Source organism: Populus trichocarpa, chromosome 10 (assembly GCF_000002775.5).
Source record: "Populus trichocarpa isolate Nisqually-1 chromosome 10, P.trichocarpa_v4.1, whole genome shotgun sequence".
NCBI classification, from domain to species: Eukaryota; Viridiplantae; Streptophyta; class Magnoliopsida; order Malpighiales; family Salicaceae; genus Populus; species Populus trichocarpa.
In genome coordinates, this window is record NC_037294.2 from 19,296,352 (window position 1) to 19,350,755 (window position 54,404).

Here is a 54,404-nt window from a genome sequence, read left to right on the forward strand (position 1 = left end):
TAAAACCACCGACAATAAAAATAGTGATTATCGTTAAAGAATTATTTTAATTTAATAAAATTATTAGATTCAAACTCATGACTGCTTGGTTATCAAAACTCTATACCATGTTAAAGAAACAATTCAACCAAAAAGGTTAAGTTGTTAGGAAAAATTCTAATTTTAAAATATTTTTTTCTTGAAAATATATAAAAATAATATAAATTTATAAAATATAAGTTATTTTAAAAGGGGGGTTTGAGCACGAAAACAACCACATAAATGGATGCCAAGACCGCATAATACAGTTCTTTCAAACGTGCTGTCGTTTTCGACTGAGCTAGTGGCCTGTCATCTTTGGTGGGTCCTACTCTGACGGAGGGAAACAGTAATGCTTATTGTTGGTAGTTAACAGATAATAATTATGCAAAATAACCTCGACACTTCATGTTAAGGAAATAATAATCATGGCACTTTAAGCCTGATATAAAATTATACGATATTAACAACAAGTACATGTAAAGTTATAGATCATGGGCTTGGTAACTTGTAATCACCTCGGATATTGACTGTGATTATCCTTGCGTCCGAGTATCGCAAGGTATGATTTGCTAAAATGATCCAGAATTTATCTGGCATTGATTAATCTTAGAAATAATAATAATTATCGTCCCCTTGACATTGATTCGTTTGCAGCATGATGACAAACAAAAACCCCACTGTCTATTATTTCAGAAACATTATCAATCTCACTTCAAATATATAATTAGCTGACTACAGCCAAGATTTGACGTGACTAAAATCACAAGAAGAGCTTATGGTATAATTGTACGCGAGTCCTCTTCTGTAAAAGAAATTTTGGATCTTGGACTCTTCGTTGTAAATAAAAGACGAAGAATACTTGGCTTATCATAGCATCAGAGGGAGTAAACTTCTTACGCTACTAATTTATTGGCTTTGTCATGTTAATTCAAACCTACTGTAGAAACAACGTTTTAAATGCTGAATAACAGGACTTTTAAAGCAACCAACAGTAAAGCCAGACCTTCCAGTTTCCATGTTCAATGATGGATAAGGCTCAAATGGCCTGTGGCCCTGAATTCTTAGTTGCCTATAAGCAGAGTGTGCTTTGCTAAGGAAAGGAATCAAATCATAGATTTTATCTACACCACTCAGCCTCCGTAAACCCCTTCCCTTCTCCTTTCAAGATCCCACAAGATTACAGCGAGATTCATAGCTCAAAAACCTTTTCACTCTTGCTAAAAAACAGAGCACCCTTTGTTTCACAGGTAAAATTTCCCTCTCTATCATGTCCCAGATGATCACGCTTCTCTTGTTTCTCCTTTTCCTTACAAGCCCAGTTTTTTCTCAGCTAGATGATCTCTACTTCCCAGGCTTTAATCATGTTACCAGTAACATGAGCCTAAATGGTGCTGCTGTGATTGAAAAAAATGGCATACTTCGGTTAACAAACAACACTCAACACACAGTAGGTCATGCATTTTACTCATCTCCAGTCAAATTCAAGAACTCTAGTAATGGAAAAAGCTTCTCCTTCTCAACTGCCTTTGCTTTTACTATAGTTCCTGAGAATCCAAGAATAAGAGGTCATGGTTTTGCCTTCACGATATCCACCTCAAAAGAGCTCCCAGGCGCGCTTCCAAACCAGTATCTGGGTCTCCTCAACGCAACCGACAGTGGAAACTTCTCCAATCATCTCTTTGCAGTTGAGTTTGACACTGTTAAAGACTATGACTTGCATGATATAAATGATAACCATGTTGGCATTGATATCAATAGCGTGATATCAAACAAATCCGTTCCTGCTGCATCCTTTCTTGTTAATTCAACAACGAAAGATTTGAATCTTTGCAGTGGCAGGCCTATTCAAGCATGGGTTGATTACGATTCGATCAAGAATCTACTAGAAGTAAGGCTTTCATCTTTTTCTAAAAGACCGGTTTCTCCTATCCTATCCTGTAAGATAGATCTTTCTCCTCTTTTCAAAGATTATATGTATGTTGGGTTCTCTTCATCAACTGGCTTGCTCACAAGCACACACTATATCCTTGGATGGAGTTTCAGCATGAAAGGAGAGGCTAAATCTTTATCTCTTCCTTCCCTTCCTTCTCTTCCGGGGCATAAAATGAATCACACAGGATTGATTTTAGGTGTCTCAACTTTAGCTACTTTTCTCATAATCTTGATCGTGGCCACGACATTTTACCTTTCCAGGAAGATGAAAAAAGCAGATGTCACAGAGGCATGGGAGCTTGATATTGGCCCTCACAGATTCTCTTACCAAGAACTCAAGAAAGCAACGAAGAATTTTCGAGATGAAGAGTTGCTTGGATTTGGTGGATTTGGCAAAGTTTACAAAGGAACCCTGCCGAATTCCAATACTGAAATCGCAGTTAAGCGAATCTGTCACGAGTCTACACAAGGTTTGAAAGAGTTTTTGACTGAGATTGATAGCATCGGTCGGCTTCGTCATAGAAATTTGGTTCGGTTACTGGGATGGTGTCGGCAGCAAGGTGACTTACTACTTGTCTATGATTTCATGGCTAATGGGAGCTTGGACAAGTACTTATTTGATAATCCTAAAACAATTCTTAAATGGGAACAAAGGCTCAATATTATCCAAGGTGTGGCCTCAGGCCTTTTGTATTTACATGAAGAATGGGAACAGACTGTGATTCACAGAGACATAAAGGCTGGTAATGTGTTATTAGATTCTGAGTTAAATGGAAGACTTGGCGACTTTGGTCTTGCCAAGTTATATGATCGTAACTCTAACCCCATCACCACTAAAGTGGTGGGGACATTGGGTTACTTAGCACCTGAGCTAACAAGAACAGGCAAGCCCACTACAAGTTCAGATGTGTTTGCCTTTGGTGCTCTTTTGCTTGAAGTAGTTTGTGGAAGGAAACCTATTGAGCCTAAAGCATTGCCGGAGGAGCTCATTTTGGTGGATTTGGTATGGGATAGGTGGAAAAGTGGTGCAATTCTTGATGTAGTGGATCCAAGATTGAATGGTGAGTTTAACGAGCACGAGGCTGTTCTTGTGTTGAAACTGGGGCTAATGTGCTCTAACAATGCGCCGAATGCGAGGCCTCCAATGAGGCAGGTTGCGAGGTTTTTGGAAGGAGAAGTGGCATTGCCAGCGTTGGTTGCAGCCCCGAATGCATATGATGGGAAAAATGTTAATGCAAATAAGGTTAGGAGGGAGTTAGTGGATCATAAGCATTCATATCCAGTATCATCAAATTTGGAGAAGGTCAGTACATGGTCCTTCGATGGTGATTACGGGGATACTGATATTGAAGCTGGCTCAGATTCAGCTCTTCCATCTTCTGGTGGAAGTGAATGCAAATAGCCAGAGCATTAAATTACAATGAGGTTCTCTTTTTCTTTGTATGATTATATTCGAGAGGACAGAATTTTTTTTTTTTAAGATAGTGGTTTTTGTCATAATGTCAAGAAGCTGATTAACATATCTCAAACACAGGATGTAATTTCACAAGTAGATAGATGTTGATATGATTACTATGTTCATTCAGTTGAGTTTAGTCAAATTAAACTTCATGTAAATCTTACAATTGGATTCAATCTTGTTTTTTTAAAAAAATTCTATTATTTGAAAGTTTACTGAACCTGACTTAAAAAGATAAAGCTTTTTCACTAATAATATACCTCATATACAAGATTTGAACTCAAAATTTTATTTTTAAAAAAATAAACACTAAACCAACCACCAATATTTATTCAATCTTGTTTATACATTCCTTAATACCATAATGATTTGTCTAAAAAGATGGAAAAAAATGCGTTGTGAGGAAGAATTGTGTCAATTCTTGGGAGTTGCCAAAGTTTTTTTTATCAGCAAGTGGTAAAGTTTTGTGACGTACAAAAGCAAGTGCACAGGCATGAAGATAGGGGCAGCATCTTGTTTTTAGTTTGGCTGTGCACCTCCATCTGTGCAGGATGTAGATGCTGCAGGGTTTAGGATGATTGTGATTTTTATTTTTATTTTTATTTTTATTTTTTCACCTACAGATCCAACGAGTTGGACAAGATTCATGAAAAATAGTTCTCCCACACCTTTAAATTTTATTTCATCCTCGTAGAGATTGAAGCCGACACTATAATTGTCTTCTTTTCAAGTTTTAGTAGCAATGGTTTTTTAAATTGGATTCGATGTTATAAACATGGCGTCAAACTTAATGTTATTCCCTAAAGCTTTAATTGCCTGTCGGTTTTTGATTCCGAACCATTTATTATTGTATTCGAGTAATTTTAGGAATACTTTGCCATGAATGATCAAAGTTTGATGCTCCTATTGTTCTCATCTTCAACCCTATAATTATTATGTTATTGATTATGATTTTAAGTCTAATCTTATTCCAATGGGCCATACTGTTTTAAGGAATAAGATAGCGGTAGACTTTTTTTCCTTAGCAGTGGACTCTGGTACCTTGCCACAATTAATTGGAAAAAAAAAAGCATAAAAATAATAATTTGAATACCCCACAATGTCTAACATATGCGACTGAAATTTGACTTGGGAAATAGGAAGGTTTTTTAAGTTCAAATTCTATTTGTGATGAATTTTTAATTTTTGTATACCCATAAGTAGACTTCTAATGAATATAGTGGGTTAGGTTTTGATCCATAACTATACCCAATTTAATTTTTAATATCTTACAAAATATAAACTTGACTTATTTATTTTTATTTTAACCCGAATGAGTTAGATATATCAAGTTAGGCGATAGTTTTTATGAATATTAAAAGTATCCACTATTTAAATATATTAATTCTCTTATTCTTCAACAATTCTAAAAAGAATATTGGATTGCAATTGTTCGAGCTAGATAAGATACCTAATATATATATATTTGAAACAACAAATAAATCATTACAATTTCTATATAAAAACAAAATAAATACAAAATTACAGTTGCATTTTATCAAACAGTTAGAGTACGATACGATACAAAGATAAATTAGTAAGAAAAAACTATAAAGTGTTTTTAATTTGACTAAGAAAATAAAAGTTCAATCTAGATTTTTAAAATTTTAATTTGTTTTTTCATGGTTTCTTAGTTACAAAATAGAAAAGATTGAAGTTGTAAAATGCACTATCATTTTATTAGATCAAACTTCAAAATAAACAGCTATAATTTCTAAGAAAGCGAGGAATAGAGAGAATGGAAAAAGATTAAGAAAATGCGAGATGGTTCTGTGTGTGTGAAGAGAGATAAGAAAAAAATAAAAAGAAAGAAGAGAATATTATTTATACTAAGAACCCGAGTTATTTACATTGAATTATACAAGTTAAACAAATTTTAAAAATTCAAAACCCATACCCATGATATTTATTTATTAAATTTTTTAACTTGTTATTATTAGATTAGATAATACAAATATTACATAAGAGCCGGTTATTTTTAACATCCCTACTAACAAGTATGAAATTTCTTCCTTGAAGGTAAGATTGATTTCGTCATTTAAAGGGTCGGTGTCCTAAATCTAAATAAAGCCGGACCGACATTTATTTCCATAACTGGTGATAGAAATCAACAATGGCCAGTAGTGGTAATGCAAAGTTTCCTACAATCACCTTCTTCAGAACCATGTGAAAAGCCATGCCAGAGTTCCACTTCACCAGCTGCCTTTTCGGAAATTCCACCCAAAAACAGAGCATCTCTGTTTCACAAAGGCCAACTTCCACTCTCCATCACACTTCGCTTGTTTCTCCTTTTCCTTGCAAACCAAAACCGAGTTCTCGCACAGCTTGATGATCTCTACTTCCAAGGATTCAATCATGTTAAAAAGAAACACGGGCGTAAATGTCGCTGCTGAGATTGAAAAAAATGGCTTACCAAGCTTAGCAAACAGTGCTAAAAGCATAATAGACCATGCCTTTTACTCGTCCAATCAAGTTCAAGAACTTTAGTAATGGAAAAGCATTCCCCTTCTCAACTTCCTTTGTTTTTGCTATGGTCACTAAATATCCGAATCTAGGTGGCCATGACCTTGCTTTCACTCTCTCTACTTCAAAAGAGCTGCTTGGTGCTTTTCCAAGGCAGTATCTGGGACTCCTCAATAGAACTGTTAGTGGTAGCTTCTCCAGTCACATTTATGCATTTGAATTTCGTACACACAAAGATTAACCATGTTGGTGTTGATATCAACAACATGAGATCAAACATATCTGTTCCTGCTGAATATTTTCTTGATAATTCAGAAAAAGAAAGATTTGAATCTCACTAGTCGTAAGCTCATTAAAGCATGGGTTGATTATGATCCAGTCAAGAATCTATTAGAGGTTAGGCTTTCACTTTCTTCCGCTAAACGATTTCTCCTATCTTGTCTGCTGATATAAATCCCTCTCGTAATCTCAATGATTCTATGTGATGGGCTCTTGGTCTGCACCCCCAATCCAATGCATTGCCCATGTCATAAGTTCGAGGCTTAGCTTACACAAAGCACCGACCCAAAGTCCCAATAGGCAATGAAGCTCATTCGGGCATCCAGGGTCCAAACTTGTGAAGTTAATTCAAAGCAACCTCTCTCTCTCTCTCTCTCTCTCTCTATTATTAAATTTGTTCTTCATTTTGAAACCTCATTTATCTCATATGAAAAATGTAGCATAAATCATACCTTGAAAGATCAGCATTCTGGCAGGAAAAAAGAAAAACAGAGAGCCAAAACACTGCATCATCTGTTTCACACAGGCCAGCTTTCGCTCTCTTTCATCTCCCCATTCATTAAGCTCACACTTCTCTTGTTTCTCCTTTCGTTGCAAATCCTGTTTATTCACAGCTGGTCTATATGATCTCTACTTCACAGGCTTCAAGCATGTTAGCAACAGCATGACCCTAAATGGGGCTGCTGAGGTTTAAAATAATGTCATACTTTGCTTAACTGATAATGCTTCACAAGTGCTCTTGCAAAGCAGTATCTAGGTATCTTCAATGGAACCGATGGTAGTAGGTTAACCAATCACATTTTTGCAGATGAATTTGACACGCAAAAAGATGATCGGCAATAATATCAATATTTTAAAATCAAACAAATCTGTTCCTGCTGAATATTTTCTTGAAAATCTCAACATAGACGAGTGGCAGGCCAATCAAGCATGGGTTAATTACGATTCGATCAAGAATCTATTAGAAGTTAGGTTACCGCCTTTTTCTGAAAGATCGGTTTCTCCTATCTTTTCTATGTATCTTTGATTCTATCCTCTCTTCCTTCACTTTCAGGGTCTAAAAAGAATCACCCAGGATTGATTGTAGGTGTCTTAATTTCGGCTGTTTTTTCATAATCTCAGCTATCACTATCCATCAGGAAGATTAAGAATGTAAATGTGATTGAAGCATGAGAGCTTCTAGTTGGTCCTCACATATTTTCCTATCAAGAAAGCAACTAATGGTTTCAAAGACAAGAAACTACTTATCTTTGGTGGTTCTGGTAAAGTTTAGAAAGAAACTCTGCCAAATTCTAATACCAAGTTGCAATGAAGCGAATCTGTCGTGAAAGCAAACAAGATACGTCTGCCTTTGATGCACGTTTGCTCTTTTAGTTTGTGGAAGGAGACGTATTGGATGGAGTCATTGAGCCTACAGCAGTGCAGCATTGCCTGAGGAGCTCAATTTGGTGGACCGGGTCTGGGGTAAGTGGAAAAGTGGTGGAATCTTGATGTAGATCGTAGTGGGCCCAAGGTTGAATGGCGAGTTTGATAAGCTTCGGGCTGTTGGTTTGCTGAAACTGGGGCTAATGTGTTCTAATTTCTAACTATGTGCCCAATGCGATGCCTGCAACAAGGCAGGTTGTTAGGCACTAGGAGTAAGAGATGGCATTGTCTGAGGCTGTTCAAGCCCTCGATGGATATGATGTAAGAAATTACAATTGCAATGGTGATGGTGATGGTAGAAGCCAGTTTGAGGGTCATTTTCAATCATCTGCTGCTTTGACTGACATATTTAGACGAGGTCAGTACAAAGTCACCTGGAGAAGGCCATACTGATATTAGAAATTTAGAACCTGGGTTAACCTCACCTCACGCGCTATTTGGTGGAAAAGAAGGCAGGAAGCCACAGTGAGGGAGGGAAAAAAAAACTGATAATCGCTCGCCTCTATTTTTATTTTTTTTGGTAATATTTTCCTTTCGAGGATCTTTATTTTTATTGTATTTTTCTTGTGATGATATGTAGTTCTCAGTATTGATGTAATGGGCTCAAGATTGCATGGCGAATTTGATGAGCTCATAAAAAAACTATCTCCCTATACTTTTACTCTCGCACTGGCCATTTGCTAAGAAATTAAGGCGGTGGTATTCCCTCCGTCTTCCTCCTCCTACATATGTCGCTCTCAACAAGCAAGAAAGGAGTAATCCTAATTGCTAAATTATATCATCTTAATTCGCCTGAATAATATTACAATCTATTCCAAATTGCTAGCATTACGGAGTGTCAAATGTCAGCTTTCAAAATTTAGTACATTCATGGAGATATGTAATGCCATGGGAATGGGCTCCTAGGAAGTTGGCCAGCGCTCCCTACTGCTACCATGAGGAAAACCTCTTCACCCCATCAATAGAACAGGAACAGGAGCATCAATTACAGTAAGATTTTGATGGGTCGTTAAGTTTATTCTTAAGTATATTGCAAAATCTCACTATTATATGCAAAAAGTTCCTTCAACTATCAACTGGTTACAGGACATTTTATAGTGGGATAAGGATGTGCTCCTAAAAAGGACGTGGCAACTTGAGTGAATGACTTTACCATCCTACAATGTCAAAGGTTTTTTGATTGAGTGTACTGAACATTGAATGAAGCGTGATTTTGCAAGATAGTGAATGGCACGCAGCATGTTGCTTCCATACAGATGAATCGAGTTTACACGACATTGTTCTTTGACTTCACATGAGTTCTACAGCACAAACACACGAGAAATTGTAGAGGGTAGATAAGCTTAGGATTCACCCTTTTTCTACAATACGGGACACAGTGTATGCGTTAATGCACTATCTCAGATGTATAAATTAATCACATTGCAACCACAAAAGCAAATCGCTAAGCCAAAGTTACCCTAAAAACACTGTAATAGCAACCGATACAAAACTAGAAAGACAAATAAACAAGGAAAGGATAGAAGTCACCTTCAATAGCTGTTGATTAAAAGTTCGTCTTGTTTCTGTTACTCTGTGCAATTCGCAAGTAAATGAGGCATTGTTGAAGCTTTTTTACCGGTCAAAGATGCTGGCGACATAGACACACGGCTTATTTACCCAAGAAAGTTGAAGCTGATGCATTGATTTGATCTAACAATATCAGAAAATAGATAAAAAGGCACATTGATTTTGAAGAAGATTAAATTAAGGAAAGCATGTGAAATAAGAGACACGATTTCTTAAATGGCAGTTCATTAAATTTCACCTTGCGAGCTCCTATTCAAGCTCTCCTGGAGCAAGGTCAAATGTTGAAGTTTGACAGCAAATAGGTTGAACAAAGTGTAGCGAAAAAGAGAGAGGAAGAAAAGGAGCAATTCTAGTGGAGTCTTTTCCCTGCGTTGAAGTTTGACTGTTGAAGTTACTTCAACTGCACGTGTAAAATTAGCATAAAACAAGCCAATCATCCATCAAATTCTTCAACATGACATCGCACAGATCCACTATTTACACAGAATCACATTTACTCTGAGTGAATCAGAGAAGTCTATATCTTGAGATGTATCACATTTGAACAAAAATGTCAAGCCTCCGAAGGAGCACAAAAGAAACCCTCGTAGTTTTCACACATTCTTCCTACTCTTCCTCCAAACCTTCCTAAAACCAGAGTTGGTTTAATTCCATAATAACGAAGGTTGATAAATACCAAAACCCTGGTCAAAACCCTTCATCACTTATGGAATGAAAATAAAAAATAAATCATCTAGCACTAATGTTGTTTCTTCGAACAAATCTTGTAACTTTAAATGTTGAAGACAATTGAGGCTGGACGTTGTAGCAAAATAAGAGTTTTACCTTAATCTTGGAAGTTCCGCCTCAATCCCTCTCCAGTTCTTCAATAGTTTAGGGATTCTCTGTTTCAGCTGGCCTCTTTTATGTTCCAATGGTTGCAAATATTAGTTGTAATGGATTTGTAAATGATAATGCAAAGGTTACAACTGCGCGCAAGAAAGAAGTATTAACAATAACAAAAAATGTTCCCACTTACTCTCCAAATATTCAGCACATCTTAATTTGTTATACAATCTGAACCTCAACTAAAATCAAATCTCAAACATGACTAAGAATCAGAACATGTAAAATACAATTTAAAACATAAGACTCAGAAAATATTGAATAAATAACTTGTGCTTTTATCATACACTTTTTTTCTCTTCTCCATTTCGTTTACTCTAATCCATCTGGAAGACAAAAGTCCATTATCAACCAATACCATGAATCAGGGCTATAATGATCCCCATCATATGGTATAACTCATTGACCAAAATAGAAATGCTTGGCAGAAAAAGACAAATTATTCACAACTGAATACCTACCTTTGCAGAAGAAAAGTTTTTTGTTTATTTGTTCATCAGAAGACTAATTGAACCTTTGGTTCCATAAAAGGAGGCAACCTCCCTTTTCCTGTTCAATCCCAAGTGTAACTGTGTAAGTAGGATTTGATCCCTGGTCAATTGGTTACAATGCCAAGTGACTTTACTTGGCAGAGTAAAAATTAGCACTAGAAAGACATGAAAGTTATTTGAAGAGATTAAATGTACAAGAGCATGCTTATGTATAAAACCACATCCATCCATCTATCTACTGAAATGCGTTTTTCTCTGACATAAAAACTACCCGGCTGCATTTACTAATAGAACCATAGGCAATCGTATCTTTTTCTCGCTTTCACCCTGGTCATGACCAGTCTTCCTGGTGATTAGTTTTACACACATGGAAGTCCTGATCCATTGGTAATTGTGTCAACTTCAATCACAGAGTCAAGTTAGATGATCACAATATCTCTCTAGTATAGGCAACTCGGTGATTGTCCTAAATACTCCAGGTGAGACCAGTGTACCTTGGATGCTTTTCTGTTGACCAGCTACATTGATTCAACATTTTCCTCCTCGCCCTCTTTTACTCTATTAAAAATCTCATAATCATCGAACCCTGCATATTTACCAAAACAACTGCATTAAATGAAAAGAAAGCTTCTCTAACCAACAATAACACACTAGAAAAAGGAGCTTCTTTAGTAGTATTTTGCACATAGGAAAGCACCTGCACCTAAGTCTTCGATTTCACTGGGTGAAGTTCCCAGGAGCCTTGCATTGTCAGAAGGTGGATCAACTGCCATCCAATTCAATGTATCAAAGTCTTCCGAGCACAAGTCTTTTCCCTTGACCCAGTCCTTCAATGTATTATTGCTATCAAATGATATAGGATCCTGTTCCTCATTCTCATCGACCCTGTAAAAAAATTGTTAAGAAAGGAGTTAGACTTTTCTTTTTACCCAAATTTCAAGTAACATCTATAATTGTTTAAGGTTTCCATCAGTAAAACAGACATTTGTCTGAGTCGCAAGTTGCACTGAACAAAAACTAGATCACTGAGTCGTTGACGCTCCAGGCAATTTTTTGTATCATGCAATTGTTCAAAAGGAATCTGGCTTCGCTTATACTCAATTGAACTGCAGGTTTGACCGAGAATACGGAAGGCCAAACGCACCAAGTTTGGGCAACTTCCTCCATATGTTGACCACCATTCAGCTATAAACAGTGAAAAAAAATCAGATTAACATATTCCAATAGGATAAAACACCACATGCAACACATAATTTTTCGAAAAACAAAATAAAAATAAAAGGCAATTCCTGCATCTACATGCCAAGAAGGCATTTGAACCACCACAATGCATGATGGCCGCTAGTTTGGTCTACCATGTCTCACAGTTCCCACAGGATACACACAAGGTTCTAGTAATGGTCCTGCTGTATATAGAAAGTGATGCACCTAATGTGTAGATGCAGGGTGGCCAAAGCAAGATTTTATTATAACTCAGATGCTTCCGCTCCCAGGCACTAAAGATCTGAAAATGCATGTTATCTAACTATCAAAAAACTAATTTATAATATGGCATCGGAGTAAAAGGACTCACCAGGAAGCATAGTGTCTCTAGCTCTAACAGCCATCTTCCTCCCAAAATCACCACCAGCATTCTTGTAAGAGTTTACCTCTTTGATGATTTTATCTTGCACATTTAAGTCAGGAACAAACTTTTCTATGCAGTCGTACATCCCAGACTGAATCTCATTGGGCATATCTCCTTCAAAACTATAAAAGAACTTGGGATTAAGGTAGAAACCTGCAGCATGAAGAGGGAGATTCCATTGTTGTTCCCACCAATGGTCTATAATATTCCAGTAGACAGTATACTCGTCCCTCTTTATAAGTTCTTTCTTAATTGCTTCTTTAGCTCGATACATTCCTGCATAAATATATCCCATAGCAGGCCTCTTCTTGCTGCCAACTAGTCTCAAAACTTGCAAGAGAGGATTAGTTAAATGGGTTATTAGGACGCATGATGACCAAAATGACTGATCACTTACCAAATCTAACATTTCCAGCCCCCCAGGTTTCTTTGAATATGGGCAGTCCACCCACTCCTGTGAAGTAACCATGGTCTGCAGGTTATGTTTAAGATCAACCATTCGTTTCAATGTTCCAAAGTTTGTGGCAAAGCGACTAATTCCTGGTTCTACAATATCATTTCCAAAAGTATACCTTTTCATCATATTCAAAACCACACTATGATTGTATACAAATCTTGTAATAGACCTAGCCTGTTCAATTACTGAATTTATCCACTCAAGTTTTGCAAAATCCTCAAGTATCAAATCTAGACAATGTGCTGCACAAGGAGCCCAATAAAGGTTAGGGAAAGTATCAGCTAACCTTCTCCCTGCACAGATTAATTGCTCTTCCATTCGAGTAATGACTTGTAAAACATGTCTTGCTCCAATTTCTTCAACTACTTGCTTAAGCAATTCATAAAGAGCATCTGGTAAATTAATAATATCAGATGCATCCACGGATTTCAAAAACACCACTCCTTCAGGACAATAAACCAAAAAATTTATCAGAGTTCTACCCATTACTGTGTTCCACTGATCAACCAAAACAGAACAACCAGTCCTTTCCCAAGTTGCTATGTGCTTATCAACATCATTCTTTACTTCTTCAACTGAATTCTTCAGTACCCAACCTCGAAGATCGTGGTATGAAGGCACTACAACCTCTGATCCTCCTGAGGCAATTGCTTGAACCATTAGCTGAAAATAAGCCGAGTTCACAGCATCCAAAGATGCCCCGATATCATACAAAAACCTCCCTATTGCCATATGAATGTGATCGTTTTTCCTTTTACCCCCTGATAACGGCATACCACTACCCATGGTAACAACAGCTTTAGCATTTGTAACAGAACCTCTGCCTCTACCCCTTCCCCTCTTCCTCCTCTCCCCGCCTTTTTTTCCCATTCCATCTTCTCCACTAACTAACAAACTTGAAACAGGGTCAATAGCATCCGTAACCCCAGTTAACTCCATTCCAGTATTAACATCCTTATCAAAAACCCCTATCTCACTAGAAACTGGATTCAAATTCGTTATCTCCTCTGCAATTTTTTGCTTCTTCCGCTTCTTAACTACAACCCCATCTAAACTTTGTTGCATCATAAGCCTAACATCCGAAGGGACTTGTACACAAGTAGCAGCATTACCCTTTTGACCAGCTAAATGTTCCTTAATCCTATGAATCCCTCCTCCTTTAAAAATCTTGCCACAATACACACATTTTAACTGAACCCTCTCTCCGTTCTTAAACATTTGACAATGCTTCCACGCCGGGTCATGTTTTTGCGATGTTATCGGAATTGGCTCCAAATTAGAGCCCATTTCAACAAACCTCAATAATCAATTACCACCAAAGCTTAAATCTTTCTATACCCAAACTCACAAAAATATGAACTTTTCCCTTCTATCTTCCTAAATTCAAAGAGACAATCTAAACTGACAAAACCCCCTTTGCATAGACAAAGATTGTGACATAAAAAAGGCAAGAACTAAAGACATGAAACATAACAAGAGAGGATAATAGACTTACTTGGGTTTTCGACTGTTGGGTTTTTGTGTTTTTTTCAGAGAGAGGACCGAGTTAAGGGAGTTTAAATGTTTTTTTATAAACCGATTTCAATGGTTTTGATGACCGGACGGACCGGTTAGGGTTTGGGATTAGCCGAATTTGTGTTTTAGCTATAATCTGCTCGGTTTTACCGAGTCAGCCAGTTATGAAGGGGACCGGTTTTAGTAAATGAAAACCGGAAGTCCCAGTTTCCTAGCGAGAAAGCCGGAAACGGTTGGAGTAATTGGAGATGATAAAAATAGACCGACCGGTGAGTAACACCTGGTTCATGACAGTTACGTTGTTTTCCTTCCCTGTTTACCACCTCAAAACTCAAAAGGTTTCGGTTAATGCGTGCAGTTTTTAGTTTTTTATTTTTTTTGGTTTCTTTTTCTTGCAGGAATTTAACTGTTTATTTACTGTACACGCCTCTTTATTTTTATTTTTTTTTGTTAGATTAATGATTTTTTTAACATTTTTCGAATGCAAATTCACCAAGTTTTGTGTTATACCCTTTCATCATGTATATCGAGGGGTGGAGACAAAAAGATTTTTTTTAGAAGGGGTCATGATCTGAAAATATTCTTAGAGAATTATAATTAAAATTTTACTAGTTTAATCGTTTTTTTTATTATTATTATTAACGTGGATGTTCGGGTTAATTTGTGCGTATCTTAACTAATCCCACGAGCCCTAAAATTAACAATAATATAAACTTTTAATGAACATTATATTAACAATTACGGGACTCGAATTTAAAATTAGAAACAAACCCCTGTTTACTCATTTTTTTTATCTTTCAGGAACAGGCCCTGCCATCCTCACCGCTCTGTCACTGTACCAACCAAAACTAATTTTTTTCATAAAATTAAAGAAAAGTATTCGTACACAGAGATAGATGAGGGCCGGAAATCTGCCAAGATTTAATAACACAATTCATTTGTGTTGTAGAATTCCTGGGATTAGAAGAGCTGCCATGTTTTCAAGCTTCAATAATTTATGAAGCTCTACTTGAATATATTTCCTACGCAAAAACCATGAGTTTTGGATGTATTATGCTAGAGTTTTGTACTAAGTTGGTTGCGATACTGCATTTGTTTTCCACCAACTTACATTAACGAAACAACAAATATAGTAAGATACTTGGCATAACATAAAACTTAATTGTAGGATTTATTAAAAAATTAAGTTTAAAATATAAATTTTATGCAATAGTTTTTTTAATGTTTTTTTAATTGAGTTTCATAAATATTTTTTTCTTGTTTTTTTTTTACTGTTTGTAAAAAAACCAAAATATTTTATTTAAATATTTTATACATATTTTTTGCTACACATAAACTTTAACTATAATTTTTACTAAATATATATCTAAATTCAACTAATTACAACTAAATTTTTTTTATTTTTTTTTAATTCACAACAAAATTATCTTCAAAAACAAAAACGAGTTGAAATTTTGTATTAAGATCTCGTGTAACCAATATTTTAACCAGATGTCCAGCGCATAAACCACGCATTTATGAATTTGATTTAACGTGAAATGCATTAGCGAATTTCGAGGATTAATTGCTACTTACAGCTTGCATGATCTACAAATCCATCTCATATTCCACTAATTTGTTGAAAGTCCTCTCACGGAGACTTTTTTTATTATTATTAATATAAATATTTATATCTGCTTGCGTATACTTCGACTAGTTTCACAGCTCTTAAATTAACGATTATATAAACCTCCAGTGACCATCATATTAGCAACTACATGGCTCGAATCTGAAATCACAGGAGGAGCAAACCTCTTGGTTCCAAACTCTTATTATTAGATCACTTACTAGATAGTTGTCCCACGAAGATTTTGATCGTGTATGTTTTGCTGTAAAAAAATATTGTTTAAATGTTTTTAATATTGTTTTATGTTTTTTAATTGTTTTGATATGTTAATTCTAAAATAAATTTTAAAAAATAAAAAATATATATTATTTTAATATAATTTTAAATTATGAAGAACAACCATTCAAACATTACCTTTATCTTTATCGATTACATGAATGCAAACACCGATAACATTTATTTTTTAAATCAATTCTTGGACCCAAAGAATGGAATCTTACGCTGAAGGGGGCATGGAAAGGTGAAGAGGCGTGATTTCTGCTTTTGAATACCGCTACACTAGTTTGAAAAATTAATGAAGATAAACGGATTAAATAATAGGGGTTTTAGTTGTAAGAATTTAAAATTAAAAAATTTGTTTTTTTTATTATTTTAAGTTTGAGTTTTGTGATTGCTAATATAATATATGGTTGTTAATTTCAGGATTCGTGAAATTAGTTGAGTTACACGCAAACTAACCAGAAAACTCATATTTATAAAAAAAAAAAAAAAAAAAAAACTCAATTCATAACAAAAAAAAAAAAAATCCAATTCATAACTATATTCTCAAAACAAAAAAAAATCTTAACTTCAGCAGTAAATATTGGAAAAACAAAAATAAAACATTGCAAGAAAATCAACAGTTGTCATATGATTTACAGTAAACCGTTTTTGCACAAAGCCGTTGTTTAATCGGTCAAAATCCTTTCCTGGTGGCAGAACATGAGGAAACCCAAACCCCACCTCCCCTCTCGTGTACACATATGCCATAAAACCAACAGGTCCCAAAATCACCAAAAATTCAAAAACAAATGTCAACTTCTTCTCATCAGTTTCTTCTCTTCTTCCTTTGCATGATCATCTCCCTTTCCATCACAGGTTTTTTCCCTCTTGCACAACCAAAATCTAAACTCTATATGGTTACTGGTTCCTTACAACTTCTGCATTAAAGAACTCACATCTGTTCCTTTTTTTTTTTTCTTTTTACTAATTGCAGATGGGACTGAACTCATTATAGCAAACAACTGCAAGGACAGCGTATGGCCTGGGATCCTTGGCACTGCAGGCCATGTGACCCCCAGAGAAGGCGGCTTCCTTCTACTCAGCGGCGAACAAACAGTCCTCCAAGTCCCTGACAAGTGGTCAGGAAGAATTTGGCCAAGACAAGGTTGCTGTTTTGATGAAACCACTGGCAGAGGTTCATGCCAGACCGGAGACTGTGCCGGCCTTTTACAGTGTAGAGGCGTTGGTGGTGTCCCTCCAGCAACTTTAGTGGAAATGACACTTGGAACTTCAGAATCCGCCTTGCATTACTATGATGTGAGTTTGGTTGATGGATTTAATGTTCCAGTTTCTATGATGCCTGTTGGTGGTGGTGCAGGGTGTGGAATTGCCGCGTGTGAGACGGATCTGAATGTCTGTTGCCCTTCTACATTGGTTGTGAAGCGACAGGGGAAGGTGGTGGGTTGCAAGAGTGCATGCTTGGCTGCAAAAACTGATAGATATTGTTGTACTGGGGAGTATGCAAATCCTAAAAGTTGCAAGCCTACTATTTTTAGTCATCTTTTTAAGGCAATTTGTCCCAAGGCTTATAGCTTTGCCTTTGATGATGCTTCAGGGCTTAAGACTTGTAAGGCTTCTCGGTATGCTATTACCTTTTGTCCTCCTAATTGATGGTGATTTAAGCTCAGGAATCCAGAGGACGAGTAGCATTAATTGACAATGTTATCTTCAGCCCTGCTCTTTTTATTTTTCACACTTGCTTGATTTCTAGTTATGTATGGCAATTATAAGCTAGCTTAACAAGAAAACAAGGTGTGGATTTCACTTGATGGGGACTGATCTACTGATTTAATTTCGATGTCCTCTCTCTATTTCCTCTGCCGCTGTGCTTCTAATGATGTTCTTCATTTTACATGCTATTATAGATGTCGTTTAATTTCCACGAACGAGTGAATTTTATGCAAGTGGTTTTGGATTAATAAGATACAACAACGTCGAACTTCATGAAAGTCGAACAAAGAATAAAATCTAAACAGATGTGGAGACTACAACACATCAGGAGAGAACACACAACTTAACGACAATGCGGTTTCCAGAATGTGAGCTTATTAAGGGTAGTAGGAACAACACAAACTGTTTTCAACTGAAGAATGTAAAGACGAAGATATCCGAAACAGTTGTGCGAAATTGTTATCTAATGCTAAAGAAATTGGATGGTAAAATTGATCGCTAGACTTAGAGGCACCAATAATTTCGAGCTTCAGATTCATTGAAAACTTTCAACTATCTCATACCCCGCATGAAATTTGTCCCATGATGCACCGAATCTGCTTGTAAAATTTTCATCTTCGTCAAATTCAAGAAACCCAGTTTCTGTGATGCTATAATGTACATAATCGGCCTCATAATTTCATATTTGTAGGTAAACCATCTGATATAATATTCTCCATTTTTTTTCACTGTCCACGCATTGAAATTGCTATTGAATCGCGGCGTGTAGTAGCAACACGCCACTCTCCTAAAACCCCTGACCATATTTCTCTTAACCAGAACTTATCAGGCGTTGTTACCTCACTAAACCTCTCTGTTGCTAAATCAAAAGAATAATGGTTTTTCCATCCTGGTTCTTTCGTTCCCAGTAAAAGCTGGCATCAAAGCGAGTTGTTGTTGGAAAGTTGTGACTTTTCATGTGACTGGAAGATTTATTCTTTCAATCTTACAACTTGTATTCACCAGTGAAAGAATTATAACCAAACCCCAAAGTTTCCGAGGAAGAGTACTGAACAGAATCATCAGTAGATGGCACCGACCTGTATTCTCTGGTTGATGGATTCTATACAGCCAAATTATGCCATCACAATAACCACAAATCGTGACACCATTTTTTTGAAGAGGGGAATGGAGAATCCAGTTCCTTTATTGCTGTCTTCTGAACGCCATAAGGATGTGTAGATGGTTGCAGCCCCTATGAAACAAGCATGGATTTCGTTTCATTTTTTTATTTTTATTTTTTGGTAAAAAGAGGGGTAAGACGTCCTTGTAAATTCATCAATTTAAATAAGGATAACTTACTTAAGATCTCACTGGATGTGAAAACTGGTTCAAATATTCTTGTATCATCGATTTATACTTTTCTAAAGGGTTAATGCTAAAAGTGGTGCTGAGTTAATAATCATCTGAATAAGTAATTTCCCGAGGATACAAGATTAAGAGGCCTCTTGAAATCCAGGGACTAAGAAATTTAATACATAAAAATTATATGATCTCCTGGGATGATGTTTAATCACTGTAGAGGAATTGATTTCACATCAAGACAGTTTTTTTACTAGTTCCATCATTATTTATTCATACCAGAAAGGCTATCATAATAACACAGCCAAAGCAGCCTGTGCAACAAAAACTAAACTATAGTCGCTCTACAAGCTACCATGTTGTCACCACCTAACAATACCAAAATCAAGAATCTGTTTTTTTTTTTTTACTTTAATTTGAAAATTGTCAAACAAGAAGCAAACCTCCAATAATTTCTTTGAGGGAATCTATGAAGAAGTGGACGCAATAGATTCCTTTTTTAGTTTAAAAGAAGCAAATCTTTTATCAACTTGCAGAAATATTATATACCTGATCAGCCTCGGGAAAAACATTTAGCAAATAGAAATGGATCCAAAAGTCGAAAATGGAGCAATGCAGGGAGATGAGGTGCCGACTTGGGGAAAATCTTTGCCAGTGCCAAGTGTTCAAGAAATGGTAAGAAAAGATCATCAATTTCTCTCTGAAAGATACATACAAGAACACAAAGACAGGGCAGTAGCTACTAATTTATCTCCAACTACCTCGGAAATTCCAATCATAAACTTCTCCTTGCTAATCAATGGAGACAAAGATGAACGGAGAAAGCTAGATACTGCTTGCAAGGAGTGGGGTTTCTTTCAGGTAAAAACAAATTAATGCCACTGCATGCATGTGCCTGGAAATTTTGTTTTGTGCTACAATAGCAGAACTAGAGTGCAATTTTATTTTCTTTTGTAGATAACAAACCATGGTGTCCCAGAAAAGGTGTTAAAGAAAATGAAAGCTGCTGTGGCAGCATTTTATGAACTTCCACTGGAAGAGAAAAGCAAGTACGCAATGGCAGCGGATGATATTCAAGGATATGGCCAAGTCTATGTAGTCTCTGAGCATCAAAAACTCGATTGGTGTGACATAATGGTCTTGATGACACTCCCGCCCGAATACAAGAAAATGAAATACTGGCCGGTTGCAATATCAGGTTTCTAGTATGTATTTTCAGTGATTTGCCACAGAATGTGTGTGAATGCGCACCATATCATATAATTTTCTGTCTAATTTTTATCGTCTGTTTATGTTATAGAGAGGCAGTACAAGAGTACACAACAGAAACACTTAAGCTGGCTGAGGAGATCTTTGCCAACATCTCTTTGTTAATGGGAATGGATAAAGATGCCTTAAAACGGTTGCATGGGAAGATCATGAAGCAAGCAATTCGAATGAACTACTATCCAACCTGCTCGAGGCCTGATCTTGTGCTTGGTGTTAGTCCACATTCTGATACAAGCACCATAACCTTACTTCTCCAGGATGATGATATCACTGGTCTCCAGATACGGCACAGGGAAGGATGGGTTCCTGTGAAACCAATTCCAAATGCTATAGTAGCAAATATTGGTGATGTTATTGAGGTATTTTATGATTTATAACCATACTTATCAGTTGGTTTTCTATTTTTAATTTTCAAACAATTATTTGAATTTTATTGAAATTAATTTACAAAAAGCAAAGACATCAAGTTAGTCTAGAAGACATATATATTAGGAATGGGAAGAAAGCAACGAGGAATGAATCAGGTTGTTACCCGGAAAAAATCTTTGCCAGATATTTTTGAATGTGATGGTAATGCTCCATGCTTTTGTGCCTTAATTTTCTCCCATTACAAGTGGAGACATCGCTAAACGAGTCTCGAATAGGTGATGCCGGAAGCGAATCACGTAAGATTTTGGCTGAAATCTCTGTTATCTGCATCAAGTTAGTCTCTGATGATTTTGGATGTTTTTCACTTTTACTTTCAAGTGCTGCAGAAAGCACTACTCTCTGCCTCTTTTATCAACAAGGAGACTAGATACTCTAAATTGAGTAGTTAAGAATTAAAAGATCACCAAAGTGCAGCTCATGCTTGGCTCCTGTGCAAGTTTGAAAAAAGAAATTCGATAGCTCATTGTGTAAGTTTGATTTTATTCTTGTATTTTCCAGGGTTGGAGCAATGGAGTGTACAAAAGCATTGAGCACAGAGCGGTGACGAATGTGACAGCGGCAAGAATGTCCGTTGCAACATTTGTGATCCCAGATGACGACGTGGAACTAGGTCCAGTGGAGACAATGGTGGATGATTATAATCGCCCTGTAATGTACAAAAGCATCAAGTATGGCGATTACCTCAGATATACTTTTTCAAAGAAAATGGATGGAAAAGCCAACACCGAGCTTCTCAAAGCTGGAAACGAAAGCATTTGAATTGCTGCTACCACTTCTTTCTACTTGGGTTTATTTTTATTTTTTTTTGTGACCATCTGTTGCTATTTAGGCCTTAAGTTTGATCTTGTTACAAGAAAGAGATTCATACTCTGTGACATTTGATCGAAAGAAAAGGGAATGTGGATGCCAATTAAGTTAATTATAAAATCGTTGGCATTTAGGCCTAGCCTTATCCGATACCAAGAATTGTACAGGATTTCAACAATTTTAGCCAAACGAACAGAAATTAGGAAATTTAATCCCTATATAATTTGCCCGAAAAGGGGCATTGCCTGCGTTCCATGAAAATTCCTCAACAGTCAACACACTCAATCAACACATTTTATGCGAGCTTGAAAAGCAACATTTTATTTGATTTAGAAAGAAAAAAACAACAGAATTCTAATTTTCCTGCGCATCGATTGTTTGAAATACAAGTGATGCGATAAAGGGCAAAAACGAAAGGAATCGGTTCCGTCTAATTTCCGTCATGATTTTCTGTCCTCTTGAAATCCAAGAACTGCATAAATTATATGTGTGTGTGTGATGTTGACAGAAAGTGACCTTCTATGATTTCCTGGAAGGATACTTATGGACTGTCGAAGGATACCAGTTCCTCCGTTACTCACCCCAACAAGAAATGCTGTCATGATAACAAAGCCAAAATAGAGTACTGCGGAACAAGAACTAAACAACAATGACTCTTCAAGCTACCATGTTGTCACAACCCATCAGTACCAAAATCAAGAATCTATCAAGTTTGGAAATCAAACAAGAAGTAATTGAACCGGAAAAGCGACACTGAATGCTACAATGGTGGATGGCTGCAATCGCCCTCTAACGTACCAAGGATCAAGTTGGTGATTGCCTTAGATATTCTATATAAGAAAATGGATGGAAAAGCAAGCACTGTCTCGAGAGGTTGACAATCATATGCGGAGAAAATTAACTCCAAATCTTATATATAAAAGAAGTAACGGTACGCATACAAAATTTTCATACAAACCCTCCTTCAATTTGATTATGAGTAACATTGAAGACTATTGAAAGGGGAAAATGATGGTTACATTACAAGAAACAATTACGATCTTGTGTTTGGCAGACTCCTGATGAAATAATCATATAAAATTAATAGAAAGGGACTCGTAGAAAGATACTTGAGATCGAACTATCGAAGAATCGTGACACGCCAAGACAACATTTTTACCAGTTCTTGCATTATATTCCTTATTCCCAGCTAGATAGAATTGCTACCATAATATATTACAGCGAAAACAGGTATGTGAAACAAGAACTAAGCAACATTGGCTCTTCAATAAACCATGTTGTTGTCACCGCCTAACACTTCGAGAATATCTCTCTACACTAAACATTAAAATTTGGTAAGTCAAACAAAATGCAAAACTCCAATAATTTCTTACAGGGGATCTATAAAGAAGCGGAAGCAATAGATTCCTTTCGTTTTTTAGTTTAAAATAAGCAAGTCTGCGACGTACCAACTTGCACATGTATATATGTACCTGAACTTAGAGAACAAGATTTAACGAATAGAAATGGATCCAAATGTTGAAAATGGAAGCATGCAGGGAGATGAGCCGTTGGGTTGGGGAAAATCATTGCCGGTACCAAGTGTCCAAGAAATGGTGAGAAAAGATTCTCAGTGTGTCCCTGAAAGATATATACAGGAACACAAAGACAGACCAGTAGAAACTGAAATGTGTCCAACTTCATCCGAGATCCCAGTCATAAATTTCTCCTTGCTAGTCAATGGAGACGAGGATGAACGCAGGAAGCTAGATCTTGCCTGCAAGGAGTGGGGTTTCTTTCAGGTAAAAACAAATGAAATTGTGCCTGGAATTTTTGTTTGTGCTAGAGCACAGCTGAGAATGCTTCTTCTTTTTTTCTTTTGTAGATAACAAATCATGATGTGTCAGAAGAGGTGATAAAGCAAATGAAGGCCGCTGTGGCAGCATTTTTTGAACTTCCATTGGAAGAGAAAAGAAATTATGCAATGGCGGCCAATGATATTCATGGATATGGCCAAGGCTATGTAGTCTCTGAGCATCAAAAACTCGACTGGTGTGACTTGATGTTCTTGGTGACATCCCCCCCAAAATACCAGAAAATGAAATACTGGCCGGTTACGATACCAGGTTTCAAGTATGTACTTCAGCGCTTTTCCAATATAGGAGACGACATAACTATACAGCATATGTAACATATTAGGTATTTCTCTATTGTTTAAAAACAAGTCAAACCTTTTTTCTCTGTGGTTCTCTCTCTTTAATTTTTAGGGAGGCAGTCGAACAGTACTCAACAGAAATTCTTAAGCTGACTGAGGACATCTTTGCCAACATATCATTGTTAATGGGAATGGACAAAGATGCTCTAAAACGGTTGCATGGGGAGATGATGAAGCAAGGAATACGAATGAACTATTATCCAACCTGCTCGAGGCCTGAACTTGTGCTTGGAGTTGGTCCACATTCTGATGCGAGCTCCATAACCTTTCTTCTCCAGGATGATGATATCACTGGTCTCCAGATAAGGCACGAGGAAGGATGGGTTCCTGTGAAACCAATTCCAAATGCCATAGTAGTGAATATTGGTGATGTTATTGAGGTATTTTCTAGTTCAAAATCATACTCTTCAGTTCGGTTGCGAGGACAACATTAAAAATATGTTTCCTGTTTTTGACTTCCAAGAATGATAAAGATTTTATTGAAATTCACAAGGAGCCACAAGATTCTTTGTAAAAAGACAAAAAGATATAGTAAGAATTTGGTAAGGCATTTCTAGTGTTGCGAAAAGTAGCATGCAAGTCTGATTCTATTCTTATATTTTCCAGAGTTGGAGCAATGGAGTATACAAAAGCATTGAGCACAGGGCGGTGACGAGTGTGACAGCGACAAGAATGTCCATTGCAACATTTGTGATTCCGGATGATGACGTGGAACTAGGTCCAGTTGAGACAATGGCGGATGATTATAATCGCCCTAAAATGTATAAAGCGATTAAGTATGTTGACTACCTTAGACATACTTTGTCAAAGAAAATGGATGGAAAAGCCAACACCGAGCTTCTCAAAGTCGAGATAGAAAGCAACTGAACTTATTGCCATGTGTTTCTATTTTAGCACAGCAAGGGCATCTTCTATAGAAAAGCCAAAAATAAAAAATAAAAACACTATTCCTTCTATGATTTTGCAGTTCTAATGGGAGAATCGAAGGTTATCAGAGAAAAAGCATTCCTGTGTATCTATCAAAATAGCTAAAACATTAAAATATATTATTTAAAGATTTCTTTTTTCATCAATTAAATTTTTCTCAATAACGTTTTTCAAAAAACCAAAAGTATTAATATTAAATATATTAAAATACAATTGGGTTGCTAAAATGGTTTTTTTCCATTGGGTGCATATTAAAAATATATATAAAAATTTACACTATTTAAAAAGGCATATCAACAATTTAGCCTTTCTAAATGATTTTTGTTATTGCAGATGATCTAAGATAGCACTGAGTGGTTTCCAAGCCAGCAACAGAATACATGAGCTTTCTACTATATAGAAAAGTTGGTTTTTCTTCTCTTTTTTTTTTGGGTTTTGATCTTTGCTCAGCTCCTGCATATCTATGAGCTCCTACTAGTTCGGCCTCGTTTATCCCCCCATACAGAGAATTGTAAGGGGTTTCAATAATTTTAGGAAACCGGATGCTTTAAATCTGTGTCCATGTTGCACAAATGCTGGCTGTGATTACCGCTGCTGTTGTAGCTGTATTGCCATGGATGTAGAAGATATTTATTGAAAATATTTTAAGCATCTCAATGACACTCAGAAACCCATTTCAAAAAGCTCTGTTTTCTAGCTTCTCCGTTGACGTAGCTGATTATCTAATTAGCTTTTAAGTAGACCGAACGGTTTGGGTTTGGCTTCTGAAAAGAAAAATCCCAACAGAACAGATTTTTGAGTGAAAAGCGTTTCCTTACAATCACATTTTCATGGGAGCGCCCGAGAGGAGAGCTCTACGCACACTTTCGGTCTATAGAACTGACGACAGCGGAGCGAAGCAGCAACGACCAAGAAAACTTCCGAACACTAAAAAAATTGAAATTGTCAACTGGGATATGATATATTTCTTGAACCCAATTAGTGACATGATTCAAGGGGCATGACAAATCATGATATACCACATATTGAAATCCATTCCTGTACCAGGCAAGCAAGCAAGCGGACACAACCATGGTAAGTGGGAGTAAAAGTTTTTTAAATAAGAAAGATAAGCAAATCCCATACATCAGGAAAATTCCATACCCTCCTAAACACAAAAGCTGTTTCCGCCTGGTAACATTTTGTACAGTCACGATCATAAATTAACTACCTCCCTTTTTACACCCTTAAAACTTGTACAGTAATCCTTTATCTTCTCTGCAAGAACTTCGGCATGTTCACCATCTGAACTCAGCTAACCTGATTCTAGGTATATCCTCAAACTAAAAATGTACAGTTTTCAGTACAACCGACAGTTTTTATTTTTCATTCAGCTCCAATCTATTCAACTAGTAGACAGAGCCCTTACTAGATATGAAAAGAAGTACCAAAGAGAGAGGCGCTCAACAGTTAGCTGTACAACCCTAGCCTTCTAAGCAGCAGCAGGATGCAGAGTAAGGAAGCTAATTCTCCTCTCTGCAAAAAAACAAAACAAAAGGCAGAGAACTTATAAGAGCCATTTCTACACAAGCAATGCAATTTAACATGGAACATTAATCTCCCACACCTGAAAATCTTAATATGTAGCATCACCAATAGGAAAGACAGAATACTAGGTAACATTAGCCCTTCATGTCATTGAAAAAGAAAAGGAAAAAATAAAATTGAATATGGAAGATCATTTAAAGATATTTTGCATGCATTTTTCTCTTCAATCTAGAGTAAGAAAATGCATTAATATCAAAAGCTTTCCTAAATTAGCGTATGAGACATGCATATGGAATCCAGGCACTTGTCTGGGAAAAGCTTGCTTTGGCCGCCCTCAAAAATCTTAATATTTTACCTGCATGTTTCAAGCACTAAAATACTAAATAGAATAATGTTTTCACTTGCTACAGAAATAACAAAACATGACATGAAACATCATTAATCTTCCTGCTCATCTTGCTCATGAAACACCACAAAATGCTCATCCAAGCACTTGTGTCTTTAATCAAACATCAAAAAACGAGAGTACTAAACAAATAGAGTGGACAAAAATCAATGAACCGAAGGCTTGCAGCATTTAGGGATGTTCTTCCTTTTGTGCAAATCAGTTACAAGAGAACCAGATATAATCAGCAGGAAAAGGGAGTATGCTTACCTCCAGCTGCAACAAGTTTCTCTACACGTGCAACTATATGTTTCCCATAAGTATACTTCTTCAGAGCATTTAAGTGAACTTTTATTCGATTGAGGATCAGTTCAAGTTGCTGGTCATCACAAGTTTCCAGCACTTTTTGTACAACATAATTTGCAAACTGGTCTTTCATCATGGCCTGCATATAACAAGAAATGATGTCAAAACAGGGAATCAATGACTCCAAAGACATTGAAGCGGGAGAATCACCCATTCAAGCAAATTACCAAATAAAGTCCCACAGATTCACATTATATCAGCTAAACAGAAGAGTGTGCCACAGTTCACCAATTAAAACTTTAACTAAAGAGTGAAACCTAACCATTAACTAACTAAAAAAAATAGCAATATGTAAATATATAAGGCAAAGAAGTGAGAGAATGCAATGTGGTAATAAGCCAATAAATATGCAGAAACTTTAAATGCTTATCAGCATGTTAGTTATGAGGGGTACAGCACACAGACAAGTCATAGACCTGAAGAGGCTCATTTTCATCAGTGGTGCCAAGCATCTCATCCACCAGGGCCTGGCGTTCTGCAGGAGTGCCAAAAGTTAAACATTTCTCTATAACATTGGAGGCAAACTTCTGCTGGCTCATTTGAACTATCTGCCCAGTTAATTTCTTTATTATTGCTGAACGCTCATGTGGTTTCCCATGCTCCAGCACATGCTGCAACATTATTTGAAAGCAACTAGAGCAAATATGTTTAAAAATAAAACGAAACCAAATATGTGTTTAGAGAGAAAGGGGGAGGGAGATTGCAGTTATTATAATAATCTGCAGAACAGATTTGATGGACATGAATCGTGTCTGTAAAAGGGAAATACAAAGGCGTTAACAGTGAATAACAGCCAAATGCTTCAGGCAATCAAGGCATGGCAGCAATTAAACTTCGTGTTGAACTTCACAAATGATGTCATTGATTAGAAATCCCCAAATTTAATCAGGTATAGAAGGATTTGTTCATTATGCTCATTTAACAGATACAAACACGAGAAGTTTCCACAAATATTATGACAGTTGGTTGTTTTATTATCAACTGAACAACTTTGAGTCCACAACAGTAAAGGGATCAAACATAATGTGCTGTCATGGAACTATACACAAGTTGCTATCTAGCATTGATCAATTGTACAATTAAGGGTGGGTACCAACTTGCCAATCAAAGAATAGTTTATCAGAATTAAATTTCTCAACAAGCAGAAAATGCAATAAAGAGGGATTCTTCAACGTGGGAGCTGGGGCTATACCCAACAGGTCAGAAATTGGCACTCCTTTGGCACTGGCAATTGCTTGCCAAACATGTTCAAAACATAAAATTACATACATGACCCCACACACTGCCCCTGGATTGGCATCCATGTTAAATAAATGCATATACTTTTAGAAGCATTCACATATGTACAACAAACCTGGACAACATAATTTCCATATTGGTCTTGTGCCAACATGCAAACAGATTGCAAAATCTCATCCATCATTATACGCTGGGTTTTGGTGTCTTGGCAGTGCTCCAGCACTCTCTGTCACATAAAATTCAAATCAAATCTATGTAATAATATAGACAAACATACAAAGATGTTTGTGACAAGTAAAAACAGAGTTTACAGACCTGTATCACACGGCAACCATATGGATGAGTGGAAAGTGTCACAACTTGATCATAAAATGTTGAGACAATAAACTGTATAGCATCTTCAGGTACACATTCAATACACTTCTGAATGACATGGTTCCCATTCTGATCCCGTACACATCGCATAATATGACCATCAAGCTCTGTCACCATTTTAGTCTGCTGGTCCAGTTCAACTACTTCTATAGCCTGGTTATTATGATCAATGAGCATTAAACCTAAGAGGTTAGATTTTAACCAAGTCTAACACATCATTCTACATTTAGTCAAACATTAGTTTGCAAGTGATAGCAAAGCAAGGGCTTCAGTAAGATGCCAGGAAAAGTGATTTGGCCATGTCTTCAGCCTAGCTTATGATAAAAACAGAATTATGCAGGCACAAGGCACAACAGCAGATTATAGAAGAAACTATCTTCAGAATATACAAGACACCTTTAGAAATAGCACAGGTTCCATAAGCATGGTCATTGAGGAAGCATACCTTTTGGATCACACGACAGCCATACATTTGAAGGCTAAGGGTCAGCACATGGCCAGTTAGCTGGTCAGCTAGTTCTCTTATTTGGGATGCAGATCCATGCTCAAAAAACTGAAGACAAACAGGAAAGTTTTTATATGTAACTCATTTCTTTTCTTTTCTTTTTTGCCTTCTTTAGTGTAGGTGAGGGTGTGTGAAAAGACTTAAGCACGTGATAAGCATTAAAGGTCACAGTAGTATCAAAGGCATGACAAGTACATCATAAGAATTCAAGTTTTTCTGATGAGAAAATACCTTCTGAATCACGTAGTTACCAAAAACATCAGTCATTAGTGATAGGGCTTGGGGCATAATTTCATCAAAAACCATGTTCTTCTCTTCTGTCATTGCAGTCTCAAGTTTCTGTTGAATGAATCGGCTCCCATACTGATCAGCACTGTTCATTGAAGATGTACAAATAAAATAAGTAAAATTACAGAGGCCTAGACTACAAAGATGAAAAGGTTCAATCAGGTAACTGTATATACCTGAACTCAACAACATGACCAGCAATTTCTGAGAGTTCAAAACATCTAGTTTTATTGCTTTTGAACTCTTCCAGTAAAGAGGAAGGAAAACTTTCATCCAGGTTACTACCAGCTTCTGAGTGCCAAGATCCCATGACACCCCCAGACAGATTCCTCATTGCAGGAGAAAAAAGCATATTCCGTTCACTGTGCCTCAAAGGACCACCTGATCCAACAGATGAGTTTGGAAGAAGGGGCCCCCCTAATGGGCTTCCAGAATAGGACATGCCGAGACCAAATCCAGGGTTTCCATAGTAATTATGATTCAAGCTACCAGATTTGCCAAGGTAAGGAACACCATACTGAGACTTTTGGGAAGACATCAATGTTTCCAATTGAAGTTTTTGGAGGAGATCGTATGCATTACCAACATACTCCCTATCCAGCATGGGGTCATTGAGAGCTGCAAGCTGTGCAGCAGCATACTCATTTGATCTCAAGTACTGAAGATACAATGGGTCCACAAGAGGCAGACCTGCAGTGTGATTCCCTAGTCTACTGTGATTTTGCAGTTCTGCTGCAGTAGCCATTAAGTTTGGCCCTAAAGCACCTAGTGCTCTAGAATCTAACCCAGTTCCAGCCATTGCAGCAGCGGCAGCATTTTCAAACAAAGGTGGCAGACTCCCATTCCCAAGAGGGCTTCCTATCATGGACGGCGATGAAGGATTCACAGGATACCCACTTAAGCCATAGTTAGCATATGGGGAATTCATGTTGTCTGCATTCTGGTGGTTAGAAGGAGAACCTCCTCGACCATTCAGAGTCAGCGTCGAGGGTACTTTAAGGTTTGTGCTGGCAGGTGACTTATTTAAATATGATTGTTTCTTGACATGGTTTTGATCACCTTGCAAATTGAACAGGTGATGGCGATCATCAATTTCATGTTGTGTTCGTGACCGTGAGTGGTTCTCTTCATCAACTAGACCATTTGTTGACATCTTCAACCCAGACAAAGCAGCTATGAGCTCAGAATCATTCAAGCTTGTTGAGATACCGTTATATGAGTGTGAACCACTCACATCTCTTTTATCCATGGAATTGGTCCTACCTCCTCCAATAGGTGGAATGCGAGGACTAGGAGCTCTCGCTACAAGCTGAGGGTCAGGTGTAGTGCTTCGTGACAAGGAGGCACCTAATGCAGAAGCATAGGTATGAGAAGCTGATGCGCCAACATTTTGAACTGCAGAAATGCCCTGTTTGTTTGAACTGGAGCATAGAGCATCAATAGATGCCAAATCACCACGCAGTTGACTAAAATGAGCTTCAGAAGTTTCTACATTGTCATCAAATGCATTGCGGCTAGTGGGACGTGAAGGGTGCCTTGAGATGGGGTTTGCATGACCCATATCATCCTATATTGCAAAACTAAACCATTAATCTATCATCAAGAAAGCAAGTGAAAGACAGAAATTCAGTGAAATTTTGATCAGATACAATCAATCAAGAACAACAGGAACGGAAAAGGGAAAGTTCTTTCAAATAGAAACTAGTTTTTATAACATGAGTTAATCACCAAAACCATCATCTGCAAATTACATCAATTATGTGTTCAAATAAAAACAAAATAGGAAAGAATCTGCTGGTAGACTGTAGATATTTCACAACAATGAAGTCTTCTGTTTCATTAGGCTTGCCATAGCAATCAAGTATGCTTTAACATACAATAAAAAGTTTTTGCATGTAGACATTTATGCATGATTCAGTCAACATCCATAGGAACAGCAAAAGAGAATAACGACCCCGTCGCGTATAGTTACACACCTTTTCAGCACTACAAGTGATCAGAGAAAGCAAACAATTAGAAATCTAAAACATGTAAAGAAAGCAAAAGGATCAAATAACAGGTCCTCATTCTCAGATCAACATCAAACTAGAATACCCTAACTTTTTCTTTCTGGAAATAGAAAAGTTGTCATGGGGTGAGACCTCTGTCCCTCTCCAGTGTCACTACTCACTCCTCGACACATCAGAGTAATGCCATTGAAAAATAATAGCAATAATAACATAACTTGTTCTTCCTTTCCAGAGATAATGACAGCCACGTCTTTTTAAGCACAATAAATAGTTGGCAAACAAACAAAGCAAGAGGAGCCAAACTGGGAAGAGCCATAGCTGCCAATGAGGAGAATACTAAAAGGCATTAAATGACAGAAAACTAGATGTATTAACTCTCATTAAAAATATGAGAGTTGGCTGAAGTGGTGAAAGAGGATCAAGTATCAAAAAATTGCGATACCTCATCAAAAAATTGAATTTAACAAAACAAAATGGAGAATAAAGATCCCTGTAGCTGACTCTGCCTAGCTTGGGAATAAGATTTAACAGAGTGGAGTTCTTCTAGTCTTGCAGTAAATTATCACAAAGGAAAAAACAAATAACTGGAAATGAAAATTATGAAGAACGATGGGTATCAGTGAGTCTCAGTATAGCATACAAAGACGTCTAAACACATACAAAGTTTTACTATATAATTAATTCAGCTAATTATCAAAACAAAGTGGAGTTTTCATGCCATGCAATAGCGAACAAGAATTTTGTATAGCTATACCGAGTCAACTTTGGGCAACATAAATCCACACAAAAAGAATGATGGTATCAACAAATATTACACTCAATACCACAGAATATCTTTATCAGATAACGAAAAATACAGTACCAACAATCAATCTTCCTAATACCAACACAAACCCAGACAATAAACAAAAAAATTCGTAGCCTTACCTGAATGATCTCCGCGATACTCTTTTGCCTACTCCCTAACCCCAAACCTGGCAATCCAATAAGCCCATCTCCTCCCCACTCCACTCCATTTCCATTCCCATTCTCCTCCTGCCCTCCTCCGAACCCTGGCTGCACTGCAAAAAGTGACCTTTGCCCTTCATTATCACCACCTCTACTTCCCTTACTTCTATCCCCAACCACGGAATTAGAACCACCACTACTACCATGTAATCTCTGTGCAAATCTCCAATCCTCCTTTGACAATAATGGAGGGGGCAATCTTGGATTCAAGTTCACATTAGAATAATAATAATTAACATAAGCTGGATCAGACCTAAAGTCCTCTTCGCTCAAAAACTCACCTTTATTGCTCTTTTTGATACCAGGAATCCCAGTACCATCAAACAAGCCTCCAATAGAGCTTAAAGACCCTTCTACAGTAGGCGGTGCTGACCCACTTCGATAAATATTGAGTTCTTTCTCTCTTTCACTTGCTGCCTCTTGTTGTAGCCTTTGCTCTCTAATTAGCTTGTTCAACTCCTCGTTTTTGAGCATTGATCGCTTTGAGATGTCAGGCAAAACCTTTGAATATATGTCTGTGATCATTAGATATAAGTGTAAAGATTAAAATTTCGAGCTAAATTTTAGTTAAAAAGTGATAAAACAAAACCGGGTTTTGTTTATTAGATTCAAATAAGTAGGTATGTTGATCAAAACCAAGAACCCATGTAACCCAGAAGTTAAAACTTCAGAAAGAAAATGAAAGCAGAATCTTTGATTTCGTGTTAAACAGTGGATTTGTGGCAAAGATTGGGACTTCGATTATAAACACGGAGATCAGAGTGGTAGTTAAAAGTGTTGCAGGTGATCAATGAAGATGGTGGCTTCAGCCATGTTTTTCTGATAGAAGGTAGAGAGAGGGGGGGAGGGAGCAGAGTGAAGTGAGGAAAGAGGAGAGTGATAAGCACTAACGGTGGACAGATCTGAGCCGTTGGATTTGTCAATTGAAGGCAGGGATTGATTGTACCCGGATTTGTTCTCACAATAAGGGTCTTTAGGGTTTTATTTCTTATGATTTAATGCCCAATTACTGATTTTTCTTTCTTTCTTTTTTTTTCTTTCTTACCGGTATCTTTGGTTTGTTTGGTAATAACGACAATAAAGTCACGTTTGTTTTCTCATCTTGATACAGTGGGTATTAGGCTCCTAGCTTCCTCTGTTTTTTTTTCTTGCTTTTCTTAGGGTATAATTGCGAAAAGGCTCCTGGCTCCTGTCACTCTTGGGATCTCTCTCTAGCTATTGGTCAAATAGTTGCGTTGCGTTGCGTTGCCAAAATTGAAACTTTTTTTCTTATATCTTATTTTAGGATTTGTTTATTATTATTATAGTAATTATTTTTTAAAATATTTTTATTTAAAATTATATTGAAATAATATTTTTTAAATTTTTAAAAATTTATTTTTAATGTCAATATATTAAAATAATTTTAAAAAATAATAATAATATTTTTTCCAAAAATATTTTTAAATAAGCAAACGAATGTTGTAATCCATAAATACAATTCTAAGCACAGGACATTTATTTAAAGAGGAAAAAAAAAAACAGGGAGAGGAAAAGGAGCTAACTTTTACGACAATTATAGAAATAAAATTCGTTTTTATCCATTATCAATCATGTGTCAGAGATAATGTACCAACATATTGTCCTATTTTAATGATTTAGTTTGGTGCTAGGTAATTGATTAGTGCTTCCTTTCAGATTGGACAAAATATATTTTTTAAAAATATATACGTAAGTGTTTCTAATATAATTTTTATTTAAACATCAAATTTTGATTAGGAACTCAAAATGTAATGTATATAAATTAAATTTTAAAAAAGATATCAAGACAATGATATTTTAAATTAATTAGAGTCAATCTAAACTAATTTATTAAATTCACAACTCAAATCATTGACCCCATCAAACTTAATAAAATAGTTTTAAAATAGTTTTTATTTAGTTATATAATAATAAAACTATTTGTTATTACCAAAGCAACAAGATAAGATTTTTAAAAATAGATGGGTTTGGAAAAAAAAATTGTTAATTTAATAAAATGATTTTATACTCTTATTCAAAAATAATACAATGTATAAATAGAGTGGTATTTAATGAGATAATATCTAAAATATATTTTTATTTAATTTGAAAATTCAAGGAATTAATGTATCTATAATAATTTAAATTAAGGAAAAAATCAGAAACAGACACCTATCTGTTTTGTTGATGTGGTCGTCAATCCCTAAATATAGAGTAGTTGACCCCCACACGTCCAACCTAACCCCAAGGACACAAAAGTAATTCACTGTAATAAAAAAAAATGGCATTCGTTGTAATTGTTCAAGCCCTCAAGCCTTGATATCATAGCCGTACCCTCCCCCGGTGTATTTTCATCTAGAAAGCTCGACAAACTGTGAAAAATTCAGAGTCTGTCTTCGCTCACTCAAATTTTATCTGCATGTTTTTTTCCTGTGCAGTTAAGTATGTTAAAAATATGAGTGGTTAATCATGGTCGTCTAATACTAGAAGTTTGGGATTAAGAGGTTTGTTTTTTTTATGGTTTCAGATTCGAGCCGTGTGGTTGCTCATATGATGGCCACTGGAAGCTTACATGGTCGTTAACTTCAGGGCCCGTGGGATTAATTGAGGTGCGCGCAACCTGGTCCGGACATCCACGTTAAACTAAAAAAAAGAATGGTTTAAAAAAATATAAAATTAATGTTTTTTAAAGTTTTTTTATTATTTTAATGTAATAATATTAATATATATATATATATATATTAAAAAAATACTTTAAAAAACTTTTCATATCAAATATTATATTCAAGTAGTGGTGCGTGGCTCGGGACATCCCCCACCAATTAAACATCTAATAAATGATAGCATGGTCCGTGAGCATGATGACACTTGTTAAATTCTTAATTCCATTTGAAAAAAAAATTAGTCCAAGAAATAATAAAAACACAGTAAAAAAAAATGTCAAGTAGGGTAAAAAAACACCTGGGATGCTAGTAAAGATGACATGTGACAGATTTGAAATCTTCTGATGTGATCGAATTTGTAGACAAGAGCGACTAAATTCGGATAATAATCTAACATTATTGGACGGGGACCTAACTTAGATATATTGTATGGATAATTTAGCACATATTTTTATGGATTAGTGATATAAATCAAGTTTAAAAAAGATTTTTGTCACATCAAATTAGATTAGTATCTTAAAGTTGAGATATCGAAAAATCTGGTTTAAATTTCGCTAGATAATTTCAAAGGTAATTCTGTTATTAAAAAACTATGACGTTCCTTTTGAATCGTTGGATATTCCAAAACTAGATTTCAGGCTCGGGTGTCCTTGATTGAGTCCATTTTTTTCTATGTTTATTCGGATTTCTTGTTTTTAATAATGAATTTATTTTGTTTCCCTCGATGCATGCTTTTGGAGTTTAGGTTGCTTGTTAATAAATGTCTATTTAAAGATTTTATAAGCTTTTTAAAGAGATAATTAATATATATTTTATATTTTTTAAAAATAAAATTATGAATTCAAAATTCACAAATGCAACATTCTTCGCATTAAACCTTATGTGGTTTTTCTTGTAGTTTTTTGTTGTTATTTTCGTCTCATTCTACTTAATTTTTTCATGTATCATTTCTCCAAGCTTGAATAAATTATAAGATAGGATTGAAAAATTAAAGTTAAAAAATGATGAATATAATAAATAGTAAAAAAAAATGTGTGTGTGTATTGGATTTCATTTGAGATTGTGATTGATATCTACGAATTAAATGGATCTTTAATCAGTTGTTTGATCGTGAAAAAAAAAATAACGTGCATGTTTGATTTTTCATGAAACAACAGGGCGAACGCGCGCGCGCGCGTGGGGAGAGAGAGAGAGAGACTCGGCAACGCAAGTTCAAGCCCGTCGAGCTCGAAACAAGAGCCCACGCATGTCACAGACGATGTAAAATGTTCTTAGAAAAAAATGGCGGGAAACGAGAAAAAAAAAAATCAAGGGCGAGATTGGAAACAATTGTGCTTCCAGCATGTGAAAACTTGAATTGATGACAACGATCCAGTGTTTTGAAACTCATCACTGCATGGCAGGTTGATGTAAGAACTCATCGACATGGATCTGGACCGTGCAGGTTTTTTACAAAAACTATATAGTTGGTTTAAAAAAACTTAGTTGATTTGATGACTTAATTTATGATGTAATAATTAAATTAATTTTTTAAAACAATACTTTAATTTCTTAAAAAATAGTGAAAACAGCACACTTTTTTTAAAAAAAGTAATTGAGTCAATTTAGGAATGTGTTTGGAACGCAATGTAAATCTCGTTCCTTCCAGTTTTGAAAAAAAAATTGCTTAAAATAAAAAAAAACATTTTATGTTTTCATATCATTTTAATGTGATGATGTCAAAAATAATTTTTAAAAAATATAAAAAAGTAATTTTAATATATTTTAAATAAAAAAATATTTTAAACTGCCAATACTATTATGATTGAAGGAGGAAAAGAAAAAAAATGATTAAAAGAAAAGGAAGTGCAAAATTGTAGAGAGATAATATAAATGGTGAAAAACAAGAGGAAAATTATATTAACTCTTCGAGGAGGTATTTTGAGAGTACAGACAGTATCCAAACATTTGATGATTTAATACAAACCTTCTACATGTTTACGAAAGTACGAGGTACTAACAAAATATCTTTTATACCCTTAGTTTTTACCCACACACCGCCCATTTTTAATATATTGATATTATCGTCAAAATCAGTTGACCAACATTCTATTATAAAAACATCGCTCATAGGATATTATAAAATCAGGTGATTATTTTAAAATGATTTTTTGCCGATAAAAACAAGATTCATTGGATTAATACTCCAAAGCATGGTTTTGAAATCTGACCCGGCGGGTTGTCTGGGACCCAGCCGATCCGAGGCTGGAACCGGGCCGAGTTGAAGAAAAAATAGAAAAAAAAACTCGGTGTGACTCGGCGGGTTGACCCGACAAGACCTGGTCAAAAATCCGGTTGTAACTCGTTGACTTTTTTTTAACTAAAACGACATTGTTTTGATTTAAAAAAAAATTGACCCGAACGATCTGGTGACCCAAACAAAACCCGGAACCGGGCCTTGAACTGAGCCGAATCTAAAAACTAGGCTCGAAAGTTTTGTTTGGCATCGGCTTTGAGCCCAGATAAAATCTGCCTTTTACCATACATTTGAATAATGTCTAATGTTTTGATATGTAAGTTCCAGGGGAAGATTTTTGTTAGGGATTTAAAAAACACAGTAAACACGTGCAATATAGTTTCTTTTTTAAAAAAAAAATAAATATTTACATCCCCGTCCAAGAATTCCAACCAAATTAAGCTGACATCTTTGATCCAAACACCATATATAATCTATTTTACAAATTGAAGGAATTTGTTCTTTATATTGGTTCAGGATTTAAAAAAAAAAACCTGAAAAATATTTTTATAAAAGAATTAAAATAAAATTAGATAGAATAAAAAATCTAAGCAATTTTCTAACACCATCGTGTTAAGGGCATTTCAAAGGGACGTGCTGGATGGAAAACAAAAAATTAAATAAAAATATTATTTTGACTTTTTAATGATTATCTTCCATGTTCCTTTAGGAATGATAGACAAAATACCAAAATATCATTTATCTTACAAAAGTATCATTCCTATTTATTTTGCAAAAGTATCAAAATTTTATAAAATATCATTTTTCGTTGGGCTTTTTTTTAGTTTATGTTTTTTTGATTTGTTTTCTATAATATTATTTTAATCTCATGATCCGTGTTGTGGATTTAATAAATTCACGCATGTTGACATGAATTTTTTTTTTATTTTTTTATAATTATTTTTTTTTTAATTTATTGTTTAATATTGAGTTAAATAAGAATTATTCGAGTTATTTTTAGACCCGACAAGACAACCATTTCATATCAAGTTGTTAAAATAGTTGTGTATAGCTTTTCTAAATGGTTTTTTTTTACCACTAGAGTGGACATTAAAACAAAACTACATTTATACAATTTAGCAAAGTTATATTTTTTGATTTAATAAAAAATATTTTTTTAATATATTTTTAAATAAATATATTTTTAAAAATAATTTCTACAAGATACTACTCCCAGCCCACTCCCTACCTACGTGGCGCGTCGCTAATGCACCGATGGCAGGTGGGTTTTGTTTATACAATGTTTGATTGCAACTACTGTACTTGGGTGCTAACACCTCGCTGCTATTGCCCGTGCATGCTCCTGGAAGCTTGTTTTATCTACAAGCTGAAATGCCCATAATGGGCACACAGATATATTTTTCTAGAGAAAAAAAAAATACAATACAGTATAATTAACAAACAACTAATAAAAAAAAATTCACCGTAACCCCCTGTATATTTTATTGTTCACCGCTGTAGTATAATAATTATTTTTCCTATGAAAATTTATATATTTTTTGCATCAAAGTTATTTTAGTTTTTTGATGTCTTAATTATTACTAATTTGTTTGGGATATTTATATTTATTTAATGTTTTGTGAACACTAAAATAATCAAAATATTTTTGAATTTAAAAAGTTAGTGGTCTCGAGTAAGATATTTAGGTATTTTTTTATTTTTTATACATAATAGGATTGCACGTGCAACCTCTGATGCAAGACATTTAATTCATTGTAGTCAGGGATATTTAGGTCATTTAGCCAAGGTTTTGTTGTTTATTGTAAATGTGGTCGAGGATAGTAACGCAATTCCCCTTTAAAATAATGAGTTTTTAATTGAAAAGTTGTTGCCGCGTGTATAACAAGTACTAGCATGTTGGAACTGCCACGCATATTGGGCGATGCGTGCGGCGGTTTTTGACAGTCAAAAAATTTCTTCCACTGTCTTAGTTGATTCCTTTTCATCTTCTCTTTCATTACAAGCGGCGTGTGTACTCTGGATATGGGCGTTGTATCAGCGATGATCATTTCTTTTTTTTTCTTCCTTCATTTTTCTCTCATGCCCCAATAAATACACTATGATCCTTATTTTATTTTATTTTCAAATTCAAATCTTTTAGTTTTGATTGCTGTTTTTTAATCATTTTCTCTTTTGTTGAAACTTTATTTCTTTTTAATTTAACCATTGATTTTTAATTTGTATATATAAAGTATTTCGATTCGAACTCTCTACTTTTAATTTCTTATTTTTTTCTTTGCTTTTTTATTGAAGTTTTTATGTATTTTAATTTTATCCTTCAAATCAAGTTTATGATTTTTGTTTTTTAACAACATTAATGATTTCAATTTGTTCTCTTTACTTTTGATTTCCTATAATTTTTATTGATCTTTTTGTCAGAAATTTTATAGTTTTGAATTATATCCTTCATATCAAGTTTATAATTTTTATATTTTTTCAATAACAACAACAACAAATATTGAAAGAGTAAAGAAAGTTACTAAAGATGAAGAGGAAAGATAAAGTTTTACATAAATTACATTTTAATAATAAATATATCAATTTTAATGTCAATAGATTCATATCAAAGTTGAGTTTTCAATAAAAACAACTTATGTTGAAAAAAGTAAATTGTAGCTCGAAAAGATTTTTCTATCCAATTTCATTTTTAATATTTAGATTGACTATGGGGTGCTTCGGTGCCGTGAATAGGGTTATTAAGTTTCATGTAATGTATTTCTTTTTAGTTTTTTCATGTAAAAAAAAATAATTTAAAATGGAGGTTTTTGGATCCTAATACCTAAAAATCCAATTTAGTCATGGAAGATGCCCGAAATTTATTATTCTTGATTACATGGGCAAACAACGTGTTGTCCATTTATTTGAAAGAAGGAAACCATGCAATTTAAATTACAGAAGATTAAAATAGTGTATTTACCTGCCCTAGATCACTTGGCTCGTGTAATAAAAAAAATCTGATCATTATTATAGACTTAAAATAATTTGGTCGGTCGGTGTAATATGTCCACTAATACTATACGTATACAACGAATACTGAAATATTATCAGTACTTCACGTGAATTATATTAAATCACCATTTTTATCTATTTCCCTTTTATTTTGAAAAAAAGAAAGAAGAAAACTACATGATCAAGGGGACAGCATATACGACTCTCCTTCCAAAACTCCAAACTTGTGCAGGAAAACAACCGCATCTAATGTGAAAATTTTAAATTTTTTTTTTAGTTTAACATGGGTGTCCGGGCTAGCTTGCACGTACCTCGACTAATCTCACGGGTCCTGAAGTTAACGACCATATAAACCTCCAGTAGCCATCATATGAGCAACCACAAGGCTCGAACCTGAGACCACAGAGGGAGCAAACCTCTTGGTCTCAAGCTCTTACAACTGGGCCACCGCCTAGATGGTTAAATTTTAAACTTTTAATTTGATTATAGCTAGCTTTTTCACGTATGATTAAAAGAAATAAATAATATTTTTAAATTAATTCATACACCATCGAGAATTCAAGTTAATACCCATCTGGGAATGATGTAATTTCCGTTTTTAAATGCTTTTAATTTGAAAAAAATATTAAATTAATGATTTTTTAATATATTTATATTAACCCAGGAAAGGTGCCGGTGAAGGAGCTTTCTGGCTTTTGGTGCAGTGCCCAACAAACATAGGACCTCAAGATGCCTTCGAGATCTCGTGTGCGGTGTGACAGAGGCATCCACGCACTGTCCAAGCCTCTTGCATTATTTTCGGTGATTATGTCAGCCTTTCCTCTATTTTTTTAACATCTAACGGATAAAGATGATTTTACAAACAAGTGACGCCGTTTAACCCCATAAAATATTCAACTGTGATCACGTGACCTGTCAGTATCCGATTAAGGCATCTCCACACACCCTCGGAATTGTTATTTTACCTGTAAGATACATTCCGAAGACCATGAACAATCTGATTTTTTCTGTTTTCACAGATATAATTTTATATCTAGATATTCCTTTCCTATTAACTTATGTTATCTTCTATCCTATGATTTCAGTGCTCTTACCCTACTCTCTCGCTGTCCAGAATGAAATAAATAAAATCCAGATACATTCAAATGCGTGAATTAAAAACCACTGCATCAGAGGTCAATTAAGGCTTCGAAGACTGGAAGCGCAGACAGTGAGTGCTGGAAAGCTCAGGCATGTCATCACAGCCACGTTCATGAACTTGTGCTCCCATTAATTACCTTGGGAGATGGTTACGTGATAAACTGATCTGGACATTATCTGCAAGAAATAATTATTACATGCTTTTAAACAACATATGTACAGCACATGTAAAGTGATTTTGATAACCATGTTGCAAGCAATGTTCAGAAGCACTCGTGTTTAGGTTTTGCTTGAATTGAACTGTAATTAATCAACCAGTAGAAATCATGTTCTTGCGGCTTGTATCTTGCTCGAATCAATCAGAATGCATGGGTAGTTAACTCACTACAAATTACTACAATTATGCAGCAGATTATGTTAATTAGAAAATAACAAAAATAATTGGAAAAAAAATCAATTTTTTTTTAAAAATACAGTTGAAACACAATAAAAAAATCACTTAAAGCAGTGTTTGAGAACATGGTTGAAATTATATTTTATAAAAATTTATTTTTTTTATTTTTTATTTTTTATTTTTTAAATTATTGTAATAAATGGAAAACATTTTAGTTTACAAGTTCAGCTCGTCGCCAAGGCTGCAGCCAATATCGACTCGAACACAGACATAAATGGGCAGTGGAAACGAGCCCAATGGCACTACTTGACCAAACAAGTTTGATGGCCTGAGCTTTCTTTCGGACAGTCACATTAATTAGATCAATCAACACATCGTTGGGGCTAAATATAAATGGATGTAGGCAACCTCGAAACTTTTGCTGTGTTACAGAAGCATATCGAGGAGCTGGGCTTAAGCTGAGTGGCTCTCCAACATCTTATGGAGCTTGGGGTAGTTCATGTATCAAGGCCTACTCTCAAACTTTCTCCACGCAAAGTTGTTAACCCAACTAGAATCAATGCCTCCTCAAACCCAGCAACTTATTTTTTGGGACATTAAATTCATCCCATGAAACTTTTTTGTGATTTTTTTTGATGAGTTTAGAAGGTAATTATTTTCTATTACATCACAACGAAATAAACTGAAATTACTGACACTCGAACATGCTTCGTTAAAAAAAAACATCGAGCTTATAATCATTAAATCATGCATGCTTGTAACTTTGAAATTAGTTTTAGATAATAAAGTTGATTCGGTTTCCTGAAATTAAGGATAACATGAGCTTATGCAGGTCTCGTTAAACAAGACAATAGCTACAAATCCTTTGTTTATTTATATTCATGTCAATTCTCAAATTACGATTACTTGCTTGGTTTTTAAGAAATCCCAGCTTAATTAAACACTAACTTCATAAATTGTATTGCCTTTCCCTGCTTGCAGACCGGGAGGGACACAGCACAACTTTGATCTGCAACATTACTTGGCCAAATCTTTGGATAAACTCAGCTCACACAACACACATAGCCAATATTTCCTACCAGGTTTCTCATTTTCCTGCCAACCTTACCTAACTTAAGGGAGAAAGTGTTCACAACAACCTGAAAAGCTAGCAAATTAATTAACTACTAGCGTTTTATAATCGAAAGGAGTGTTGCACAAAGAAGTTGACCAACCGTACTCAAAGAAAGCAAAAACATTTTCTTACCTACTTTAATTCTCAGGGAGCTTTAAAACATTATCAAGGATCCCATGATGATAGCCAAATTGCAGCTTCGGGACATCTTCGGCTGGATAAACTTATACATGGTTTTCATTCATACGGGAAATTATATACGTATAGCCAAGAAACGAGCTACTTGGTGATTATTTATTATTTACGTATGAAGCGTGCTGGCCATCTTGAGTGGCTTGTAATCCATATGGAAATCAAATAATGTGGTGAAGACAGTTTTTTCTTTTAATTATTTCTTTTTTAGTAGGATAGGAAACATGTCGCTTAATAAAACCATAATGATTTTGTTAAACACAATCTCAATCTCATATTTCTCTCACACAGTATATATCCAAACTCTTTGATATGATTTTTTTTTTTTTTTATCTAATGGTTTCGTGTGCGTGTTTGTGCATGTGTGTGACAATTAACGACAAAGGTCATCAATGTCAAGCAGGGAGTGGAATGGCTTTTGGACGGGCCAACACCTAATTAATGCGATGCCATCTACAGTGTGCCCTTGGTTTTGGAAAAAAACATCATTATACATGTACTGAATAAAAGGTTGATTTGTAAGCAGATACAATCATAGTTTAATTGATCACCGTACGTTTATGTAAAACCAGCACGTATGTTTGAAATTTCTCGGAAGCCATTGCAGAAAATGCTCCATATGAAGGACTAAATCAGTACACCACATATTGACCTTAATTATTCTGATTTCAACGATAACAACTCAAAGCCTAGCTAGCTCGTGAAATGTCCGTTTCACTTACCAATCTTGATTAGGTCACTTCTTTAAAAGAAAATAAGAAAAAACATCACGGATCAAAGCATCAAGCTATGCACATCTTCTGTTTTTCTGACTCTAAATTCACATGATTTGACACATTGCAAGCTAGATAGAGAACAAGTGCACGCCAGAAAGAGTTCCAGAAGCTGCGAGGAGAGACCTAAAGAAAAATGTGAACACTGAATTGAAGCAACAGAAATAATCAGCCAGCTTTGCTAGTTCCCATGCAACAACGTGGGAGTGATCACTATCACAAACTTTACAAATCAAGATTTGAATTACATGACAAATATATACCACATACATACGTACGTACAAAACCCTGATAATAGTTATACTTTAGGTGTACAAATTATACTTCACGTTTGAATTACATGACAAACACATACGGCTCAAGTTATCTAGGTTAGTAACCTAATAATAGTTATACTTTAGGTGTACAAATTATAGACTGTTCAACCTGTTATAAATCTTGATAAATAAAATTAGACAAAGTTGTTGGGGTTAAGTAATCAATCTTTGTGTGGTAACGTGGCGTATAATCCTACAGATATTGATATATAGATATATATACACACACCTAGGCAAGAGGGCAAGAGGCAGTGTTTATAAAGTATATAAGGGGCAGTTGTAAACTGATAAACCGTCAAATTCCAGGATCAGAGAGCAGTCAAGCCAACCTCTCCCATAATCTTTTCAGCCCATAAAACCGTTGTCACCTTCGAAGCAAAGAACCAAACAAACATTTTGAACACACAAATATCCTCTCAAGATAAACAAATATCAAAACACCAAAAACCAAGCAAAACAAAACCCTAATGGATGCAGTTGTTTCAGAGCTCGAAGGAACTCTTCTCAAAGACCGAGACCCCTTTTCTTATTTTATGTTAGTAGCATTTGAGGCATCGGGTTTGCTTCGCTTTGCCTTGTTATTGATTTTTTGGCCTGTGATTTGGTTACTAGAGATGTTAGGGATGGGAGAGTATGGGCTCAAACTAGTGGTCTTCGTTGCCACTGCGGGTGTTAGTGAATCGGAGATTGAGTCGGTAGCAAGAGCCGTTTTACCAAAGTTTTACATGGATGATATTGACATGGAGGCTTGGAAAGTGTTTAGCTCATATGATAAAAGAGTTGTGGTGACTAAAATGCCAAGGATCATGGTAGAAAGGTTTGTGAAGGAGCATCTGAGAGCCGATGAGGTTATTGGGAGTGAACTTGTGATAAGCCGGTTTGGGTTCGCCACTGGATTTGTCAAGGGCAACACTATTGATTCTTATATCTCGATTCGTGTCGCCAAACTATTTATCGATGAAAAGCCTGGTCTTGGACTAGGGACGATTACTTCTTCTTTCCTATCCCTATGCAAGGTGAGTGCATATATATATTAGTAGCAATTACCTCAGCTAGTGTGATTAATTAAGGTTACTAACTTAATCAAAGCTTTCTCGGTTGACAGTTCAATTGTTTAAAAACTAAATTTTGAAGTTTTATTAGAAGGTCTCAGATTCGAACTCTAGACGAGGATTGTGCATGGTTTATGCTGGATGATAGGGGTTATCACATTAAGTAGCTAAAGATCCATTTGATCTCCCATGGAATACCAAAGTAAAATACTATTCATGTTAATTTATCGAGCTACCGCTAACAATTACATCCATTTCTTGTGTTGACACTTGACAGGAACAAATACATCCCCCATTCATGGCCAATCAAAACCAATATGATCACCAGCTCGTCCGCCCTCTCCCTGTAATCTTTCATGATGGCCGCCTGGTCAAGCGCCCAACACCATCCACGGCTCTCCTAATCATCCTCTGGATGCCACTAGGCATCATACTTGCAACAATCCGAATTCTAGTGGGAGTAATGTTACCGATGTGGGCTAAACCTTACTTGTCCAGAGTATTGGGTGGCAAAGTCATTGTCAAAGGCAAGCCACCACCGCCTGCGTCCGGTGGCAATAGTGGTGTGCTATTTGTTTGCACGCATCGAACTCTAATGGACCCTGTTGTCCTATCCACGGTGCTAAGGCGTAAAATCCCAGCAGTCACATACTCCCTTTCGAGATTATCAGAGATCCTATCACCAATCCCCACCGTTCGGTTAACAAGGATCCGCAATGTTGATGCTGAGAAAATCAAAACTGAACTAGCCAAAGGTGACCTCGTGGTTTGTCCAGAAGGAACAACTTGTAGAGAACCATTTCTATTGAGATTTAGTGCACTTTTCGCTGAATTAACTGACCAGATAGTGCCAGTGGCAATGAATTACAGGGTTGGTTTTTTCCATGCAACTACAGCAAGAGGATGCAAAGCTCTGGACCCTATATTCTTCTTCATGAATCCTAGACCAGTTTACGAGGTGACTTTCTTGAATCAGTTGCCAGTAGAAGCTACATGCTCATCTGGTAAAAGCCCACATGATGTTGCCAATTATGTCCAAAGAATCTTAGCAGCTACATTAGGATTCGAATGCACAAACTTCACTAGAAAGGACAAGTACAGGGTTCTCGCTGGGAACGATGGAACAGTATCGTACACTTCATTCGTTGATCAGATCAAGAAGGTGGTGAGCACGTTCAAGCCTTTTTTTCACTAGCTATCATCATATATGAAAATAAGACTTATTTATATATCTGCTTCAATTTAATTATCCCGGTTCATGTTTTCTTTTCTTTTTGTTTTTGCATATGGCCGGGATTTGTATTCTTTTTATTTTTAATTGTTCCTTCATGGAAACGTGGAATAAAATACGAGGATTACTAACGTCAATCGTGTTATCATTTTTCTTTCTAATCAATTTTTACTACTCTTAATATTTTTAAATTGCTTCCGATTATGAAAGGATACATTTCTTGTTAATTAGATACTCCAGTGAGCAAAAATAAAAAAATAAAAAAATAAAAAGAAACATTATAACTCCTTCCCAGCAATCTGTAAGTGGTTGTTTTCCTGAGTACTGATCTAATTATGTAATCTCATTTAATCCGTATTGGAAGAAATAAATAACAATTTACTCGATCGATGTGATAAATTAAGGAAAACTATACCTGTCTTTGTCAAAAAAACAATAAACGGAGGTCGAAAATAAGGGAGAGGAGAATCAATACCTGCAATGCCTTTCCTTTTTATGTACTCTGCTGGGCGAAAAAGCCGAGCTCTGGTCCACGCAGTACTGACATCTTTCTGAAGGACCACGAAATAAATACACCTCAAGTGCGGAGACGATGATGCAGATTCAACGAGGTAACATATGATGGGCTACGACAAAGCAATTCATATGCCTAGTAAAGCTATCTATAGATGGACCATCATTCTGTTCGGTTCAGGACCTAACACCAACTATATCCATATCCCACCTCCCGGCCCCCACAGAGATCATTCTAGTGAAAATATGTATGTAGTTTAAAAATTAAACAAGAGATTTTCCATTAATTTCGGTTAATCGTCGATTCATGACTTGCGGTAAGGTTCTGATTCTCGAGAGATTTCTAGGTTTAGGCCATTTGGGCATGGCTGCTAGGATCTGTTCATACTTCGTAAGCCTATCCACTAGTCATCTCACAAATTAACAAATGTAACTTTTTTCTTCTCTCGTCAAGGATTCCTTGTCAACTGGGTTTTTAATACTGACCATAAGAATTATGGTCCGCAAAGCATGCCTTTTCTTTTGAAATAGGCCATCCATAATCGAATGAAACGGTGGAATAACTTTGACGCATACGAGAATACCAGCTCCTTAATTTGGTTTCGTGCTGTTCTCAAAGTAATCCTTGTTTGGTGAGGTAGTTTTGACATTTTCATTTGCCTTTGGAAAAAGCTATATAGGGCGACTAGTTGAGTCTACCGACTGGTTGTTTATTTCTGAAGGCTTATGCATTCTCCTATTCATTCCATGAAACACAGCTCTCTTTTCTTTTCAGAAAACAGAAACTTATAAAATAATATAGTTTTTCTTTGAAGTCTTGTTTCCTGTAATCTATCCCTACATACGTTGGTGTATCTGTCTGTCTGTCCGCTTGGGCTCTGCATCATCATTGCCCACTTGTCAACCTTATACTATACGCTTGTCACTCGACCGCATCTACATGGCTAACTAGGCACTGAGATTATTTTAACCGTTGAGGTTAGAACACTGCTTCTTGTGGGTAGTTAAGAACTGCTTGGTTTGAAAATCAGTCCATTAAAGTAGAGGTTAAGACACTGCTTCTTGTTTTGAATTCTCGATCAAATTGAGAAAGGCCCCTGATTTTTTAAAAGCTTTAATTTAACTACCATGAACTATTATATATATATATATATATATATAATAGGCTCCTTTAATCAGTTTTTCGATACTGACCCCGTGGGATCATGTTATTGTCTTGAAAAGTAACACATGTTCCACCAGTTTAAATTTAAAACGTGACACTTGTACGAGGATATTAGTTAATGAGACAAGTGTCGTTCTTTAAAACTGTCATATGATTTTATTATACAATTTATATATAAAACAATATTTTCCCGATAATTAAATTAAGATTTATAAAGTTAGGAGCCTATCTCAATTTAACCACGGTTCAGTGTGTTTTGTTTTTAAATCATTTATCCAGCTAGCAATCATTTTAAAGTTCTATGGAGAGTGTTGTGAACAACTGAGAATTCGGTGGAAAATCTCTTTACTTATCTCTTCCTTTTTCTACGCATCCCACCAACATGGAAAAAATGCACGAACAATAAAAGTGAAATGAACCTCGCAAAAATTCTCGTGAACCTAATGCCTAATGCATGCCTGCATACATTCTGGTCAAGATCATGAAGATTAGATGCATGTACGTAGATTTTTATAAGAAATTAAATGGATAATACATAAAGCATTAGTTTTGAGGATAGGGATATTAATTTGCTCTTTTCACTGCATAAGGTTGGCATGCAGCAAAGAGACCCTAATAGCCAGAAAAGACTGCCTCTTTTTGTAAAAATATTTATTTTACTTCAACAAATTTGATAATCTCGAAAATTAAGTCCATGCACTACTATATTTTTTAATTAAAAATATATCAAAATAATTTTTTATATTAGTGTATTAAAACTATAAAAAAACACATAAAAATATATCAATTTAATGACTAGCAGGAGAAAAACAATTTGAAATGTAATTTAAAAAATAGATTATAAAGCAAAAACAAAACTGTCTAAATACAAAAATGATCTATTAAACACTTAGCCATGGAGAGAGGGAGCTCTAATATTAACGTGGCCAGAGTTTGATAAAATGTCATAATCTTAGACATTAATGGTTCTGACTTCCATCATTGATGATGATACCCCACGTGTGATTATGCTGATAGGAATTAAGCCAGGTCATAGAACAGCTGAAATTGATCAATCCAAAATTCTATTTAATTGCTCATAATCGAGCCCAGCTATTTATTAAATATTTAGTAAAAAAATGCAGTACCAGGTGGTTGCTGTCTTCTTCTATGTCGATGAGTTTATAGTAAACAATTTATTTTCAAGATTTAATAATGAAGCCATTTACAAGTTGCATGCACTAGAAGGCATTATTTAAAAAAAAAGAAAAAGAAAAGGGGTTTCTAATAATAAATAAAGATTCACAAAACAGAAAAAACCAACCAAACGCAGCCTTGCAGCCTTGCAGCATGGAACATGATGCGTGCTATGTAGGTGGATGGTGACGTGTCAGAGAGCAGACCGTCCACCTTCTCTCGAATCATGACTCGGCATTGCCCCGTGTGCCACGTTTCACTACCTATCAGCGCCTGCCAGCCCCATGGGTTTTAAGATCTCTCAGTATTATCAATTCAACCCCCATATTTAAATTGATTTGCAACTTATACCCCGTAACTTGTCAAGAATGGTAGATAAATACTACTACTACTACTACTATTATTATTATTATATATACTTCACCTGTAAAATATAAAAATATCATATCTCAAAAAATTAAATAAAACAGTAAATCTAATTAACAATTAAAAAATTTCATTAAATCAAATAAATAAAACAGCTCTCAGACAATACCATTGTTTTATAAAATCTTGAAGTAAGTTTAATATTATAGTAATTATTTCTTTTTATTTTAAAATTAACGTTTCAAAAATAAATCTCAAACAATATATTATTTTTGCCTAACATAAATTTAAAATTAACTCATATAAACATTGACTCTGCATGATTTAGTTGACTTAGTATGTTAAAAAATAACCTGAATGACCAGTAAAAAATCTACTTTAATTTTTTTTTCCTCTTTTTTTCTTAGAAAAATCTACCTTTTGATTTTTTTTAATTTTATTTTTTAATATTTTATTAATTTAAAATTAGTTAATTTTTTTTGTTTTTTTCATGAAATTATTACACTATCAAACAAATTCCCAAGCATCTAGTTGGTGCTAATATTTGTATTCTTTTGGTGGAGAGAATAATGGGTTTAAACTCATAAATAATCAAACATTGCATGAATACAGGTTCTGGCTGGATGTTAGCGAACATACGTGGCAAAGAATAATAGCTAGTATGGCCCTCGTCTTACATCAAAGTTTTCTAAATAATGATTTGTTGGAAAGTTTTCGAAATCACAATGTGGTGGTTTTTATTCCATCCAATGTCATGTTTACAACCGTAGACAATCATAAAAACTGCAGATGCAGGTGGGGCACATCAGATTAATTGCCGAAATAGGATAGAATATAATAATTCTAATTCATAGTTTTATTGTTAGGGAGAAAACTTTATTACAATGGTATGTCTCTTTAATAGAATTACAAATTAGAAAACCTGGAAATAAAAATAGAAATCCTAAATAATTTAGGAGAAATAGGAATACCAATATGAATATTTTATTTCCTAAAATAAAAAGGAAAAACACTTCATGTAGTAAAATATTTTCATAAATAATAATAACTAAGAAAAATATTTTTTTTCTTTAAGATCTGACTACATTAGTCTTTCTTGGTTAGAGAGAATTCATTCTCGAGTTTTTTCATCGTGTTGTTATTGTTATCAACCACTTGAACGGTGTTGATGCCCTTGTACTCTCTTGACTTGTTTTACATTGACTAAGATAAAATAGGTCAACAATCAATTCTTAAAACACCTCCAGTGCTCGTTTAACATTAAGGTTGAACTTGTTTTTCGTCAAAACTTGAATTTTTTTTCTTTAAATTAATTTTTCTAGGATCAATCATATCCACATGTTCTTCTATCAATAGATTCTTGCCCCATTAGCTCTCGAGTTTGTTGCACTCGTCATTAGCCCGGTGCTTCAATTCTCAATATTAATAACAATAAATTTTGAGATTATAATGAAAATCCTGACTTGTTGAATGTGGAGCCTGTTGAGTCGGCCTAGGTAGGGTGTTCATCATCCTCTAGTTATTATCACATTTTTTTTCTTCCTATGTATTATGTTATGTTGCACTTGAAAATTTATTTTTGTTAACACCCTTATTATTTCTCAAATGTTAAAGCCATATGATATGTCTCAGAAACTCTCCACAAAGACTACAAGCATAACATTTTGGATGTACCATTGTAAATCACCAAGATACCTTGTCACTACATGTTCTTCCATTTATTCCAAGGCATCAATGGCCACTAATTGATAAAATTTATCAGTATAATCATTAACAGATTTACTTTATTGTATCAACTTATGAAGCCGTTTGTATAAGGTCCGTGCGTAGCTAAAAAAAAGGAATTACTCTCTCATCTCTTATTCATCTTGTTATAATCAACGACTCTCAACTTCCCTTGCATCTCATGTGACCTCTTTAATTGTTGCCACCAGGCAAAAGCCCGAGCCTTCAATCTGATCATAATTAGTTTCACCCTCATCCATTCTAGAAACTCTTTATATTAAAAAAATCATTCAATTAATCAATGAACTCATATACTTATAAAGTTATAGCAAATCTTAGTATTTTAACATGAATTCTGTAATCTCAAGTTTTGTTTTTCTCCTGATCATGCGGTTGTCTCTCGTGCTTCTGCCTCTAAAATAGGTTTACAATACTGTCTAGAAATTCATGGTCACTTTTCTCTTAACCCCAATCCTACAAGTCCCTTTATTTTAATAGTCGAGTTAACTTTGTGATCCACCTTTGCATTTCTTTTATCACCAACTCATGGGTGTTTCTCTCTCGAGGAAGAGCTTCCTTATCCCAAACTATTTGACCCTGCTGAACTTTGTGACCTTTTCCCACCATAGTTGTTCCACAATACATAATAAAACAAAAACTACATGGGATCGTTTAGCTCTGATATATGAAAGCAAAAGCAACAAGACAATAGCATGAAAAAACAAATTAATGGATGAAATATGATAGAACATAAAAATCATAATTTATAATTTATTGTTATATATAAAACACAAGAACCCCGACCTGAAAATAAAGAGAAACTGATAAAAGTCTTGGATAAACCAGATGATATAAAATTAACATTCTTAATATTTAATTTAATAAACTAGATGGAGAAAATCACCATGAACAAAATATTTTTCCTAGACTAAATAGAAATTAACAGTGATTATTTTTTTTTCTTCTAAAATTCCTTCTGCATCGACTGTCATGTTGATTGGTAAGAACTTTAGCTTCCTAATCTATACCTACTCGTGTAAAATCACTTATCATCAACATAGGACTATTTAAATTGAATAAACAATTTCCAACTTCTCGTGACAGTTGAAAGATAATCGGAGTTTTTATAATCTAAGATGTAGCAAGTAACAATACTATCATTAATTATCATGATTAGAAGTCAAGAAAACTCTACAATGAAAAAAGAAAAATTAAAGAATAAAAGAGACAACACCTTTAATTATTTTCAAAAAGATTATACTCCTTAACGTTTTTTATACTAGATTGGAGAAATTCTTCTTGTTCCGGGCAACAAGAAATTATTGTTAATTTAAATGTAGAAGTTGCTCCGTCAACTATGACACAAATTAATAAAAAAAAATGAAATTTTAAGGGGTATAATTTAACTGATTAGGTTTAGATTTGTTTTCTAAAAATTACCAATTTGAGTTTTACAAATTTCAAAGTTACTGAAAAGTTTCATAATTATTAATTTTATAGTGTATAAAACTAGTCGAGAATTCGGACAATCAAGCTAATAATAAAAAGAAAAACAAAGAAAAGGAGGCAGTCCACCTTGCTAATGTATGAGTTTGAAAAGGTGTACGTTGAACAAGCTACGATCTCTCTAATTGGCTGTGGGTAAAAGCTGATATTAGAAAGATTTTATTTTCCATGCCTGCTTCTGAAAATGACATCTTCAAAACTCATTTTTCCTCTCACAATCATTCTGGGATCCTTCGTGACTCTGAAATCCTTTTGACTTTTCTAGCCAGGATAAAGCCAGCATCTGTTTGTATTAAGAAACAATACTGTGATTGAAGACGGTGAGATTAATTAAGCTACGTGTAAACTAATTGATTCTCTTTTATATTTGACTTTAAACTCTAAATGAATAGAAAGAATAGAAAATATATTTGATTTAAAAAATATTAGATTGATATTTTTTATTTTTTAATAATTTTATGTAACTGTATTAAAAATATATTTTTAAAAAATATCTTGATGCTAAAAAAATATTCTTAAAAAACCTAGAAATTACACCGCACCATAAAAGCATCAAAACATTCCCCAACCCAAAATACACCGAAACCCTTCCACAATTCACCTAATACCCAGAAAATTCTTAAAAGAATCTTTTTGTAAAAATCTACCTTCCTTTTATACAACAACAATAATAATAAAAAACATGGAAATCCCACTATAACGTCCGCTTATCTGTCACCAATCATCACAAACCACGTTTCGCGTTCTTACGGCCCGAACACCGTTTACGTGTTTAAGCCGTTAAATTACCCCTCTCCACTCATTTAATCCCAATCCCTTCCATTTTTTCCCTTTAGAATAAAAACCCAAAATTTCCCCTCTCATTTTCTCTCCTACCAAACACCAAAAAGCTCCAATCTTTCTACAGATCTGACCCAAAATAAATTTTGGTTTTCTTTAATTTGATGTCATCTCCAACTACGCCGTCGTATTGGTGCTATAGATGCAACCGTTTCGTTCAGGTTTGGAGACAAGACTCGGTAACTTGCCCAGAATGTGAATCCGGGTTCATTGAAGAAATCGAAAACCCTCCGCACATGATTCAAACAGAAGCATCACGTGAAAGGCACCGCAGACGTTCTCCCGCTGCCGGAACGATGTTCATGATCGGTAACCGCTCAAACCCCCATCGCCGTAACCGTCGCGGTGGAGCCGCCGGGAGCGGAGACCGGTCCCCGATCAATCCAGTGATCGTGCTTCGTGGCGGGCCTGGAGGGGCGGCGGAGGACGTAGTGGGAGATGACGGTGGCCGCGGTGGTGGAGGGTTCGAGCTTTATTATGATGACGGTGGTGGGTCCGGGTTGAGGCCGTTGCCGCCGAGCATGTCGGAATTTTTATTGGGATCAGGGTTTGAGAGATTGTTAGATCAGTTAACACATATTGAA

General features: G+C 35.3%; 8 protein-coding genes and 1 pseudogene across 25 annotated transcripts in view; 7 read left to right on the plus strand and 2 right to left on the minus strand.

The window, feature by feature from the left end:
• The first annotated feature begins 998 nt into the window (after positions 1–998).
• LOC7490380 (L-type lectin-domain containing receptor kinase S.4) lies at positions 999–3,588 on the plus strand. 2 transcript variants are annotated; one of them, XM_052456898.1, is made up of 2 exons: positions 999–1,268; positions 1,352–3,588. In XM_052456898.1, the coding sequence occupies exon 2, from the start codon at positions 1,397–1,399 to the stop codon at positions 3,353–3,355; it is 1,959 nt and encodes a 652-aa protein (XP_052312858.1). In that variant the 5' UTR covers positions 999–1,268; positions 1,352–1,396; the 3' UTR covers positions 3,356–3,588. The 2 variants fall into 2 exon arrangements, with proteins under 2 accessions (XP_052312858.1, XP_024465224.1); XM_024609456.2 differs by having other exon boundaries at positions 999–3,588.
• A 2,218-nt stretch (positions 3,589–5,806) lies between these two features.
• Positions 5,807–8,011, plus strand: LOC112328976 (L-type lectin-domain containing receptor kinase S.4-like; annotated as a pseudogene).
• A 621-nt stretch (positions 8,012–8,632) lies between these two features.
• Positions 8,633–14,204, minus strand: LOC7490381 (uncharacterized). 16 transcript variants are annotated; one of them, XM_024611111.2, is made up of 7 exons: positions 12,137–14,204; positions 11,547–11,748; positions 11,261–11,448; positions 11,058–11,149; positions 10,534–10,621; positions 9,426–10,155; positions 8,633–9,292 (listed from the first exon to the last, which is right to left on the minus strand). In XM_024611111.2, the coding sequence occupies exons 1-4, from the start codon at positions 13,932–13,934 to the stop codon at positions 11,082–11,084; spliced, it is 2,256 nt and encodes a 751-aa protein (XP_024466879.2). In that variant the 5' UTR covers positions 13,935–14,204; the 3' UTR covers positions 8,633–9,292; positions 9,426–10,155; positions 10,534–10,621; positions 11,058–11,081. The 16 variants fall into 16 exon arrangements, with proteins under 16 accessions (XP_024466879.2, XP_024466881.2, XP_024466877.2 ...); XM_024611113.2 differs by lacking the exon at positions 10,534–10,621 and having other exon boundaries at positions 11,267–11,448; XM_024611109.2 differs by having other exon boundaries at positions 9,426–10,621.
• A 2,533-nt stretch (positions 14,205–16,737) lies between these two features.
• Positions 16,738–17,948, plus strand: LOC7458130 (thaumatin-like protein). The gene is made up of 2 exons (XM_002315176.4): positions 16,738–16,905; positions 17,024–17,948. Exons 1-2 carry the CDS (start codon positions 16,839–16,841, stop codon positions 17,698–17,700), a joined length of 744 nt encoding a protein of 247 aa, XP_002315212.2. The 5' UTR covers positions 16,738–16,838; the 3' UTR covers positions 17,701–17,948.
• Positions 17,949–19,655: 1,707 nt separating this feature from the next.
• On the plus strand, positions 19,656–24,756 carry LOC18102712 (S-norcoclaurine synthase 1). 2 transcript variants are annotated; one of them, XM_024610336.2, is made up of 4 exons: positions 19,656–19,962; positions 23,471–23,718; positions 23,853–24,180; positions 24,407–24,756. In XM_024610336.2, the coding sequence occupies exons 1-4, from the start codon at positions 19,687–19,689 to the stop codon at positions 24,665–24,667; spliced, it is 1,113 nt and encodes a 370-aa protein (XP_024466104.2). In that variant the 5' UTR covers positions 19,656–19,686; the 3' UTR covers positions 24,668–24,756. The 2 variants fall into 2 exon arrangements, with proteins under 2 accessions (XP_024466104.2, XP_024466103.2); XM_024610335.2 differs by lacking the exon at positions 19,656–19,962 and adding an exon at positions 23,067–23,387.
• Positions 20,329–21,743, plus strand: LOC18102711 (codeine O-demethylase). The gene is made up of 2 exons (XM_006378635.2): positions 20,329–20,729; positions 21,298–21,743. Exons 1-2 carry the CDS (start codon positions 20,475–20,477, stop codon positions 21,556–21,558), a joined length of 516 nt encoding a protein of 171 aa, XP_006378697.2. The 5' UTR covers positions 20,329–20,474; the 3' UTR covers positions 21,559–21,743.
• A 1,046-nt stretch (positions 24,757–25,802) lies between the features above and the next one.
• Positions 25,803–33,447, minus strand: LOC7490383 (pumilio homolog 1). Its single transcript, XM_024609755.2, has 9 exons — positions 32,349–33,447; positions 29,589–30,979; positions 29,356–29,497; positions 29,065–29,172; positions 28,560–28,772; positions 28,360–28,470; positions 27,422–27,616; positions 26,910–27,084; positions 25,803–26,242 (listed from the first exon to the last, which is right to left on the minus strand). Exons 1-9 carry the CDS (start codon positions 32,952–32,954, stop codon positions 26,199–26,201), a joined length of 2,985 nt encoding a protein of 994 aa, XP_024465523.2. The 5' UTR covers positions 32,955–33,447; the 3' UTR covers positions 25,803–26,198.
• Positions 33,448–44,521: 11,074 nt separating this feature from the next.
• LOC7458131 (glycerol-3-phosphate acyltransferase 5) lies at positions 44,522–46,666 on the plus strand. Its single transcript, XM_002315177.4, has 2 exons — positions 44,522–45,262; positions 45,576–46,666. Exons 1-2 carry the CDS (start codon positions 44,714–44,716, stop codon positions 46,491–46,493), a joined length of 1,467 nt encoding a protein of 488 aa, XP_002315213.1. The 5' UTR covers positions 44,522–44,713; the 3' UTR covers positions 46,494–46,666.
• A 7,113-nt stretch (positions 46,667–53,779) lies between these two features.
• The window catches only part of LOC7490384 (probable E3 ubiquitin-protein ligase RHC2A), a 1,818-nt gene continuing 1,193 nt past the window's right edge, over positions 53,780–54,404 (plus strand). Inside the window, exon 1 of the mRNA XM_024611331.2 lies at positions 53,780–54,404. This exon is cut by the window's right edge and continues 1,193 nt beyond it. Coding sequence (XP_024467099.2) covers positions 53,925–54,404 — 480 coding nt within the window. The 5' untranslated portion in view covers positions 53,780–53,924.

What these genes read in the sequence shown, in the direction of transcription:
- LOC18102711 (XM_006378635.2), top strand. Translation starts at nt 20,475, where the DNA reads ATGGGAATGGATAAAGATGCCTTAAAACGGTTGCATGGGAAGATCATG. An exon ending in ATATTGGTGATGTTATTGAG is followed by an intron (nt 20,730 to 21,297) that starts GTATTTTATGAT and finishes TGTATTTTCCAG; the next exon opens with GGTTGGAGCAATGGAGTGTA.
- LOC7490380 (XM_024609456.2), top strand. Translation starts at nt 1,289, where the DNA reads ATGTCCCAGATGATCACGCTTCTCTTGTTTCTCCTTTTCCTTACAAGC.
- LOC18102712 (XM_024610336.2), top strand. Translation starts at nt 19,687, where the DNA reads ATGGATCCAAAAGTCGAAAATGGAGCAATGCAGGGAGATGAGGTGCCG. An exon ending in AGGAGTGGGGTTTCTTTCAG is followed by an intron (nt 19,963 to 23,470) that starts GTAAAAACAAAT and finishes TTTCTTTTGTAG; the next exon opens with ATAACAAATCATGATGTGTC. An exon ending in ATATTGGTGATGTTATTGAG is followed by an intron (nt 24,181 to 24,406) that starts GTATTTTCTAGT and finishes TATATTTTCCAG; the next exon opens with AGTTGGAGCAATGGAGTATA.
- LOC7490381 (XM_024611111.2), bottom strand. Translation starts at nt 13,934, where the DNA reads ATGGGCTCTAATTTGGAGCCAATTCCGATAACATCGCAAAAACATGAC. An exon ending in AACTTGCGACTCAGACAAAT is followed by an intron (nt 11,449 to 11,546) that starts GTCTGTTTTACT and finishes ATTTTTTTACAG; the next exon opens with GGTCGATGAGAATGAGGAAC. An exon ending in AATCGAAGACTTAGGTGCAG is followed by an intron (nt 11,150 to 11,260) that starts GTGCTTTCCTAT and finishes GTAAATATGCAG; the next exon opens with GGTTCGATGATTATGAGATT.
- LOC7458130 (XM_002315176.4), top strand. Translation starts at nt 16,839, where the DNA reads ATGTCAACTTCTTCTCATCAGTTTCTTCTCTTCTTCCTTTGCATGATC. An exon ending in CATCTCCCTTTCCATCACAG is followed by an intron (nt 16,906 to 17,023) that starts GTTTTTTCCCTC and finishes TACTAATTGCAG; the next exon opens with ATGGGACTGAACTCATTATA.
- LOC7458131 (XM_002315177.4), top strand. Translation starts at nt 44,714, where the DNA reads ATGGATGCAGTTGTTTCAGAGCTCGAAGGAACTCTTCTCAAAGACCGA. An exon ending in CTTTCCTATCCCTATGCAAG is followed by an intron (nt 45,263 to 45,575) that starts GTGAGTGCATAT and finishes GACACTTGACAG; the next exon opens with GAACAAATACATCCCCCATT.
- LOC7490383 (XM_024609755.2), bottom strand. Translation starts at nt 32,954, where the DNA reads ATGATCACAGACATATATTCAAAGGTTTTGCCTGACATCTCAAAGCGA. An exon ending in ATGAAAATGAGCCTCTTCAG is followed by an intron (nt 27,085 to 27,421) that starts GTCTATGACTTG and finishes TGTTATATGCAG; the next exon opens with GCCATGATGAAAGACCAGTT. An exon ending in GAAACTTGTTGCAGCTGGAG is followed by an intron (nt 26,243 to 26,909) that starts GTAAGCATACTC and finishes GTTTTTTTGCAG; the next exon opens with AGAGGAGAATTAGCTTCCTT.